The sequence below is a fragment of the Peromyscus californicus genome, unplaced genomic scaffold (assembly GCF_007827085.1).
Source record: "Peromyscus californicus insignis strain IS unplaced genomic scaffold, ASM782708v3 Scaffold_73__1_contigs__length_203332, whole genome shotgun sequence".
Classification (NCBI taxonomy): Eukaryota; Metazoa; Chordata; class Mammalia; order Rodentia; family Cricetidae; genus Peromyscus; species Peromyscus californicus.
In genome coordinates this window covers 1557-73645 of record NW_026294588.1, presented here as the reverse complement: position 1 = coordinate 73645, position 72089 = coordinate 1557, and the positions used below count along the sequence as shown (strand labels likewise).

At 48.7% G+C, this 72089-nt stretch overlaps 1 protein-coding gene across 1 annotated transcript; it reads right to left on the bottom strand.

Annotated features, from left to right (window-relative positions):
* Nucleotides 1–34737: 34737 nt before the first annotated feature.
* On the bottom strand, nt 34738–66021 carry LOC128100323 (neuroligin-4, X-linked-like). The gene is given in 10 exon segments (XM_052722363.1): nt 34738–35721; nt 35723–36005; nt 40361–41396; nt 44049–44234; nt 47827–47979; nt 53063–53122; nt 58781–59567; nt 59842–59919; nt 60452–60565; nt 65775–66021. Coding segments are annotated over 7 exon segments (3042 nt in total). The 5' UTR covers nt 59235–59567; nt 59842–59919; nt 60452–60565; nt 65775–66021; the 3' UTR covers nt 34738–34851.
* Between the last annotated feature and the right edge of the window lie 6068 nt (nt 66022–72089).

Genomic DNA, 72089 nt, shown 5'->3' with positions numbered 1-72089 from the left:
CATTCTGCATATCATTTGAACTACATTTCCCACAGTTCCATTCTCTACATTGTCAAGATGACATTTCCCAGAGTTCCAATCTCTATGTCATCAGAACTACATTTCCCACAGTGCCATTCACTATAGTTATCAGATCTACATTTCCCACAGTGCCTTTCTGTACATCATCAGAACTACATTTTCTCACATTTCCAGTCTCTATGTCATCAGAACTACATTTTCCACAGTGTCTTTCTCTGGTTCATCAGAACTACATTTCCCACAGTTGCATTCTCTATGTCATCAGAACTACATTTCCCAAAGTGCCATTCTCTACATTGTCAAGATTATATTTCCCCCAGTACCTTTCTCTGGTTCATCAGAACTACATTTCCCACAGTCAATTCTCTAATTCTCTACATTGTCAAGCCTTCAATTCCCACAGTTCCATTCTTAATGTCATCAGAGCTACATTTTCCACAGAGCCTTTACTCTACATCAATATAACTTCATTTTCCCAAAGTTCCATTCTCTATGTCATCAGAATTATATTTCCCACAGTTCCATTCTCTGTCTTCAGAACTACATTTCCCATAGTTCCATTCACTGTTATCAGAACTACATTTCAAACAGTCCCATTCACTATATTGACGTGGCTACTTTTCCCAGAGTGTTCTTTCCCTAGGTGATCTGAACTACATTTCGCAAGCTCCATTCACTCTGTCCTCAGAAGTACATTTCCTACAATGCCTTTCTCTACATTATCAGAACTGCATTTTCCACAGTTCCAGTCTCTATGTCATCAGAACTACATTTTCCAGTTTCATTCTCTATGTCATCAGAACTACATTTCCCACAGTGCCTTGCTCTTTGTCATCAAAACTACATTCCCCAGAGTTCCATTCTTTATGTCATCAGCACTACATTTCCCAGAGTCCCATTCTCTACATTGTCAAGACTATATTTCCCACAGTTACGTTCTCTATGTAATAGAACTAATTTTCCCACAATTCCATTCCCTACCTCATCAGGATTCCATTTCTCACAATGCTTTCCTCTACATGATAAGGACTACATTTCCCAAAGTTCCTTTCTCTATGTCATCGGAACTAGACTTCCCACAGTTTCCTTCTCTAAATTGTCATGACTACATTTCCCTTAATGTCTTCCTCTAGGTCATCAGAACTACATTTCCCATGTTCCATTCAACATGTCATTAAAACTACATTTCCCACAGTTTTATTCACTGTCATCAGAACTACATTTGAAAAACTTCCATTCTCTACCTGACACTATTTCCAAAAGTGCCTTTCTCTGGGTCATCAGAACTACATTTCCCAAAATTCCTTTCCCTGTATTTCAGAACTACACTTCCCACCATTCTTTCCTCTGTGTCTTCAGAACAACATTTGCAAGAATTCCGTTCTCTGTGTCATATGAACTACATTTCCCAGAGTCCCCTTCTCCACATTGTCATCACTACATTTCCCAGGGTATCTGTTTCTAAGTCATCAGAACTACATATACCAGAGTTCCATTCTCTATGTCATCAGAGGTACATTTCCCACAGTTCCATTCTCTACAATGTCAAGCCTTCATTTCCCAGGGTGTCTTTCTCTAAGTCATCAGAACTACACGTCCCACAATCCCATTCACTATGACATCAAAACTACCTTTCCCACAGTTCCATTCTCTACCTTCTCAGAACTACATTTCCCACAGTGCCTTTCCCTGTTCAATCAGAACTACATATCCCACCTTTCCTTTCTCTCTTTCATCAGAACTACGTTTCACAAAGTTCCATTCTCTATGTCATCAGAACTACATTTCCTACAGTTCCATTTTCTACATTGTCAAGAGTATATTTCTGACATTTCCAATCTGTATGTCATCAGAAGTATATTTCCCAAAGTTCCAATCTTTAACTTCACATGAGTACATTTCCCACAGTTCTTTTCTCTTTGTCATCAAAACTACATTTCCCAGAGTTCCATTCTCTGTCATCAGAACTACATTTCCCAGAGATCCATTCTCTATATTGTCAGGACTACATTTTCCAGAGTGTCTTTCTCTATGTCATCACAACTACATTTAGCACAATTCCAATCACTATGTCTTCAAAGACTACATTTCCCACAGTTCCATTCACTATGTCTTCAGAACTACAATCCCACAGTGCCTTGCTCTAACTCATCAGAATTACATTTCCCACAGTAACTTTCTGTCTTGTATCAGAACTACATTTCCCACAGTTCCTTTCTCTAAGTCATCAGAACTACTTTTCCCACAGTTCAATTCTATATGTCATCAGAACTACCTTTCCCAAAGTTCTATTCCTACCTTCTCAGGACTATATTTCCCACAGTACCTTGCTCTACATCATCAGAATCACATTTTTCACAGTACCTTTTCTCTCTCTCTTCAGAACTACATTTACCAAGTTTCCATTCTCTATGTCATCAGAACTACATTTCCCACAGCTCCATGCTCTACAATGTCAGGACAAGATTTCACAGAGTGTCTTTCTTTCAGTCATCAGAACTACATCTACCACAGTTCTATTCTCTTCAGAAGTACATTTTCCTCAATCACTTTCTCTACATCTTCAGAACTACATTTACCAGAGTCCCATTCTATACATTGTCAAGATTATATTTTGCAGTGCATTTCTCTATGTCACCCAAGCTACATTTTCCAAACTTCCATTCTCTAAATTCTCAGGACTACATTTCCCACAGTGCCTTTCTCTGGTTCATTCAAAATACTTTTCCCAAAGTCCCACTCTCTACATTGTTAAAAGTCCATTTCCCAGAGTTCCATTCTCTATGTCATCAGAAGAATATTTCTCACAGTTCCATTCACTATGTCATCAGAACTACATTTCCCAAAGTCCTTTCTCTCCCTCTTCCAGACTATATATCCCACAGAGTTTTTCTCTGGGTCATCAGAACTACATTTCCCAAAGTTTCTCATCAAACTACCTCATCAAAACTATATTTCTGACCATGCTTTCCTTTGTGTCATCAGAACTATATTTCCAAGTGGTCCGTTCTCAATGTCATCAGAACTACATTCCCAACAGTTCCTTTCTCTACAATGTCAGGAATACATTTCCTAGGCTGTCATTCTGTAAGTCTTCACAACTACATTTCCCAAAATTCCATTCACTATGTCATCAAAACTACATTTCCCACAGATCAATTCCCTTCCTTCTCAGGACTACATTTTCCACAGTACCTTTCTCTGGCTCATAAGAACTACATTTCCCAAAATTCCTTTCCATACATCATCAAAGCTTTATTTCCCACTGTGGTTTTCTCTGTGTCTTCAGAACTACATTTACCACAGTGCCATTCTCTGTGTCATGAGAACTACATTTCCCACAGTGCATTCTCTCCACCATCAGAACTTTATTTCACACAGTTCAATTCTCTATGTCATCATAACTACATTGCTCACAGACTACATTTTCCAGGGTGTCTTTGCCTACATCATCAGAACTATATTTCCCACAGTTCCATTCACTATGTCATCAAAACTCTATTTCTCAAAGTTCCATTCTCTACATTGTCATGACTACATTTCCCAGGGTGTCTTTCTCTAGGTAATCAGAACTACATTTCCCAAGTTCCTCTCCCTACCTCATCAAAACTTAATTCCCACAGTGCTGTTCTCTGTGTCTTCAGAAATACGTCTACCACAGTTCTATTCTCTGTATCATCAGAACTACATTTCCCACAGTGCTTTCTCTATATCATCAGAAATTCATTTCCCACAGTGCTTTTCTTCATTTCTTCAGAACTACATTTCCCTCTGTGCCTTCCTCCATGTCATAAAAACTACATTTCCCACAGTTCCCTTCACTATGTCATCAGAACTTCAATTCCCAAAGTTCCATTCTCTAACTTCTCAGGACTACTTTTTCCACAAGATATTGAGACCATGATTGGAAAAGCACAGGAACAAAATGCCAAAACAGTACAAACACATGAACTAGGAACCAATGGCTGAGGAGCCCTCATGGATCTGGACCAGACCCTATGGATAAGTGAGACAGTTGATGAGCTTGACCTGTTTGGGATGCCCCCAGGCAGTGGAGCCAGGACCTGTCCTTGGTGCATGAGCTGGCTTTTTGGAGCCTGGGTCCTTTGCTGGGGTACTTTGTTTAGCCTGGGTGTAGGGAGGAGGGGACTGGATCTTCCTAAGTTGAGTCTACCATGCTGGGTTGACTCCCCAGGGGAGACCTTACCTTAGAGGAAGTGGGAATGAATAGGTGGATTGAGGGAAAAGTCTGGAGGATGGGAGGAGAGATGATGGGGGAATCCGTGGCTGATATTTGAATTTTAATTTAATTAACTAAAAGGAAAAGAAAACTTTTAATGAAAAAAATTAAACTGCCCAAGAGTCAAAAAAAGAATTCTCATCTGATATAGGTCTAATGTCCAAAATATACAAGTACCCAAGAAACCAGAAACAAAAATAAAATAAAATAAACAAAATAAAACAAAATTTCTAATCAGAATATGGTCTACTATCCAAAATATACCTATTGAATATAATTAGAAAAATAAAACAAGAATTGTCATCTGATAAAGGTCTAATATCAAATATGTACTTATTGAACCCAAGAAATTAAAGAACATAGAAAATTATACCTGATAAAGTCTAATATCCAAAATATATATATTGAACATAATTAGATAAATAAAACAAAAATGCTCATCTGATAAAGGTCTAATATGCAAAATATACATATTGAAAAGAGAAATCAGATAAATAAACAAATATTCTCATCTAATCAAGATCTAATAATCAAAATACACATATTGAACATAATTAGATAAATAAAACAAAAATACTCATCTGATAAAAGTCTAATATACAAAATATACACATTGAAAACAAGAAATAAAATAAATAAAACAAAAATTCTTATCTGATATACATCTAATATCCAAAATATACATACTGAACTCAAGAAATTATATAAAACAAAAATTCTCACCTGATAAAGGTCTAATATTCAATATATATATATATATTGAACACAAGAAACCAGAAAACCAAAACAAAAGTCACATGTGATAAAGGTCAAATATCAAAAATAGATTCCTTGAACACAAGAAATTAAATAAAACAAAAATTGGCACCTGACAAATCTCTAATATCCAAAATATACATATTGAACACAAGAAATTAAAAATACAAAATCCTTACCGGTTGGTGTAATATCCAAAATATACATATCAAACACACAAAATTAGATAAATAAAACAAAGAGTCTCATCTGATAAAGGTCTAATATCCAAAATAGACATATTGAATATAATTAGATAAATAAAACAAAAAACCTCATTTGATAAGGGTCTATTATCCAAAATACACATAGTGAACAAAAGAAATCACAAAAATAAAACATAAATTCTCATCTGATAAAGGTCTAATATCCAAAATATACATATTGACCCTTATTAGATAAATAAAACAAAAATTGTCATCTGATAAAGGTCTAAGATCCAATATATATATATATATTGAACACAAGAAATTAAATAAAACAAAAATGCTCATTTGATAAAGGTCTAATAACAAAAATATACACATTGAACACCAGAAATCAGATAAATAAAAGGAAAAATCTCATCGGATATAGGCTTTTTATTCAAAATATACATATTAAACACAAGAAATCAGATAAATAAAATGAAAATTCTCATCTGATAAAGGTCTAATATCAAATACACATACTGAGCACACGAAATTAAATGAACCAAAAATTTTCACCTGATAAAGAACTGATATCCAAAATATGCATACTGAACACAAGAAAACAAATATATCAAATAAAGCTTCTCATCTGGTAAAAGTCTAATATCCAAAATATACATTTTGAACACAAAAAATCATAAAAATAAAACAAAAATTCTCATCTGATAGGGTCTAATATCCAAAATATACATATTGAACATAATTAGATAAATAAACAAAAATTTTATCTGTTATAGGGCTAATATGAAAAATATACATACTGAACACAAGAAATTAAATTAAACAAAAATTCTCACCTGATAAAAGTCTAATATAAAAAATATACATATTCTACACCAAAAATTAAATAAAAGTAATATCCTGATAAAAATCTGATATCAAAAATATTTAGACGGAACATAATGAAGTAAATAAAACAAAAATTCTCAACTGATAAAGGTCTAATATTCAAAACATACATGTAGAACACAATAAATCAGTAAAACAAAACAAAATTTTCATGTGCTAAAGGTCTAATGTGAAAAATATACTTATTGAACACAAGAAATAAAATAAAACAAAGAATCTGTTCTGATAAATATCTAATATAAAAAAATACCTATTGAACACAAGAAATCAGATAAAATAAAAAAATCTTATCTGTGAAAGGTCTAATATCAAAAATATACATATGTAACATAATTAGATAAATAAAACAAAAATTATCATCTGATAAATGTCTAATACAAATATATACATATTGAACACACGAAATTAAACAAAACAAAAATTCTCATTTAATAAGGGACTAATATCCAAAATAGACATATAGAACAAATAAATTAAGATAAATACAACAAAAATTCACATCTGAAAACGGACTAATATACAAAATATAGATATTGAACACAATATACTAAGTAAATAAAAGGAAAATTCCATCTGATAAAGGTCTAATATCTAAAATATATATATTGAAAACAAGAAATCAGATAAATAAAACAAATGTAACATTTGATAAATGTCAAAAATACAGCATACACCTCATTTGATAAAGGTCTAATACCAAAAGTAAACATATCAAACAAAACAAAACAAAACAAAAAACAAAAATTCTCATGTGATAAAGGCCAAATATCAAAAATATACTTATGGAACACAAGAAATCAGATAAATAAAATAAAAATTATTATCAGATAAAGGTTAATACCAAAAACAAACATAATGAACACAAAAATTATATGAATAAAACAAAAATTCTAATCTGATAAACATTTAATATTCCAAATATCATATAAATAAAATGAAAATTCCAGATATCATATAAATAAAATGAAAATTCTCATCTGATAAAGGTCTAATATCCAAAATATACATATTGAATATAATTAGATGAATAAAACAAAACTTCTCATCTGATAAAATCTAATATCCAAAAATATATATGGAACAGAAGAAATTAGATTAAACAAAATTTCCCACCCTTTCAAGTTCTGAAATTGAAAATATAAATATTGAACATGAGAAATCAGATAAATAAAACTAAAATTCTCACCTGATGAAAGTCAAATATTCCAAATATACACATTGAACCCAAGATATATAAATAAAATATGAATTCTCATCTGATAAAGATCTAATATCCAAAATAAACATATTGAATAATATTAGAAAAAATAAAAATCTCAACAAATAAAATTCTAATATCCAAAATACACATAAAGAACAGAAGAAATTAGAGAAAACAAAAATTCTCACCAGTAAAGTTCTAAAATCAAAAATATAAATATTGAATATGAGAAATCAGATAAATAAAACTAAAATTCTCACCTGATAAAGGTCTAATATCCAAAATATACATATTGAACACAAGAAATCAGAAAACCAAACAAAAATTCTGATCTGATGAGTGTCTAATATCAGAAAAATACATACTGAACATAATCATAAAGGAAAACAAAAATTTGATCTGATAAAATTCAAATATCAAAAATGTACATATTGAACATGAGAAATTAAATAAAACATAAAGTTTTGTCTGATAAAGTTCTAATATGAAAAATATACATACTGAACACAACAAATCAGAAAACCAAACAAAAATTCTCATCTGATAAATGTCTAATATCTGAAATATACATACTGAAGATAACTAGTTAAGTAAAATAAAAATTCTCATATGATAAATGTCTAATTTTCAAAATATACATATTGAACATAATTAGAAAAAAAAACAAAAATTCTCATCTGATAAAGATCTAATATCCAAAACATACATATTGAACACAAGAAATTAAGTAAAAAATATTTTAACGTGATAAAGTTGTAGTATCAACAAATATACATATTGAACAGAAGAAATTAAATAAAATAAAAATTCTCATCTGATAAAAGTCTGAAATCCAAAGTAGACATATTGAGCACAAGAGATCAGATAGAGGAAAATTCTCATCTGATAAAGCTCTAATATCCAAAGTATACATGTTGACCATAATTAGATAACTAACAAAAAATCTCATCTGATAAAGGTCTAATATCCAAAATATACATATTCAACACAAGAAATTAAATAAAACAAAAATTCTCACCTGATGAAGGTCTATGTCCAAAAATATACATATTGAGCCCAGGAAATCAGATAAATAATAAAAATTCTCATCCTAAATAGATCTAATATCCAAAATATACATATGGAACATAAGAAATTAGATAAATAAAACAAAATTTCTCATCTGATAAAGGTCTAATATCAAAAGTATGCTTATGGAACATACTTAGATAAATGAAACAAAAATTCTCATCTGATAAATGTGTAGTATCCAAAACATACATATTGAACACAAGAAGTTAAAGAAAACAAACATTTTTATCTGATAAAGTTCTAATATCAAAAAAATACTTATTAAACATGAGAAATTAAATAAAACAAAAATTCTCATCTGATAAATATCTAATATCCACAATATGATATTGAACTTAATTAGATAAGTAAAACAAAAATTGACATCTGATAAAAGTCTAATAACCAAAACATACATATTTAACAAAAGTAATTAAATAAAAAATATTTCTATCTGATAAAATTCTAATATAAAAATATATATATTGAACACAAGAAATCAGATAAATAAATCAAAAATTCTCATCTGATAATGGTGCAATATCCAAAATATACGTATTTAACATAATTAGATAATTAACACAAAAAAATCTCATCTGATAAAGGTATAATATCCAAAATATATGTATTCAACACATGAAATTAAATAAAACAAAAATTCTCACCTTATGAAAGTCTAATATCAACAATATACATATTGAACATAATTTGACAAATAAAACAATAATTATCATCTGAATTTTGTTTAATACCAAAAATATAATTATTGAACACAAGAAATTAAAAAAAACAAATTCTAATCTGATAAAAGTCTGAAATCCAAAGTAGATATATTGAGCTCAAGAGCTCAGATAAATAAAGGAAAAATGTCATCTGATAAAGGTCTAATATCAAAAATATACCTATTGAACATAATTAGATAACTAACACAAAAAAACTCATCTGATAAATGTCTAATATCCAAAATATATGTATTCAACACAAGAAATTAAATAAAACAAAATTTCTCATGTTATAAAGGTCTAATATCAAAATTACCTATTGAATGCAAGAAATTTGATAATAAAAACAAATATTTTCATCAGATAAAGATCTGAAATCTGATATCCAAAATATATATATTGAACACAAGAAATTAAATAAAACAAAATATCACATAATAATGAACTAATATCCCAAATATGCATACTGAACACAAGAAATCAAATATATGAAGCAAAAATTATCATATGATAAAGGTCTAATATCCAAAATATACATATTGAACATAATAAGATAAATAAAACAAAATTTCTCATCTGATAAAAGACTAATATCCAAAATATACATGTTGAACACAAGAATTCAGATAAATAAAACAAAACTTCTCATCTGTAAAGGTCTAATATCCAAAATATTTTCATTCAACACAAGAAATAAAATAAAACAAAAATTCTCATCTTATAAAGGTCTCATATCAAAATTACCTATTGAACATGAGAAATTAGATAATAAAAACAATTATTTTCTTCAAATAAAGGTCTAATAGCCAAACATACTACGTACTCACTCATAAGTGGATACTAAATGTGAGGGAAGGGATTGCCATACTGTGACCCACAACTCCAGAGAGGATAGCTAACAGAAATTAAATAAAACAAAAATTCTTAACTGATAAGGAACTAATATCCAAAATATACATGTTAAACACATGAAATCAGATAAATCAAACAAACATCCTCAACTGATAAAGGTCTAATATCCAAAATCAACACGCTGAACACAAGAAAATATATAAAATGAAAATTCTCTTCAGTTAAAGGTCTAATACCTAAAATATACATATTGAACATAATTAGATAAAAAAAACAAAAATTCTCACCTGATAAAGGTCTAATATAAAAATGTGCATATGGATCATAGAAATTAAATAAAATGAAAGTTCTCATCTCATAAAGATTTAATATCCAAAATATACATATTGAACCAAAGAAACCAGATGAATGAAAAAAATTCTCATCTGATAAATGTCTAATATCCAAAACATACATACTGAACACAAGAAATCAGATAAATAAAACAAAAATTCTCAACTGATAAGGACTAACATCCAAAATATCCATATTTAACACAAGCATCCAGAAAAACAAAAAATTCTCTTGTGATAAACGTCTCATATCAAAACTATTCATATTGAATATAATTTGACAAATAAAACAAAAAATGTCATCTGATAAAGGTCTAATATCAAAAATGTACTTATTGAACCCAAGAAATTGAATAAAAAAACTTTTATCTGATAATATTCCAACAACCAAATTACATATATTGAGGACAAGAAATTAAACAAAACAAAAATTCTGATCTGATAAAGTTCTAATATCAAAAATATAGATACTAAGCACAAGAAATCAGAAACATAAAAAATATTATCATCAGATCAAGGTCTAATATCAAAAATATATATATTGATCTCAAGAAATTAAATAATACAAAAATTCGCATCTGAAAAGGGTCTAACGTTAAAAATAGGCATACTGAACATAAATAGATAAATAAAACAAAATTCTATATCCAAAAGATACAAATGAACCCAGGTAATCAGATAAATAATAAATTCTCATACTAAATAGGTCTAATATCCAAAATATACATGTGGAACACAAGAAATCAGATAAATAAAACAAAATTTCACCAATGATAAAGGTCTAATATCTCAAATACACACATTGAATTCAAGATATTATATAAATAAAATGAAAATTATCATCAGATAAAAGTCTAATAACAAATATATGAATATTGAATACATGAAATTAAATAAAATAAAATTCTCATCGCATAAAGGACTATCATCAAATTAGACAAATAGAACACAAGAAATCAGATAAATAAAGCCAAATTCTCATTTGATAAATGTCTAATATCCAAAATATACACATTGAATATAATTAGATAAATAAAACAAAAATTTTCATGTGAAAAAGTTTAATATCCTATATATATATATATATATATGGAACACAAGAAATTAAATAAAACTAAAATTCTCTCCTGATAAAAGTCTAATATCCAAAATATACATAATGAACACAAGATTCATGGTAAATAAAAAATATATTGTCATCAGGCAAAGTTCTGATATTCAAAATATACATATTTAACTCAACAAATCTGATTAATAAAAAAATTCTCATCTGATAAAGAACACAAGAAAACAGTTGAATAAAACAAAATTTTGATCTGATAAACATCTTATATCCTAAATACACATATTGAGCATAATTACACAAATAAAACAAAAATTCTCACTTGATAAAGGTCTAATATACAAAACATACATATTAAACTCAAGAAATCAGATAAATAAGACAAAAATTCTCACATGGTATAAGGTCTAATATCAAAAATATACATATTGAACACAATAAATCCAAAAAAGAAATCAAAAATTCTCATCTCATAAAGTTCTAATATGAAAAATGTACTTACTGAACACCAGAACTTAATAAAAACAAAAATTTTTATATGATAAAAGTCTAATATCCAAAATATACATATTGAACACAAGAAATCTGAAAAACGAAACAAAAATTCTCTTGTGATAAATATCTAATACCAAAAATATAACTATTGACTACAAGAATTTAAATAAAACAAAAATTTTCATCTGATAAAGGTCTAATATCAAAAATATATTTATTGAACACAGGAAATTAGATAAATAACATAAACATTCTCACTGGTAAGAGTCTAATATCCAAAATATGTATTATTCAATAAAAGAAACCAGATAAATAAAACAAAAATTCTCATCTGATAAAAGACTAATATCCAAAATATACATATTGAAAACAAGAAATCAGAAAAACAAAAAATTCTGATGTGATAAAAGTCAAATATCAAACATATTATTATTGAACACAAGAAAATAAGAAAAAAATATTCTCATCTAATGAAAGTCTAATATCAAAAATATACATCTTGAACACTGGAAATCAGAAAACCAATACAAAATTCTCATGGAAAAAGACCAAATTCAAAAATATACTTACTGAATACAAAAAATTAAAGAAAACAAAAAGTCTCATCAGATAAAGTTCTAATATCCAAAATATAGATATTTAACTCAAGAAATAAGAAAAACAAACCAAATTTCTCATGTGATAAAGGTCTAATATCAAAAATGTACTTATGGAACACAAGAAATTGAATAAAACAAAAATTTGATTCTGTTAACAGATTAATATCCAAAATATACACACTGAAAATGGGAATGAGATTAAAAAAAAACCAAAATTCTCATCTAATAAAGTTCTAATACCAAAAATATACATATTGAACACAACAAATCAGATAAATAAAACAAGATTACTCATTTGATAAAGGTCTAATATTCCAAATATACACGTTGAACCCAAGAAAACAAATAAAACAAAAATTCTGTTCTGATTAGGATCTAATATCCAAAATATGCATATTGAATATAAATAGATGAATTAAACAAAAATTCTCATCTGATAAAGTTCTAATATCAAAAATATACATATGGAACAGGAGAAATTAGATAAAACAAAAAAGCTCACCGGTAAAGGTCTAATATCAAAAATATACATATAGAACACAAGAAATCAGAAAAACAAACCAAAAATTCTCATCTATAAAGGTGTAATATGAAAAATGTGTTTATTGAACACAAGAAATTAAATAAAATGAAAATTTTTATGTGATAAATGTCTAATACTCAAAATATACATATTGAACACAAGATATTAAAGAAAACAAAAATTCTCATCTGATAAAGGTCTAATATCAAAAATATACATCTTCCATCAGAACTTGAGATCCACGGCCTAGCCCCAGGTGGAACTCTCAGAGTCCAATCAGCAAGAAAGAGGAGGGATTATCTGAGGAGAGATATTGAAACCAAGATTGGAAAAAGCACAGGGACAAATAGCCAAACTAGTGGAAACACATGAACTGTGAACCAATAGCTGAGGAGCCTCAATGGAACTGGATCAGGCCCTCTGGATAAGTGAGACAGTTGATTAGCTTGAACTGTTTAGGAGGCCCCCAGACAGTGGGACCGGGACCTGTCCGTAGTGCATGAGCTGGTGTTTTTGGAACCTAGGGCCTATGTTGGGACACTTTGCTCAGCCTTGTAGGGAGGAGGGGACTTGACCTGCCTCGACTCAATCTACTAGGCTGAGCTGAATCCCCAGGGGAGTCCTTGCCCTTGAGGAGATGGGAATGAGTGTGGATTGGGGGGAGAAGGGGGAGAACTGGAGGAGGGAGGACAGGGGAATATATGGCTGATATGTAAAATTAAATTAATTATAAAATTTTAAAAAAGAAGTGCTTCTCCCATCAAAGTGCTAAAAGAAAAAAAATCTGTTTTGCAAGCTTTGCTGACTCTGATATCTGCCCCCAGCATGTAACAGGATCCTCCTAAATTCTGATTTTTTTCAATGGAAAAACTTTTACAACTCCCGAACATATTCTGTTACAGTAGTTAATTTAAAAAAAATTTTCCCCCATTTTAATTGGGATGGTTCACTTCCACTCAACCAAGCAAACCTTCCAAATAAGAATAGCAAGTCAGAGAAGAAAATATTAATAGCTGGACTCAATATATACTACTTGAGTTCTAGTAAGTCACCAAAATGGTTCATGTGTTTCTATTAAAATACACCACTGGACACAGGTGGCATTTATTTGTTGTTAGATTAGCCAGATAAGGATTAGAATTCTGAGATTGGAACAGGCAAACACAACTCTATATTTAGGATCAAACATGTTGATTTCTACCTTCCCTCTCCATCTTCTTTGCTTTCAGCATCGGAAAGTGGCTAATCAAAAAAGAGTAGCTAGCTGCTGAGTCTTTCCAAACAGCAAAGGAAAGGAGCCACGCACAATATTTGGTAACAGTCATGAAGTGTTAATTGTTTTTCAACCAAGGGAAGTGATTCTCAGCTCTAAAGCATCATTTTCAGCACTTTTTGTAAGTTTAGGATCTGATTCCTCTGTTCCCAGAAAGAGATGTGCAGCTTAGCTCATATAAAAGCTAGCTCATCATCACCACCAAAAAAAACCATGCAAACAAACAACAAACAAACAAACCTAAAAAAAGTACCACTTATGAAAGAAGTGATTTTATAAGTCATGCCTTGTGACAGCACCCATGCCCATGGTGCTTCCCAACCCATCTTTCTCTAGGGAGAAGAAACTGACATGCAGAGAGGCTAAACTGCCAAAGACATAACCAATAATTTCCTGGTTGTGCCTGCTGTCCTGCCCTTGTTTTGCACTGTTCCTCAGACCTGCATTCTAAAGATTTACCTGTGGTTATTTCAGACGTTATTCTCTTGGATAGCCTTTGATGTAGCTCAAAAGGGCCTGTTACATGTCCTAGGAGGTGAAGGACAAAAATCAAAGTGACTTTTTACATCTGATAAGGTCTACTTACTTTTGAAGGAGGAAATTTGTCAAAGATCTGTTTACAGAAACCTTGATGAAGAGGCACAGAAGTTAGAGGGATACTGAGAAGTTTTCACAGGGATCTATGTATATCAGCCCTGGAGTTAATCTCCAACCTAAGGTAACTAGTGGACACATTGCCAGTCATTACTTTTACCCCTGCATACCTGGAATTTAAGGGGCTACTTTGCTCTCAACTTTAAGGAGCCTCTTCTGACCTCCAAGGAGGGACATAGCATAAGATTGAAATTCATAGAAAAGGCAGTGAATTCAGACCCGATTCCCCATATCTGAAAATTTTAATGGTCAGGAAATTCAAAGAAAAATACATTCATTGAAGTGAAACTCATTGTATATAACACATTGGAAGAATTTAGCATGGTAGGTGATACGGCAAGAAAATATCAGGGAACATGTATTGACAGGGTGAAGTGGTTTGTGAGTCTATGGGTGTCTCTGTGTCTTTGTAAAACTGTGACAGGAAAACACAGGTTGGGTTCAGGAGGAAGTAGGATCTCTTCTTCTGAGATAGATATGGTGCTGTTGAGCATTTCTTGAAAAACACATCTCAATGAATTGTGAAAACCTCTCTGTCATAGAGTGCTTTCTTAACATCTTTATTACACTGAGTTATCAGGCACAGCAACTTAGAATGGGAAAAAATGATCATAGCCCATAATTCCAGGTAATAGTTCCATTTTAGGGAAATCGAAGTAGGAACTCAGCTAATCATATCACATCCACAGCCAAGAGCAGAGATAAACAAATGTACCCATGCTAACTGTTTGCTTATGCTTATGCTCTGGCTTCTTCATATGTACACAGTACAGGTTACAGACAATGAAATGATTCTGCCCATTTAAGGGAGTCTTATCTCAATTAACAATTAATAAAATCTCACAGAGACCTGCTCAAAGTACATCAGATCCATATAATTCCTCATTGAGGGTCCCTCTTCCCAGGTGACTAGTTTGATTCAGTCTGATAATAAAAACTAAGAATCACACTGCCCCAGCATCACTGTCAGGATTTGAGGAGATTTCTGCCTGCATTCAGAGCTGAGGTCTTCAACCTGTGGGTCACCGCCCCATTGGGGTTTGCATATCAGATATTCTACAATCAAATATTTGAATTATGATTCATAACAGTAGCAAAATTAAAGTTAAGAAACAATGAAACAATTATGTTTAGGGTTCACCACAACATGAGAAACTACTTTTAGTACTATTTAAAGGGTCAGAGAATGGGAAAAATTAAGAACGATTGATCTAGAGTGTCCAGTGGAACCCTAGTGTCTATGTTTCTAAATATGAAGGTATTTGCAAAGGACTTTCCTGAATATCTTCGTCTGTAGGAAACTAATGTTCTGTGTGGAATACTCCAGCTGTCTGGCCACCTTTACTGCCCAGTAACAGCAGACCACCTTGAGCTACTCATCTGAGAGTACAACACCCACTACACGCATGCTGATGACACAGATTTTAGTCACACTGAGCTCCATGACCATATCACACTCCTAGGGGTACTTGTTCCTAGGCTGTGTCAGCCTCCTCCTCTAGCATAACTCTGCCCAGAGGTTTCCTGTAGACTCTTTACCAGGAAATTGTTTAACAAGTGTTCTTCTCAGTCAGCATCAATTCTATAATGTTTTGTGGATAAGGCGATAAGGAGATGCAGGAACTTATGAAGAACTATAGCATATATAAATTTATGATATTATTACCTTGTGTACATAAAATTTCAGTAGGAGATAAACATTCAGTTCCACACATGGAAAGAACTAAAGGATTTCCAATAAATTGGGGAGAGATCTCTGGCTTTGGATGAAGGGGGTGCTGAAGGGCTTCCCTTGTATCCCAGCAGAGGCTCCTGCAAAGGTCAACTTGAATTTCAGTGTATTATAAGGAAAGCTCATTAGCAAGGAAGCAATGCCAGTTCCCATGACATTTACAACTCTTCCCTGAACATTCTATTGTATCCTGGAGAGCCCTGGCTTCTTCTGTGATGTCACATATGTTGTGGCAACACCAACTTCCCTTGGGAAATTTTTTCAGTGCCTTCACCATTTACTGATGAACATGATGGCATGCTGAAGAGTCTAATTCAGAAAGAGAATGGACAGGGTAGAGAAACCAGAGAGTGACAGAAGAAAGCTGACCTTCAGCCTCAATGTAAAATGTCAAGAAAGAAATGGTCAAGAGAATCATGTAACGAGTTCTGTGCAAGGAAAGGGAATATTCCTGGAGGAAGTGGGCTTGTGCTGAATCTTCCAGTAATGGGGAACAGAAAGCTGTAGTCTCTGGGAACCAACAGAACTTCCCTGCTTGTCATCCCTCTTGAAATTCAAGGATTCCAGGATATTAATTGTTCTGGCTCAGAAGTCAGGAACTGGTAAGGCCAATGCTTTATGCTGGGAACTCTTGGCTTTCATTCCTTTTGGTAGATAGGCATTGATGTGTGAACATGAGACTGACATAAAACTGGGAGGGATTAATGAGGTGTGCCCATTTCAAGGCAGGACATCACTGTACTTCAACCACAGTGGCTAACTTTAGGTACTTCCCAGGTGCTCTGTGTTCCTGAGTTGTCAGTGAGGTGACTTGTTGAGTTTGGTCACCATGTTCTGGGCTTATATGTCTTCTCCATCAATAGTTATATGGTTAGAGTGACCTGTCAAGTTATTTGGGGAACCTCTAAATGACTGGGGTGATTGTGAACTGTGGCAATTTTTTCCTGACTTGTAAACCCACAGTCTTGTGGACTCTGCAGCCAAGTTGAATTCTGAGTCTGCAGCTGTGAATGAGCCTGAAGAGGCTATCTCCTTGGTTACTTGGAGCATGTGCTATGAGGGCAGAGAAAACCAGATAGCTGAGATAACCACTTTCCTTCAAATAGAGGAGACAGCTGAGTTCCCCAGAGGGGGCATCTGAAGCACAGGACAAAATAATTTGGGGTGTCACCAAGTCACTGGTAAACAAGTTTTCTCAAACATTTGATTAGGACTGCAAGTTACTTTATGTTCATCTACCCACAAGGAGCATCAGCAGCCACCATCCCACCAAACCTTCCTCACCAAGATGCAGGTGAAGCAGAAGGTGCAGACTGACCACTCAGCTACAGGAAATGACCATTGAAAGAAAGTAACAGTGAGATCACCTGATCTTTATCACAGAAGAGAGCATGAAAAGTAGGTATTCATTCTTTCAAACCCTGTGGTTTCAATCTCAGGTCCACTCTGTCATCATTACTTCATTTTATATAAGGACTGTGTTTCTGGTAGGCAGCATCTTCAGGGTATGCCTTCAGGGTATGCCAAAATCATGTCTCTGAACTCCTCCCAAAGGAAGAACCACATGTGGACAGGAAAGTCATGAGGACATAGACTATTCCTCTAAAAAGAAACAAAAACAGAGCCTGTGGCATGAGTCATAGTACTCATGGACTGAGGCAGTAGTATGTGAGTTCCCAGCATGCATTTGAAGAGATTTTATCAAGTGCTGCCTCGTGTGAGATGTTAGTTGCTATGAGTTTGAGTTAATTATTTGTTACTTGCTTTTAAAGGCCTTGTGCATTTGATTCTCCAAGCAGCAATTGGAGAGGCCTGGTCACACATCTAAATGTGTGGATACAGGAACTGAGACTGATTCCTGCTCCTTTTGTTCCTCTCGGAGAGGACACACCTTCATGCGTTTGTTCAGCATCCAATTGATAGAGTTCTCCCACTCTCACTCAGTCTCTCTTTCTCTGTCTCTCTAAGTATCTCTTTCTCTGTCTCTCACATACATGTGTATATGTTGTGTATTTTTCTAGGTGTTTGTGCATGTGTCTCCCTCTAGCCCCTGCAATCAGAATCTGTGGTTGCACATGAGCAGTTCCCTATCTCACAGTTCCCAGGTGATACCTTGGTGAAAATTGGGAGCACCACTTTGAGTATTATATTTCCACCAGTGTACTTTCTTTAGTGACACATAGATATACCCTTGGGGAGTTTATAAATCTGTCATGATGTTGAGTCCCATCTTCAAAACTGTTCATGATGTTATTTTGGTCTCCATTGTGACAGGTTCCATCATTGATAATTTCTTTTTGAAGACAGTAGAAACATCTTCACAGACCCTGGAGGGTACACACTTGTGGAGAAAACACCAGGGAAATTCTTAGACAGCTATTTCGACAAGCCTCCTGAGAGAGCTCATGTAGCTCCACCTCCCATCATCTAAACATCCTGAATCTATGGGTGTAGGGTCAGAATAGGTGTAAGTAAATTATTTGCAACTCTGTAGGTTTAGTCCCAGGTTTTGGTACCAACAATATAAGTAAATTTGTTGAAACAACACTGAGGAAAGGTGTCCTGACTACCTGGGGAGTCAGGCAACACCTTGAGCTGCTTAGGACAACTCTGATAGATGGAACTGCAAGAAGACAGTTCAGTCCTGCAGGGCAAGGTAACCTGGACACCTCAAGCTGCTCACAACAGCAGCTCTGCTCTGAAGGTGTCCTGAACACCTGGAGCTCTTTAGCACAGCTCTGATGGCTGGAACTGCAAGGGGACAGTTCAGCTCTGGAGGGTAAGGTATCCTGGACACCTCAAGCTGCTCACAACAGCTCTGCCCTGAAGGTGTCCTGGACACCTGGAGCTGTTTAGCCCAGCTCTGATGACTGGAACTGCAAGGGGACAGTTCAGCTCTGGAGGGTGAGGTATCCTAGACACCTCAAGCTGCTCACAACAGCTCTGCCCTGAAGGTGTCCTGGACACCTGGAGCTGTTTAGCACAGCTCTGATGGCTGGAACTGCAAAGAAGCAACCTGACACTGGAAGGGACAATTTTCTGACTTTATGGGAAATTCAGGCCTGGAAGTGATGGGGGATGATCTCTCCACAGGATACAATAATCCTCCTCTTCTCCTGGAGAACTCCTACATCTGAGCTTTGCTCAGCCCCCTCTTAAGGGAGCTTCCTAGCTGAGCTCTGATTCTCTGGCCTAAGATATTGCTTCTTTTGCTTCATTCTTCAAAAAGGGAAAAACCCCTGCTGAAATGTAGCAATGTCCTCCAGCTCTGGAGAAAAGTGTTACTTTTTAGCTTTTTATTGCTCTGTCCAATGAGGGACATCTCAGCAAAGATCTTCTCTATGCCAGTGAATGAAGATCTTCACACCCAAAACTCTTCTCAGAAAGAGATTTATTTGAAGGGAAGGAGGAGTCCAGGACAGTAGGTGCCTCTACCAGGGTGGAGAGAACAGCCTTTTTTCCTAACTGACCAGGCAGGGCGGTTTACACAGGATGTTTTGGGGGTGAAGTCAACCAGGGGTTGGCCTGGGGTCCAGGGTTTTACTGTCCTACTCTGTGATTGGTTGGTTTCACAAGTCAGTTGGCCAGGGCCAGAGATGGCTCTGATTGGACTGAGGCTATTGGTGTGTTTCTTTCTGCCCCAATCTGAATCTTCTTTCCCTAGTTCTGGGCTCCAGGGTGAGGGTGGGTTTCTTTAGTCAGCCCCTTGAACCTACAACAAAAATGTATAATAAGTGCCAGAAGTTCTCAGCCTCCAGAACAACTATTTTTAACCTTCCTAATGCCATGACCATTGAAATACAATTCCTTGTGTTGTGACATTCCACCATAAAATTATTTTTCTTGCTACTTCATAACTGTAATCACTACTGTGATCAATCATTATGTAAATATCTGTTATGCAGGGGGTCTGAGATTCCTCTCCTGTGAAAGAGTCATTCCATCACCAAATGAGTCATGACACTTAGAAGTCCAGTGTTCCACACGAGATGGTTATCATGCAGGGTCTTGGACAGGGGTCTATTGCCATAGGACTGCTACACCACTAGTGTCTCCTACCCTCACTCAGAGGGGATTTGTCCTTTACTTGCTGATGTTTCCCCATCTACATGGTCAGAGAAGGGCAGATGGGGAATATGTTTTCTTACTACAGGTTCTTGTATTTATTTTGCTATTGGAGTTTTCAGAAATAGTATGATTCTTTCTGGAATTCCCTTTTCTCTACCATTGGCCAGGAAGAAATGGTCAGAGACACTCAGACACAGAAAAAACAGGTAAGAACAAGCAGCTGGGTCAAGGTTAGGTCAGCAACATTTCCTCCTGTAACATTAGCATCTTTAACCTTCAACCCACTTGTGTTTAATTCATCACTTTACTCATACACATCCCTCCCCACACACATATTCAACCCCATCACCACTTCCATGACAGTCAACTGTTTGTTTTTTTGTTCCATGCACCAGTAATTCTGGGAAGTGAGTCTTTTGTGAGAATCATTTGGCAATCAATCCCTGCTTCTCTGACTGAAGCTGCAGTCCAATGATGGAGATGGATCAGTCACACATCACACACCTGCATGCCATTATGAGGAGAGAGGTGCTATGAGCAGCCTTGAGGGAGTAAGTTTAAAGTCCAGCACCATTTGCTTTTTGCACATTTGCTTTCTAGTGTTTATGTCCGATCACAGTGGGGATAGCAGCTTGCAAGTAGGAGAGCTCCCTGCAAAGTTCAAGTGAGTCTTTCTCTTTGTCACCTTGTTGGGTGGCATGTGGCCTTCTTCCTCCCATTCTCTGCATGCCAAGGTGGTCTCTTCACTTTGACAAGCTGCTGGTTCACACTTATAGAGACCTCAGTGGGATTTGGGCAGCAGTATTTATTGTGTGTTCTCTTCTCTTTTCTTTTGTCCTCTCCCATAGCAGTTGACCAAATTCCCTATCTGATACTCTCCAAAATGTTGGAACCACAGTGTCAATAACACTAGGGAAAGACTGAATGTATTGTCACTTTTGAACGTGATGCCCATGTCATAGCTGAGGGATTGTACTACTCTCCAGGACAGTATGTAGCTTTGACATGCTGAGAGGTCTTGAGCTCTGCCCCTGACCCAACATCAGTGATTTTTGTTTCTGAAGCTTCTGGACCCTGTCCCAGCTAATTGTGGGGTTCCATTCATCCTTCCATTTGTGTGTTCTCTTAACTTGAAGTGGTGTCATTCTTACTAGAGGAGTGTGTCATACATGGTGATCCTTTTATAGAACTGAGTGTTTCATTGGTTCTTTTGTATGGTTTGTTCAGGTTTGATTTCATTAGTATTGGCTGAATATTCTCTTGTGCTGTATGAGTTAAGATTCAGAACTCATTGACATGAGTTCTGATCTTTGCTGTTTCTTGCTGACTAATGATATTTCATTTTTATGTTTTCAACACAGTTACTTGTAAATGAACTCACACACATAGCGTTCACTCAGTTGTGCACACACTGTAACTCACATGTGGATGGTGGATGGGAATAGTTTACTAGAGTTCGATGCCTTTGTTATGCCATGTTTCCCAGGAGTTGAATTCAGACTTATTGGCATGTACCTTTACTTGTTGAACCATCTACTAGTCCCTAATTTTTTAAATGTATACCTTCACACCAATAGACTTCAACTTCCCTCTTGCAACACCTTTTTTTGGTAGATTCTAATGTTTTGTTATTTTTGTACATGTCAAGTATGTTATGCTTTATTCTTACCACCATTTTTGTCTAAGAACTTTGGAACCCACTCCCAATTTCTTTTGCATCTCACTGATTGCTCAGTGTTTTATTTTCTAGCCTCCCTGTGTTTGAATATTTTCTATAGTTTATTTTTGTTCATTTTGTATTTTTTATACTGTGACCCTATAAAAATAAAAGTTATTTCAATTACCTTGTTTTTGAGAAGATTTGGTTTGCATAAAACCATTTTGAAAAGTAATTGCTCAGGCTGCTGATAAAAATGAATTCTGCTGCTGCTCCGTGGAAAGTTCTGTAAATGTTAAATCAATCCATTTATTTGTATATCGGTTGTTCATTGCTTTGCTTTTGTTTTGATAACTGATATAATCATGCATTAAAATCACTCAAAATAATGTTGAGTTCTATGTGTTAGCTCATATTTAGTAGTGTGTGCTTTATAAAACTGGGAACATCAATGTCACAAGAACATGTGTTTATGGACTCTTGTTGAATTTCTCACTTTATCAATATGTAGTGACCTTCATTTTCTCATTCACTAATTTAACTTTAAAGTGCATATTGTGGACTATCAGTATGGTTATACTTGTTTGTTTCCACATGTGATTTTCTACCTATTTCTTTGGCACTTTAGTTCATTTGTTGCATGTACCAAATAGCTCTATGTAATAGAATATTATTTTAAGGTGTACTGCTTTTGTTTATGTTGAATTTGTTTAATTCTGTGAAGCTATATTACTGTGCCTGTGTAAAACACCTGATGATTTAATAAAGAACTGGCCAACAGCAAGAAAGGAGAAAGGATAGGTGGGGCTGGCAGGCTTAGATTATATATAGAAGGAGAAAACTGGGTGGAGAACACTAAAATCAAGGAGTCAGAGAATGAGGAGGGCTCCAGGAGCCAGCCACCCTGCTATACAGCAAGCCACTGCTGTGGGATGGTCTGTATGTCAAATGTGTTGCTTATTGATCAATAAATAAATCACTGATTGGCCATGGCCAGGCAGGAAGTATAGGCGGGGCTAACAGAGAGGAGCACTAAGAGAACAGGAAGCTGGGAGAGAGAGACACTGCCAGTCGCCATGATGAGGAACAGCATGTAAAGATGCCGGTAAGCCATGAGCCATGTGGCAAGGTATAGATTATTGGAAATGGATTAATTTAAGCTGTAAGAACAGTTAGCAAGAAGCCTGCCACGGCCATACAGTTTGCAACCAATATAAGTCTCTGTGTTTACTTGGTCGGGTCTGAGTCGCTGTGGGACTGGCAGGTGAGAGAGATTTGTCCTGACTGTGGGCCAGGCAGGAAAACTCTAGCTACAAATGGCGCCCAACGTGGGGCAAGAGTTTCCACCTAAAACCTGAGAAAAAAGATTCTAAAACGGAGCTAAAAACAGTTCCTAGTTGTCTCTTTCAAGTTAGCGGCAGCCTGCCGGTTTGAGCTACTGGCGGGTTCCTAGCGTGCGTGCATGCTCGACCTGCAGTATGGTGGGAATGAGGCCTCTGCAAGTGGCACATTAAGCTGTGTGGTGGATTTAGCCTTTGCTAGTACAAAACAAAAAAAAAAGAGGTTTCTGCGCTACACGCTGCTTTGATAGAAGCATAGACCCACTATTTCTGAGAGTTGATGGCTCCCAGAGTTGGCGGAAAACGTATCACCGCCGTGTTAAAAAGCTAAAGTGGGCGGAGCCAGCAGCGCCAGCTCCATTTCAGGCTTAGAAGGCTACAGTTCAAAGCAATAGGCTCAAGCTAATATAAAAAAAAGCCACGTAAAGATGGCTACCACACAGAGAATCTAGATTATGTTCTCTTTGATATTCGTAACTAAAGAAAAACATTTGATTACAAAAGCTGTTAAGTTTTGCCAAAATGTATATTTTAAAGATACCTTGACTTCAAAATTTGGATATAAGGATATGTTGCTTTGGAAAGGAGACTCTGCTTTTGTTCCCACAGAAAGCCAGAGGCTATGGATTTGTTCCAGATTAAGATACATCAGGTTTGACCAGCCAAGACCCCCTGAAAGGTCTCCAATGACACCATGGCCCAGATGATCCAACATCCAGAATGGATTGAAGGCAACTGGCTCAGACAATACACCCTCACGGACTACTCCATAATCCTAAAGTTTTCTTTGTGTCCCCATAAGATACAGCGCCCCCCTCCAGCAGGAAGTAGTAAGAGAAGCTACACCCAAATTCCCAAATTATATGTAATTTTACTTTGTTAAGGTTAAAACCTTCCTTTTTGAAAAAAAAAGGGGGGGGGAAGTGCTGTGGGATGGTCTGTATGTCAAATGTGTTGCTGATTGGTCAGTAAATAAATCACTGATTGGCCAGTGGCCAGGCAGGAAGTATAGGCGGGACAAGGAGGAGAATAGAGCTGGGAAGTGGAAGGCTGAGTCAGAGAGACACTGCCAGCCGCCATGATGAGAAACAGCATGTGAAGATGCCGGTAAGCCACAAGCCACGTGGCAGGTATAGATTAATAGAAATGGATTAATTTAAGCTGTAAGAACAATTAGCAAGAAGCCTGCCACAGCCATACAGTTTGTAAGCAATGTAAGTCTCTGTGTTTACTTGGTCGGGTCTGAGTGGCTGTGGGACTGGCAGGTGAGAGAGATTTGTCCTGACTGTGGGCCAGGCAGGAAAACTCAAGCTACAGACCAGGGTGGGCGGGGCCCTGAAGATGACCGGGGTGGGCGGGGCTGTGCAGATGACCAGGGTGGGCGGGGCTGTGCAGATGACTGGGGTGGGCGGGGCTGTGCAGATGACTGGGTGGGCGGGGCTACGCAGATGATGGGGTGGGCAGGGCCGTGTAGATGACCGGGGTGGGCGGGGCCGTGCAGATGTGAATGGTTGAGCTCATGCCGATGCCGCCGGCCCCAGGGATGTGCACACGGTCAACCCAGAGCATCATATGGACTCCATTTCTCAGCATGCCTGTGCACTGTCCAGATACTGCAAACTACATGTCCCAGCATGCCTCTGGGGTCAGAAAGAAACTCACTGTTCCCTCTTTACAGTCTCAGTAAGCGTGAAACTCCACTTCCCAGCATGCCCTTCTGTCTGTGGTCCATTAAAATTACATTTCCCAGCATGCCCTTCTGTCTGTGGTCCATTAAAACTCCATTTTCCAGCATGCCCTTCTATCTGTGGTCCATTAAAACTACATTTCCCAGCATGCACTTCTGTCTATTGTCCATCAAAACTACATTTCCCAGCATGCACTTCTGTCTGTGGTCCATTAAGACTACATTTCCCAGCATGCCCTTCTGTCTGTCCATTAAAACTCCACTTCCCAGCATGCCCTTCTGTCTGTGGTCCATTAAAACTACATTTCCCAGCATGCCCTCCTGTCTGTTGTCCATTAAAACTCCACTTCCCAGGATGCCCTTCTGCCTATTGTCTATTAAAACTACATTTCCCATCATGCCTTTCTGTCTTTGGTCCATTAAAACTCCATTTCCCAGCATGCCTCTGGGTCAGAAGGACCCTCCCTGCTCCCGCTTTACACTCTGAGGACGTCTGGACTCCATTTCCCAGCATGCCTGTCGGTCAGATGGACCCTCCCTGCACACTCTTCACACACTGAGGACGTTTGGACTCCATTTCCCAGCATGCCTCTCGGGTCAGAAGGACCCTCCCTGCTCCCTCTTTACACCATGAGGACGTCTGGACTCCATTTCCCAGCATGCCTGTGGGTCAGAAGGACCCTCCCTTGCTCCCTCTATACACCGTGAGGACGTCTGGACTCCATTTCCCAGCATGCCTCTGGGTCAGAAGGACCCTCCCTGCTCCCTCTTTACACCATGAGGACGTCTGGACTCCATTTCCCAGCATGCCTCACGGGTCAGAAGGCCCCTCCCTGCTCCCTCTTTACACCATGAGAACGTCTGGACTCCATTTCCCAGCATGCCTGTGGGTCAGAAGGACCCTCCCTGCTCCCTCTCTACACAGTGGGGACGACTGGACTCCATTTCCCAGCATGCCTCTGGGTCAGAAGGACCCTCCCTGCTCCCTCTAAACACCCTGAGGACGTTTGGACTCCATTTCCCAGCATGCCTCTGGGTCAGAAGGACCCTCCCTGCTCCCTCTTCACACCCTGAGGACGTTTGGACTCCATTTCCCAGCATGCCTTTCTCTACAGCATCATATGGACTCCATTTCCCAGCATGCCTCTGGGGCAGAAGGAGCCTCCCTGCTCCCTCTTAACACCGTGAGTGCGCCTGGACTCCATTTCCCAGCATGCCTTTCTCTATAATACCTTGTAGTGATGCTGTGGAGAAAGGCATGCTGGGAAACGGAGTCCATCAGAGTGATGCTGTGGAGAAAAGTATCCTGGAATGGAGTCCAAACCGTCATGGAGCTGTGGAAAAAGGTATGCTGGGAAATGGAGTCCAAACCGTCATGGAGATGTGCAGAGAGGCATGCTGGGAAACGGAGTCCAACCTGGCATGGTGCTGTGGAGAGACGCATGCTGGGAAATGGAGTCCATCATAGAGTGATGAAGAGAAAAGCATGCTGTGAAACGGAGTCCAAACAGTCATGGTGCTGTGCAGAGAGGCACGCTGGGAAACGGAGTTCAAACCGGCATGGTTCTGTGGAGAAAGGCATGCTGGGAAATGGAGTCCATCAGGGATGCTGTGAAGAAAAGTATGTGGGAATGGAGTCCAAACCAACATGGTGCTGTGGAGAGAGGCATGCTGGGAAATGAAGTCCATCCTAGTGATGAAGAGAAAGGCATGCGGGGAAACGGAGTCCATCATAGTGATGAAGGGAAAGGAATGCTGGGAAACGGCCTCCATCATAGTGATGAAGAGAAAGGCATGCTGGGACATGGAGTCCGTCATCCAGTGATGAAGAGAAAGGCATGCTGGGAAACGGAGTCCATCATGGAGTGACGCTGCAGAGAAAGACAACCTAGGAAATCATCCCTGAGGCACGATGGGACACGTAGTTCGGAACACACGGACAACAGAGAGAGAGGCATGCTGGGAAACAGAGTCCATGACGTAGTGATGTCATAGAGAAAGGTGTGCTGTTCACACGTAGCAATGATGTCACCAAAGGCATGCAGGGAAATGAGTCCATGATGTAGTGAAGCTGGGGAGAGAGGAATGCTGGGAAATGGAGGTGGATATTATGGGTTGGATGGAGGTGGATATCATGGGATGGAGGTGGATATTATGGATGGAGGTGGATATTATGGATGGAGGTGGATATTATGGGATGGAGGTGGATATTATGGATGGAGGTGGATATTATGGGATGGAGGTGGATATTATGGATGGAGGTGGATATTATGGATGGAGGTGGATATTATGGATGGAGGTGGATATTATGGGATGGAGGTGGATATTATGGATGGAGGTGGATATTATGGATGGAGGTGGATATTATGGATGGAGGTGGATATTATGGATGGAGTTGGATATTATGGATGGAGGTGGATATTATGGGATGGAGGTGGATATTATGGATGGAGGTCGATATTATGGGATGGAGGTGGATATTATGGGATGGAGGTGGATATTATGGATGGAGGTGGATATTATGGGATGGAGGTGGATATTATGGGATGGAGGTGGATATTATGGGATGGAGCTGGATATTATGGACGGAGGTGGATATTATGGACGGAGGTGGATATTATGGGATGGAGGTGGATATGATGGATGGAGGTGGATATTATGGGATGGAGGTGGATATTATGGATGGAGGTGGATATTATGGATGGAGGTGGATATTATGGGATGGAGGTGGATATTATGGAATGGACATATTATGGGATGGAGGTGGATATTATGGGATGGAGGTGGATATTATGGGATGGAGGTGGATATTATGGGATGGAGGTGGATATTATGGGATGGAGGTGGATATTATGGGATGGAGGTGGATATTATGGGATGGAGGTGGATATTATGGGATGGAGGGTGGATATTATGGGATGGAGGTGGATATTATGGGATGGAGGTGGATATTATGGGATGGAGGTGGATATTATGGGATGGAGGTGGATATTATGGGATGGAGGTGGATATTATGGGATGGAGGTGGATATTATGGGATGGAGGTGGATATTATGGATGGAGGTGGATATTATGGGATGGAGGTGGATATTATGGGATGGAGGTGGATATTATGGATGGAGGTGGATATTATGGATGGAGGTGGATATTATGGGATGGAGGTGGATATTATGGGATGGAGGTGGATATTATGGGATGGAGGTATTATGGATATTATGGGGATGGAGGTGGATATATGGATGGAGGTGGATATTATGGGATGGAGGTGGATATTATGGGGATGGAGGTGGATGGATATATGGGATGGAGGTGGATATTATGGATGGAGGTGGATATTATGGGATGGAGGTGGATATTATGGGATGGAGGTGGATATTATGGGATGGAGGTGGATATTATGGATGGAGGTGGATATTATGGGATGGAGGTGGATATTATGGGATGGAGGTGGATATTATGGGTTGGATGGAGGTCGGAGGTGGATATTATGGGATGGAGGTGGATATTATGGGATGGAGGTGGATATTATGGGATGGAGGTGGATATTATGGGATGGATGGAGGTGGATATTATGGGATGGAGGTGGATATTATGGGATGGAGGTGGATATTATGGATGGAGGTGGATATTATGGATGGAGGTGGATATTATGGGATGGAGGTGGATATTATGGGATGGAGGTGGATATTATGGGATGGAGGTGGATATGGATATGGGGATGGAGGTGGATATTATGGGATGGAGGTGGATATTATGGGATGGAGGTGGATATTATGGGATGGAGGTGGATATTATGGGATGGAGGTGGATATTATGGGATGGAGGTGGATATTATGGGATGGAGGTGGATGGATGGTCGATATACTGGGATGGATGTGGATATTATGGGATGGAGGTGGATATTATGTAATGGAGGATGATATTATGGGATGGAGGTGGATATTATGGGATGGAGGTGGATATTATGGATGGAGGTGGATATTATGGGATGGAGGTGGATATTATGGGATGGAGGTGGATATTATGGGATGGAGGTGGATATTATGGGATGGAGGTGGATATTATGGGATGGAGGTGGATATTATGGATGGAGGTGGATATTATGGGATGGAGGTGGATATTATGGGATGGAGGTGGATATTATGGGATGGAGGTGGATATTATGGGATGGAGGTGGATATTATGGGATGGAGGTGGATATTATGGGATGGAGGTGGATATTATGGGATGGAGGTGGATATTATGGGATGGAGGTGGATATTATGGGATGGATGGAGGTGGATATTATGGATGGAGGTGGATATTATGGGATGGAGGTGGATATTATGGGATGGAGGTGGATATTATGGGATGGAGGTGGATATTATGGATGGAGGTGGATATTATGGGATGGAGGTGGATATTATGGGATGGAGGTGGATATTATGGATGGAGGTGGATATTATGGATGGAGGTGGATATTATGGATGGAGGTGGATATTATGGGATGGAGGTGGATATTATGGATGGAGGTGGATATTATGGGATGGAGGAGGATATTATGGATGGAGGTGGATGTTATGGGATGGAGGAGGATATTATGGATTGAGGTGGATATTATGGGATGGAGGTGGATATTATGGATGGAGGTGGATATTATGGATGGAGGTGGATATTATGGGATGGAGGTGGATATTATGGGATGGAGGTGGATATTATGGGATGGAGGAGGATATTATGGGATGGAGGTGGATATTATGGATGGAGGTGGATATTATGGGATGGAGGTGGATATTATGGGATGGAGGTGGATATTATGGATGGAGGTGGATATTATGGATGGAGGTGGATATTATGGGATGGAGGTGGATATTATGGGATGGAGGTGGATATTATGGGATGGAGGTGGATATTATGGGATGGAGGTGGATATTATGGATGGGTGATATTATGGGATGGAGGTGGATATTATGGGATGGAGGTGGATATTATGGGATAGAGGTGGATATTATGGATGGAGGTGGATATTATGGGATGGAGGTGGATATTATGGATGGAGGTGGATATTATGGGATGGAGGTGGATATTATGGATGGAGGTGGATATTATGGGATGGAGGTGGATATTATGGGATGGAGGTGGATATTATGGGATGGAGGTGGATATTATGGATGGAGGTGGATATTATGGATGGAGGTGGATATTATGGATGGAGGTGGATATTATGGGATGGAGGTGGATATTATGGATGGAGGTGGATATTATGGGATGGAGGTGGATATTATGGGATGGAGGTGGATATTATGGATGGAGGTGGATATTATGGGTATGGAGGTGGATATTATGGATGGAGGTGGATAGTATGGGATGGAGGTGGTTATTATGGGATGGAGGTGGATATTATGGGATGGAGGTGGATATTATGGGATGGATGGAGGTGGATATTATGGGATAGAGGTGGATGTTATGGGCGGAGGTGGATATTATGGATGGAGGTGGATATTATGGGATGGATGAAGGTGGATATTATGGATGGAAGTGGATATTATGGGATGGGAGGTGGATATTATGGGATGGAGGTGGATATTATGGATGGAGGTGGATATTATGGATGGAGGTGGATATTATGGGATGGAGGTGGATATTATGGATGGAGGTGGATATTATGGGATGGAGGTGGATATTATGGGGATGGATGAAGGTGGATATTATGGGATGGAGGTGGATATTATGGATGGAGGTGGATATTATGGGGATGGAGGTGGGATATTATGGGATGGAGGTGGATATTATGGATGGAGGTGGATATTATGGGATGGACGTGGATATTATGGGATGGAGGAGGATATTATGGATGGAGGTGGATGTTATGGATGGAGGTGGATATTATGGATGGAGGTGGATATTATGGATGGAGGTGGATATTATGGGATGGAGGTGGATATTATGGGATGGAGGTGGATATTATGGGATGAAGGTGGATATGATGGATGGAGGTGGATATTATGGGATGGAGGTGGATATTATGGGATGGAGGTGGATATTATGGGATGGAGGTGGATATTATCAGATGGGGAGTTGTTTTTGGTTTTTCTTTAGCCTCCACCACATTCAATCTTTATAACCTGATTTTGGGCTGGAGTGATATCTCCAAGTTTAAGAGCACTGGCTGTTCTTCCCGAGGTCCTGAGTTCAAGTCTCAGCACCCCCATGATGGCTTAAAAAAAACATCTTTAATAAAAATCTGGTGCCCTGTTCTGGCCTGCTGGGATGCCGGCAGAACCCTGTGTCCATAATAAATAAATAAAAATAAAAAAAAAAACAAACTTTATTTTATCTCGCATGAGGTCTGTGGCCGGTTATCATAGCTCTGATTTCATGGCTCCGGGAACCGGGACCGGGTCTGAGAGCCTGTCCCGAGCCATGTGACTCTGCCTCTCAATAAAACCTCACTGTCTTTAGGTACACAACAAATAATAATAATAATGTCAATATATGATGACCTTTCACCCCGCTGTGTTGCGTGTACTGATATGACTGACTTGCGTGTCCCGTGGGGACTTCCACAGAGGGGTGGGACTTCCTGTGTATACATACGATTGAAACAGCTGCCCCCCTTGAATCTTCCGGAAAGGGTCGGCCCTTGCCGTGTATACATATGATGGACACGTGTGCCCCATTGGGAACCTTCCAGAAAGAGGTGGGACTTCCCGTGTACAGATGTGACGGACAGACACCTGGACAGGGACTGACAAGAGTCAAACCTTCCAACAAATAAACACGAGAGCTCGAAACACGTATGGAGAAATGAAGTTAAGCTTGAATGAATGAATGAATAATTTTAATAAATTAGAAAAAAGAACAAATGAATGAATGAATGACCAATTTTAATGAATGGATGAATAAATAATAAATAAATAAATAAATAAAAAGACCACAGATGACCCAACCCGGATGCCCCGGAGGTGACCGAAAAAAATAAATTCCCATCACGGACACGAAACCGGGACCGCGTGAAGGACGACACACGCGGCCGTAGAAAATACCGCCATATTTTATTGTTAAAAACGCCGCCTTAAACTCTCTCCTCCGCCCCCCAACGTCTCCCGCCCCACGCAGCTGCCACCCGCGCTTTAAGGCAGAAATTAAAAATCAGAACGGAACCCCGGGACCCCACGATGTTGCCCCCTCCCACCTGGAGAAACAAAATTTAAATTTTTAATTTTAAATATTCTCCCGTTATTGAAAAATCTCAGGTTTATTTTCACATTTTCCTCGATAATTCTCGCTACAACTTGTTTTTTTTCCCCCCGGTCGACTCCACGCGACGCCCGACGTCCTCGCGGGGAAGAACCGTCCGCCCTCGGCCCGGTGTCCACGCCTCCGCCGCAGCCGCACGCCTGTGTTCTCGACGCCAGGCCGAATTTTTAAATTTTTTTCTCTCCTTTTTCCGAAACGTTCTGGCCTGGTACGGACAACACGGGGCCGGGGAGACGCCCACAACTCCCCGAATTTCACGGGACACGCGGTTTGGGCTCCCCGGGATGGACCCTGCCGAGTCACCAAACACAAAACAAACCGAAAAAAATTATTTTAAATTAAAATTTAAATTTAAAAATTAAAACTGCAAAAATCTTGGACGGGACGGGGCGCGGACACCGCGTTCTGCGGTGACGGGCGGGCGTGTGTGCGTGTGTGTGCGTGTGCGTACGCACCGAAAAGAGTGAGAAAACCGGATTTTGAAATTTTTTTTCATGTTTTTTTTTTCTTCCCGTCCCCGCCCCTCCCCCAACCCCACCCCACCCCCCGCTGTGCAAATTTTTTTTTCCCCCCCCAGCCGCTCGGCCCCCCAGGGATGATATACAGTGTATCCACGTTTAATTATTACATTTCTTTTTGTACAAAGTTTCCTTTAAATAGAGTCCGGGCCGGAAACACGCGTGGGCCGCGATTTCCAGTTTGTTTGTTTTTTTTTTCTCGAATTTTTGGGTTTTTAGTTTTTTTTTTTTTTTCAGTTTTTCTCTCAGTTTTTATTTTTTTTTCCAGCGTCAAAAGTCTCGGGTGAAAAAAAGTCCCCGCGTGGGGGCGCCGCTCCGGGTCCCACGTCTCCGCCCACCCCCCGGTGCTGTGGAAACCGCCCCACGTGATTCTCTTCCCGTCGGAACGAAGTTCAAAATCCAAAACGTCTCCTCCGCACGCCCCGCTGCGGCACGCGGGGTCACCGTCCGCCTCCCTTTCTCGCCCTTTCCGTCATCGTGAAAATGAAAATCGGAAAAATTTTCCATCTCGTTTCCTGAAAACTCCCCCAGTTTCCCGTTTTTTGCACCAAAATCAAAACAAAAATTCAAACTCTTTTTTTCCACTTCCAGAAAACGCCCGAGTTTGGTTTTCCCGGAAAATTCCGTTTCGTGGCCGTGAAAATAAAAATGATTTTTCTCCCCGCCAACCCCGGAGGGTTCGCGCTCCCTCGCCGTCACTTCCGTAGCCGTTAAAATTAAAATTTTTTTAAAAAACTCCCTCCTCCGTTCCAGAAGCAAACGCTTAAATTCTGGTTTTTTAGGGTGGAAATTTTCCACCAAATTTTAAACAAAAGGACGCCGCCGTTTTCACGCGCGTCCCCGAAATAAAACTTAAAATAATAAATAAAACAAAATAAATAAAAATAAATAAAACACCCAGGGTCCGGCTACAACCAACGCGGCCGTTTCTCCAACCGAAATTCTAGAAAACGCTCCAAATTTCCACCAAAATTCCGCAAAAACACGAAATTTTCCAATTTCACCGCCAATTCCAGGCGGAAACCCCCCGGGTTCAGTTCCCCATTGACGCTTTTCGCCAAATTTCAATTTTAATTCTAATAAAAAAATTCACGTTTTTCGCCTCCACATAAAAGTTAAAATTAAAAATTTAAATCATTTTCCGCCTAAAACCCCAGAAAATCCCCGAATTTTTAACCGTCGCCCGGGAAAAACAAAATTTAAATTTTTTTTTTCCAAAAAATTAAAAACAATTTTCCCGCCAAAATTCCGGGCACGTCCCCGGTTTCCCCTCCGCGCCACGACCGACCGACCGACCGACCGACCGCGTTAAAAAAAAAATAAAATTTTCCAAATGAAAATTTCAACCCTTTTCCCGCCGCCGATACCAAAACCTCCGCCTCGCGCAGTGCTGTCCTCGGTCCCCAGAGCCGCGGTCCGGGGTGCTGGGCGCCGAGTCCTCCTCCTCGGCCCGTTTCCAGTTCTAAGGGGCCGAGGCGGCGGCCATCTTGCATTGATTGGCGGCCTCGGCGTTGGCGCAACCGGAAGCGCCCGCCGTGGCGGCCATGTTGCACTCTTTCCCGGCAACGGTGCTGGCGGAACCGGAAGTTCCGCTCGCCGCGGCGGCCATTTTGCATCGTCTCCTGGCCGCGCTGTCGGCGGCCATTTTGCACCGGAAGCGCCCGCGGCGGCCATCTTGCCCGTTCTCGGTGTGGGCAACGGCGGAAACCGGAAGCGCCCGCGTCCCCGCGCCCCCCACGCCCCGGCAATCCTATACGCGGGTGGTGGAGTGCCCGTGGGGCAGGTTCGATCCGTTCTGCCCGCCGCCCACCCCGGCGACGACGGCACCCGCGGCGGCGGCGAACGTGTTGAACGTGTGCAGCGGCGGCGGCGGAAGTCCCGCCCCCGCCATGCCTCCGCCCACGCCGGAGCCCCCGGAGACCACGCCCCCGGCGCCAGGCCCCGCCCCCGGCCCCGCCAGACTGTTGGGGATCATGGTGATGGTGCTGGGCGTCATCAGCGGGAGGTCGTCGGGCGAGCGCCGCAGCGTCAGCGCGTAGTCGGGCGGGCACGTGACGCGCAGGCCCGCCGCCATGTCCTCGACGAGGCCGTCGTGGCGCCCCGGCATCCCCATGGCGGCGGCGGCGGCAGCGGCCGGCGGCTTCGCCGAGGAGAGGAGGTCGTCGTCGCCGCCGTGGCCCAGCCCGAGGCCGTCGCTTCCGGTCCCGTGGCCCACGTGGCCGCCCACGTGGCCCCGGGGGAGCGTGCCGGCGGCGGCGGCGGCGTGGTGGTGCTGGTGGTGGTGCTGGTGGTGGTGCCGCCGGTGCGTCTCGTGGCGCCGCTTGTCCTTCTTGTAGTAGAGCGCGGCGAAGGCCAGGATGTTGAGGAAGAGCAGCGAGGCGCCCACCGCGATGGTCACGCTCAGCTCCGTCGAGTAGTCGCGCTTGGTCTCGATCAGCACCGTGGCGTCCTCGGCCCGGCCGCCGTCCCGCGCGTGGCCGCCTCCGACGACGCCGACGCCGAGGCCGCGGAGTCCGCTGCCGGCGCCGCCGCCGCCGCGGCCGCTGTTTCCGGCGTTGGCGTTGCCGGCGTTGGCCGCGGTGACGGACGGGCGCTTGGTGGCGGGCCAGAGCTTGGCGGGGGGCGCGGCGCGTGCCGGGGTAGGCGGTCCCGTCGGGCGGGGGCGGGGCCCGGGTGGTGGTGGAGACGTACTGGAAGATGTCGTGCAGGCTGTGCAGGTGCGGCACCAGCTCGAGCCAGAAGGCCACCTTGGTGGCGCGGTAGTGGTCGCGGACGCGCGGCTTCAGCCCGATGTGCAGGTAGAGCTGGTCCTTGGGGTTGTACTTGGTCCACGCCACCTCCTCGAACCGGTTCGGCTTCGTGTGGATGAACTTGGTGTCCTGCGGCACCGGCTGGTTCGGGTCCCTGCGGTGAGGGGGGGGGAGGGGCGGGAGGAGGGATATGCAAATGAAGACATCGGGGCGGGGATATGCAAAATGACGCTGGTGGGCGGGGATATGCAAATGGATGGCTGGGGCGGGGCTTCAGGCGCATGAATATGCAAAAATAAAAATGGGCCATTGATATGCACATGGCCGGGGTGGGCGGGGTTATGCAAATACAGAAATGATGGGCCTGGGCACATGCAAATGACTAGGGTGGGCGGGGTTATGCAAATGACCACGTTACTTGGGACATTCAAATGGGGAGAGATATGAATATGCAAATGTGGAAAGCATGGGCCCAGGGATATGCAAATGCGAGGGCTTCGTTCTCATGGATACATAAAAATAAAAACAGGCCATTGACATGCAAATGACCGGGGGTGGGCGGGGTTATGCAAATATATAAATGGTGGGCCCATGCATATGCAAATGACTAGGGTGGGCGGTGTTATGCAAATGACCACATTACTTGGGACATTCAAACGGGGAGAGATATGAATATGCAAGTGTGGGAAGGTTGGGCCCAGGGTGCAAATGAGAGGAACTGGTCTCATGAATATGCAAATGCAGAAAGGTTAGGCCTGGGGCACGCCGATGACTGCGGTGGGCGGGGTTATGCAAATGTGAGGGCTTCGTTCTCATGCGACAATTTAAAAACCCGGGCCAGAGATATGCAAATGACCGGGGTGAGCGGGGTTATGCAAATACAGAAAAGCTAGGCCTAGGCATATGCAAATGACTAGGGTGGGTGGGTATATGCAAATGACCACGTTGGTTGGGGCACACACATTGCAAGAGATATGAACATGCAAATGTGGAAAGGTTGGGCATCGACCTCATGAATATGCAAAAATAAAAACAGGCCAGTGACAAGCGAATGGCCGGTCCAGGGCGGGGTTATGCAAATGACCACGTTACTTGGGACGTTCAAACGGGGAGAGATGTGAATATGCAAATGTGGAAAGCTTGGGCCCAATGATATGCAAATGAGATGGCCAGGACTCATAAATATGCAAATGCAGAAAGGTTAGGCCTGGGACATGCTGAAGGCTGGCTGGGGCGGGATATGCAAATGGTCGGCTGGGGCAGGGTATGCAAATGTGAGGGCTCCCTCCTCATGAATATGCAAAAGACAAAAACAGGGCCGGCGATGTGCCAATGACCGGCTTGGGCGGGGTTATCCAAATATGAGGGCTTTGTTCTCATGAATATGCAAAAAAAAGGGCCAGCGAGATGCAAATGACCGGGGTGGGCGGGGCTATGCAGATACAGAAAACTTAGGTTCAGGTATATGCAAATGACCGGGGTGGGCGGGGCTATGCAGATACAGAAAACTTAGGTCCAGGTATATGCAAATGACCGGGGTCGTATACGCAAATGGCCCTGGCGGGCAAGAAATGGCCCTGGTGGGCGGGATATGCAAATGAGGTGAGATGCGAGTATGCAAATGAGGGACGTTGGGCTGGGCTATGCACATTGGCGCCTGGGGCGGGGAATATGCAAATGGGAGGCCTTCGTTCTCGTAAATACGCAAATTACGAAAAAATGGGCCAGTGATATGCAAATGACCTCCTTGGGAGGGGTCAATGCAGATACAGAAAAGCTAGACCTGGAGATATGCAAATGAGTTGGGTGGGCGGGGATACGCAAATGGCCCTGGTGGGCGGGATACGCAAATGACCAGGTTGGGCGAGATATGCACATGGGGTGAGACATGAATATGCAAATGTGGGAGGTTGGACCAGGGTTATACAAATGACCAGCTGGGGCGGGGTTATGCAAATACAGAAAAGCTAGGTCTGCCGATATGCAAATGAGTGGGGTGGGCGGGGACATGCAAATCGGGTGAGATACGAGCACGCCAATGTGGAAACTTGGACCAGGGTTATATGCAAACGGCCGGCTGGGGCGGGGATATGCAAATGCAGAAAAAGTTAGGCCTGGGGGTATGCAAATGAGCGGGGTGGGTGGGATATGCAAATGACCAGATTGGGGGGGACATGCACATGGGGAGCTATGAATATGCAAATGTGGGAGGTTGGACCAGGGTTATGCAAATGACCGGCTTGGGCGGGGTTATGCAAAAACCAAAATGTTAAGCCCAGGTATATGCAAATGAGCGAGTTGGGCGGGATATGCAAATGGGGTGATATATGAATATGCAAATGTGGAAAGTTGGGCAAATGCAGGAAAGTCGGGCCCAGGGATATGCAAATGAGAGGGTTGCGGTCTCATGGATATGCAAATGCAGAAAGTTTGGGCCTGGGATGCGCGCAGGACCAGGGTGGGCGGGGCTGTGCAGATGACTGGGGTGGGCGGGGCTACACAGATGACGGGGAGGGTGGGGTTATGCAGATGACCGGGGTGGGCGGGGCTGTGCAGATGACCGGGGAGGGCGGGGCTACACAGATGACGGGGAGTGCGGGGCCGTGAAGGTGACCGGGGTGGGCAGGGCCCTGCAGATGACCGGGGTGGGCGGGGCCCTGCAGATGACCGGGGTGGGCGGGGCCGTGCAGATGACGGGGTGGGCGGGGCCGTGCAGATCGCCGGCCCCACGCATGTGCACATGGTCAGCACGCAGCCGGCGGAGCCCACGGCGGGCTGAACTCCATTTCCCAGCATGCCTCTGGGTCAGAAGGACCCTCCCTGCTCCCTCTCTACACCCTGAGGACATCTGGACTCCATTTCCCAGCATGCCTTTCTGTCTGTTGTCCATTAAAACTACATTTCCCAGCATGCCTCTGGGTCAGAAGGACCCTCCCTGCTCCCTCTTCACACCCTGCGGACGTCTGGACTCCATTTCCCAGCATGCCGTTCTCTAGAGCATCATATGGACTCCATATCCCAGCATGCATTTCCCCACAGCACCATGAGGGTTTGGACTCCATTTCCCAGCATGCCTCTGGGTCAGAAGGACCCTCCCTGCTCCCTCTTCACACCCTGCGGACGTCTGGACTCCATTTCCCAGCATGCCGTTCTCTAGAGCATCATATGGACTCCATATCCCAGCATGCATTTCCCCACAGCACCATGAGGGTTTGGACTCCATTTCCCAGCATGCTCCTGGCTCAGAAGGACCCTCCCTGCTCCCTCTTCACACCCTGCGGACGTCTGGACTCCATTTCCCAGCATGCCGTTCTCTAGAGCATCATATGGACTCCATATCCCAGCATGCATTTCCCCACAGCACCATGAGGGTTTGGACTCCATTTCCCAGCATGCTCCTGGCTCAGAAGGACCCTCCCTGCTCCCTCTTTACAACCTGAGGACGATTGGACTCCATTTCCCAGCATGCCTCTGGGGCAGAAGGACCCTCCCTGCTCCCTCTTTACACCATGACGACGTCTGGACTCCATTTCCCAGCATGCCTCTGGGGCAGAAGGACCCTCCCTGCTCCCTCTTTACACCGCGAGGACGTCTGGACTCCATTTCCCAGCATGCCTTTCTCTAGAGCATCATATGGACTCCATTTCCCAGCATGCCTGTGGGTCAGAAGGACCCCCCGCTGCTCCCTCTGTACACCCTGAGGACATCTGGACTCCATTTCCCAGCATGCCTCATGGGTCAGAAGGACCCTCCCTGCTCCCTCTTTACACGGTGGGGACGTCTGGACTCCATTTCCCAGCATGCCTCTGGCTCAGAAGGATGCTCCCTGCTCAATCTTTACACCCCGAGGACGTGTGGACTCCATTTCCCAGCATGCCTTTCTCTATAATACCATGTACTGATGCTGTGGAAAGGCATGCTGGGAAACGGAGTCCATCAGAGTGATGAAGAGAGGCATGCTGGGAAACGGAGTCCAAACCGACATGGTGCTGTGGAGAGAGGCATGCTGGGAAACGGAGTCCATCATGGAGTGATGAAGAGAGGCATGCTGGGAAACGGAGTCCATCACAGAATGGTGAAGAGAAAAGTATCTAGGAATGGAGTCCAAAACATCATGGTGCTGTGGAGAAAAGCATGCTGGGAAATGGAGTCCATCATAGAGTGATGATGCAGAGAAAAGTATTTAGGAATGGAGTCCAAACTGTCTTGATGCTGTGGAGAGAGGCATGCTCGACCCCCAGCCCTCATCCCTTGACCCTGACCCTGACCCTCGACCCGGACTCCCTGACCTGGACCCAACCATGACCCCCTGACCCTGACCCCGCGACCCTGACCCCCGAACCACCTGACCCCGACCCCTGCCTGACCCGACCCTGACACTCCCGAGCCCCCCCGACCCCCGACCCTCTAGATTCTGACCCCCAACACGGACCCCCTGACCCTGACTCCTAACCCCGACCCCATGACCCCCGTGACCCCGCCCCGCCGCGCGCCCCGCCGCCGCCTCACCCGGTCTTGGCGAAGTTGGTCCAGTAGGTCATGACGACGGCGCTGAGCATGACGTCGTTGCGGGAGAAGTTGCAGGCGAAGAGGTCGGTGGGGCCGAGCAGCGGCACGCCGAAGACGTAGGGCAGCTCGTCGCCGTGGGCGGCGTCGGCCCAGGCGGGCTTGGCGTCGCTCTGGCAGTGGTGGTAGAAGGCGTAGAAGTAGGTGGGCGAGCCGTACTGGGCGTGGAGGTCGGCGGTGGCCACGGCGGGCGCCACCCACTGGTGGTCGGTGAAGAGCGCCACCAGCGTCTTGCGGCGCGCCTCCGCGTTCTCCCGGTCCGCCCAGTCCGTGTACATGAACTTGATCGTCTCCCGCAGCGCGTCCTTGCCCTCGGGGTAGCCGTAGAGGCGGTCCACGAAGGCCGACACCGCCGCGTCGAAGGCGCCCGGCGAGACGCCGCCGCCGCCCCCCGCCGAAGCCGACGCCGAACCCGCCGCCGCAACGCCGGGCGAACCCTCGCGACCGAAGAAGCTGCGATCCGGGCGATCCGGGTTATCCCGGTTATCCGTGCGATCGTCCGGGTTATCGTCCGGGTTATCCGTGTTATCCGGGTTATCCGTGTCGTCGGCGTCGGCGTCCGCGCCGGCGTCGACCACGCCGTCCACGAAGCGCAGCCCCTCGCCCTGGTTGACGCCCAGCATGATGTCGTAGTTGAGGAACTCGCCCTGCTCCATGAGGATCTGCGGGTCGTCGGGGATCACGTCGCCGTCGATCACGGGCCCGAAGGCCACGTGGTAGGCGGCGGGCGCCACCCGGGGCCGCGACAGCTCCCGCCAGCCCGCCCGCCGCAGGCAGGACACCAGCTCGCCCGTGTCCGCCGGGTCCGGGGACCCCGAGGACGCCGAGGACACGGACACGGACGACGACACGCCACCGCCGCCGCCGCCGCCGCAGCCGACCTGCTCCGCCAGCGCCCGCGCGTACTTGGCCGGCTGGTAGTTGACGGCCCAGCTGGACAGGGCCGTGCCGCTCTGGATGATCGCCTTCTGGAACAGGCCTGCGGGGGGCGGGGGGCGGGGTCATGGGTCAGACACGCGTGTGGGAGGGACACGTCGCGGGGTCAGGCACGTGTGTTCGACGGGACGGGCGCGGGGCGTGGGGCGGGGCGGGCGGGTGGGTGGAGGGGGGTTCTGGTGGGGTCCCCGGGGGTCGTGGGGTCAGATCGGGGTCACGGGGTCACGGGTAACACGCGGGCTTGAGGGACGCGTGGGCGTGGGGCGGGCGGAGGAGGGTTGGGAGGGGCCTTGGGGGTCGTGGGGTCAAATTGGGGTCGCTACGGGGCCAACCGGGGGGTTGTGGGGTCACGTGAGGTCACTACGGGGTCCACCTGGGGTCGAAACCGGGTCCTGGTCAATTCGGGGTCACGGGACGTCACGGGCCACACGCGTGTTCAATGGGACACGTGGGCGTGGGGCGGGTGGAGGGTTAGGTGGGGCCTTGGGGGTCACGGGGTCAAACTGGGGTCGCTGCGGGGCCAACCGGGGGTCACGGAGGCGAAACGGGGTCACGCGTCACGCACGTGTTCGACCGGACACAGGACCGGAAGAGGCTCGGGTGGGGCTTCGGGGGTCGTAGGGTCAAATTGGGGTCACCCGGGGGGGTCGTGGGGTCACGTGAGGTCACGACGGGGTGCACCTGGGGTCGAAACCGGGTCCTGGTCAACACAGGGTCCCGGGAGGTCACGGGTGACACGCATGTTCAATGGACATGTGGGCGTGGGGTGGGTGGAGGAGGGTTGGGTGGGGCCTTGGGGGTCACGGGGTCAGGGTCGTGGGGTCAAATTGGGGTCACTACGGGGCCAACCGGGGGTCACGGAGGCGAAACGGAGGTCACGTGTCATGCACGTGTTTGACCGGACACGGGACCGGAAGAGGCTCGGGTGGGGCTTCGGGGGTCGTGGGGTAAAATTGGGGTCGCTATGGGGTCACCCAGGGGGTCGTGGGGTCACGTGAGGTCATTATGGGGTCCACCTGGGGTCGAAAGCAGGTCCTGGTCAACGTGGGGTCACGGGAGGTCACGGGTCACACGCGTGTTCGAGGGACACAGGCGTGGGATGAGTGGAGGGCGGGGTGGGGCCTCAGGGGTCGTGGGGTCAAATCGGGGTCGCTACGGGTCAACGGGGGGGGTCGCGGGTGCGACGCGGGGTCACGTGAGGTCACGTGTGGTGGGCGTGTTCGAGGGACACGTGAGTCTGGGGTGACTTGGAAGAGGGTTGGGTGGGGCGTCAGGGGTCGTGGGGTCAGACTGGGGTCCCTGAAAGGTCAACGGGGGGTCGTGGTCACGGGAGGTCACGTGTCACACGTGTGTTCGACCAGACATGGGACTGAAAGAGGCTCAGGCAGGGCTTTAGGGGTTGCGGGGTCAATGCGGGGTCACTATGGGGTCAATCTGGGGTCGACGCGGGGTCCTGGTCAACGCGGGGCCGCGTGAGGTCACGGGAGGTCACAGGTCACACGCGTGTTCGACGGACACATGGGTGTGGGGTGGGTGGAAGAGGGTTGGGTGGGGCGTCAGGGGTCGTGGGGTGAATGTGGGGTCACTACGGGGTCAACAGTGGGTCGTGAGGTCAGACTGGGGTCCCTACGGGTCAACAGGGGGGTCGCGGGGGTGACGCGGAGTCACGTGAGGTCACATGTGATGTGCGTGTTCGACAGACACGTGGGTTTGGGGTGAGTGGAAGAGGGTTGGGTGGGGCGTCAGGGGTCGTGGGGTCAGACTGGTGTCATTACAGGGTCAACGGGGGGTCGCGGAGGCAACGTGGGTCACGGGAGGTCATGAGTCACACGTGTGTTCGACCCGACACGTGACTGGAAAAGGCTCAGGTGGGGCTTCAGGGGTTGTGGGGTCAATGCGGGGTCACTACGGGCTCAACCTGGGGTCGACGCGGGGTCCTGGTCCACGCGGGGTCACGTGAGGTCACATGTCACACGCATGTTTGACGGACACGTGGGCCAGGGGTGACTTGGAAGAGGGTTGGGTGGCGTTTTGGGGGCTGTGGGGTCAACGCGGGGTCACTACGGGGTCAACCTGGGGTCACTACAGGGTCCACGAGGGGTTGACACGGGGTCCCGCGTCACACGCGTGTCCTACGGACACGTGGCTCCGGGACGGCCCTGCGGGACAGGCTAACGGAGGGGGGGGTAGGAAGGGGTCACGGGGTCACCGTGGGGTCACGGGAAGCCCACCCCGGGCCCGAGAGGGCCACCGCGGAGGGTCACGGCGGGGGTCGGCGCGACGTCACACGAGAACGCGCGCGCGAGGTCACGCCGACCCACACGGGCCGCAGGGAGAGCCGGGGGCGGGGCCGGGGGGCCGCCAATCACACCGGGGAGCGGGCGGGGCCACAGACGCGTGGGCGTGGCCGGCGGGGAGAGAGACACCCGACCCCGGGGAACACGCGTGACCGCGCACGCAACCCGCCCGTCGGGCGCCCCAGGGGAGGGGAAGGGGGGGCAGGGGGCGGCGGACTCTGACCCCGTGACCCCCAACACGGCCTCCGACACCCATCGCCCGCGACCCCGTGTCGGAGCGTCTTCGCGTGTGCGAGCGTGTTCGCGTGTGTGAGCGTGTTTGCGTGTGCGTGTTTGTGGGTGTGCACACGCGTGTCGACACGCGTGTCCCGCGCCCCCGGGTGGGGTCCCCCGCCCACCTTCCGAGTAGTGGGAGAGCGTGAGCAGGCTGACGCAGGAGGCGCCGGCGCCGGAGCCGAAGATGGTGACACGCTTGGGGTCGCCGCCGAAGGCGCCGACGTTCTCCTCCACCCAGCGCAGCGCCTGGATCTGGTCCAGGAGCCCGTAGTTGCCCTTGGCGGCCTGGTCGCCCGTGCTCAGGAAGCCTGCGGGGCGGGGGAGGACACGCGTGTCGGCGCGCGGCACACGCGGCCGCACGCGAGAAGGGGGTTCCGTGAAACGTGTAAAAAAAAAAGAAGTTACAAAAAAAAAAAAAGAAAGGGAATTTCCGAGATCTGGGGGCGGGAAACACGGGATCGAGAAAAAAAAAAAAACACGTGACCAGGGAACGCGGCACGCGTGACCAGAAAACACGGCACACGCGGTCACACGTGGAAATAAAATTCCATGAAATGTAAAAAAGAAAACAAAAAAAAAAACACGGGAACTTCCGTGATCTGGGGGCGGGAAACACGCGACGGGAGAACAAACACACGACCGGGGGACACGGCACACGGGACCGGGAAAACACGCCACACGTGACCACACGTGAAAGTAAAATGACGCGAAATTAGAAAAGAAATAACATGGGAACTTCCGTGACTCGGGAAACACGGGATCGGAAAAAAAAAAAACACGTGACCAGAAAACACAGCACACGTAACTGGAAAACATGGGACACATGACCAGAAAACACGGCACACGCGACCACACGTGGAAATAAAATTCCGTAAAATGTAAAAAAGGAAAAAAAACACAGGAACTTCCGCGATTTGGGGGCGGGAAACACGCGACAGGAGAACAAACACGCGACCGGGGGACACGGCACACGGGACTGGGAAAACACGCCACACGCGACCACACGTGAAAGTAAAATGCCGTGAAATTAAAAAAAAAAAAATAACATGGGAATTTCCGTGACTCAGGGAAGGGGCGGGAAACACGGGATCGGGAAAAAAAAACACGTGACCAGAAAACACAGCACACGTAACTGGAAAACATGGGACACGTGACCAGAAAACACGCCACACGCGACCACACGTGAAAATAAAATTCCATAAAATATAAAAAAGGAAAAAAAAAAACCACAGGAATTTCCGTGACTTGGGGGCGGGACACATGTGTCGGGGAGAACAAACATGCGACTGGGGAACACGGCACACGGGACCGGGAAAACACGCCACACGCGACCCCACGTGAAAGTAAAACTCCGTAAAATTAAGAAAAAAAAAATAACATGGGAACTTCCATGACTCGGGAAACATGGGATCGGAAAAAAAAAAACACGTGACCAGAAAACACAGCACATGTAACTGGAAAACATGGAACACGTGACCAGAAAACACGGCACACGCGGCCACACGTGGAAATAAAATTCCATAATATGTAAAAAAGAAAAAACCACGGGAACTTCCGTGACTTGGGGGCGGGAAAGACGTGACGGGAGAACAAACACGTGACTGGGGAACACGGCACACGGGACCGGGAAGACACGCCACACGGTACCGGGAAAACACGCCACACGCGACCACACGTGAATGTAAAATTCCGTAAAATTAAAAAAAAAAATAACATGGGAACTTACGTGACTCGGGGAAGGGGCGGGAAACACGGGATCGGAAAAAAAAACACACGACCAGAAAACACAGCACACGTAACTGGAAAGCATGGGACACGTGACCAGAAAACACAGCATACGTGACCAGAAAACACGGCCACACGCAACCACACGTGGAAATAAAATGCCATAAAACGTAAAAAAAAAAAGAAAATGGGAATTTCCGTGATTTGGGGGCGGGACACACACGCCGGGAGAACAAACACGTGACCGGGAAACACGCGACCAGAAGACACATAAACAAAAAACTCAGAACACGTGACCACACATGGGAGGAAAAAAAAAAACCTTTAAATTCCCCAAATCTAAACACACGGCTCCTCCCGCTGGGTCCCGGGCCCCCACAGGGCGTGTTGTGGTTTGCGTGTTGGGGCGTGTGTGTGTTGCGTGTCAGGGTCGTGTGCTGCAGGTTGTGTGTTATAGTTGCGTGTCAGAGTTGCATGATTGGGTGTGCTGCGTGCCGGGGTCGCGTGTTGCAGGCTGCGTATCGGGGTCCCATATCGGGGGGGCTGCGTGTCTGGTGTGTCGGCATCATGTGTTGTGTGTCGGCACGTCGGGGTCGCATGTCTGGGTCGGGTATTGCGTGCCTGGGTCACGTGTCAGGGTTCCGCGGGTTGGGGTTGTATGTTGGGGTGGGTTGCATGTCTAGCGTGTCTGGGTCGCGTGTCATGGTCATGTGTTTCATGTCTGGGTCACATGTTGCTTGCGTGTCTGGTGTTTCAGGGCCATGTGTATGTGTTGCATGTCGGGGCGTGTTGCATGTCTGGCCCTACAGGGTTGCGTGTCTGGGTCGCGTTTCATGTCTGGGTCACATGTTGCATGTCTGGTGTTTCGGGGCCACGTGTCTGTGTCGCATGTTGGGGAGTGTTGCATATCTGACGTGTCTGGGTCACGTGTCGGGGTTCCGCCGGTTGGGGTTGTGTGTCAGGGTGTGTTGCGTGTCTGGCGCGTCAGGGTCGCATGTCATGGTCGCGTGTTTCGTGTCTGGGTCGCGCGTCTGGGCCACGTGTTGTGTGTCTGGCGTGTCAGGGCTACGTGTCTGTGTAGCATGTCGGTGCATATTCCATGTCTGGCGTGTCTGGGTCGTGTGTCTGGGTCACGTGTCGGGGTTCCGCAGGTTAGGGTTGCGTGTCGGGGCATGTTGCATGTCTAGTGTGTCTGGGTCGCATGTCATGGTCGCATGTTTCATGTCTGGGTCACATGTTGCGTGTCTGGTGTTTCGGGGCCACGTGTCTGTGTCGCATGTTGGGGAGTGTTGCATGTCTGACGTGTCTGGGTCACGTGTCGGGGTTCCGCCGGTTGGGGTTGTGTGTCAGGGTGTGTTGCGTGTCTGGGGTGTCAGGGTCGCATGTCATGGTTGCGTGTTTCGTGTACGGGTCGTGTGTCTGGGTCACGTGTTGTGTGTCTGGGTCGCGTGTCGCGTGTCATGGTCATGTTTCATGTCTGGGTCACGTGTTGCGTGTCTGGTGTTTCGGGGCCACGTGTATGTGTCACATGTCGAGGAGTGTTGCATGTCTGGCGTGTCTGGGTCATGTGTCGGGGTTCCTCCGGTTGGGGTTGTGTGTCGGGGTGGGTTGCGTGTCCGGCACGTCAGGGTTGCGTGTCACGGTCGCATGTTTCGTGTACGGCTCGTGTGTCTGGGTCACGTGTTGTGTGTCTGGTGTGTCGCAGCCACGCGTCTGTGTCATGTGTCGGGGCGTGTTGCATGTCTGGCGTGTCTGGGTCGTGTGTCGGGGTCACGTGTTGGGGTTGCGTGTCTGGGTCGGGTATTGCATGTCTGGGTCACGTGTCGGGGTTCCACGGGCTGGGATTGTGTGTCGGGGCGTGTTGCGTGTCTGGGTCGCGTGTTGCGTGTCATGGTCACGTTTCATGTCTGGGTCACGTGTTGCGTGTCTGGTGTTTCGGGCCACGTGTGTGTCTCATGTCGGGGCATGTCGCATGTCTGGGTCACGTGTCATGGTCACGTTTCATGTCTGGGTCACGTGTTGCGTGTCTGGCGTGTCGCGGCCACGCGTCTGTGTCGCGTGTCGGGGCGTGTCATGTGTCTGGCATGTCGGAGTCGCGTGTCCGGGTGGCGTGTCGCGTGTCCGGCGTGTCGCAGTCACGTGTCGCGTGTCCGGCGTGTCGCGGGGGGGCCTCACCCAGCACGCCCAGGCGGTAGTTGACGGTGACGACGATGACGTTGCCGTAGCTCGCCAGCACGCTGCCGTCGATCATGTTCCCGGTGCCCTCCATGTAGGAGCCGCCGTGGATGTACACCATCACGGGCTTCCGCCCGCCGGGGTCGTGCACGTCTGCGGGGACGGTGGGGGGGCGGGGTCAGCGCGGGGTCAGCGCGTCCGGCACCCGCGCCCGGCCTGGGTCCCAAGCGTGTCGTGGGGCGGGACCCACGCGTGGGCGCGGCACTCGGGCTACACGTATGGGGGAGCGGACAGGGGCGGGGCTCCCGCAGGGGCGTCGACACGGGATGCGCGAGAGGACACGGGTGCGGGGGAGGAGACGCCCACACGCGGCGCCCGGGGGTGAGGGGAGTCCAGGGCGAGCTCATGAATATGTAAAACATGCTAATGTTGGGGGCGGGGCTAGAGCTCTTTAATATGCAAATTATATGCAGATGTCCGCAAACACTGAAAATATGCAAATGGCGGGCGGGTTATGGAGATTTTTTGGGAGGATTTGGCTACGAATATGCAAATTTCATGCAAATGAACCGCTGGTGCTGTGTGACGATATGCAAATAAGTGTGCGGAGATGGAAAAAAGCTGCAAGAGTTAATGAAAACATGCAAATTACATGCAGATGCCCCCAAAGCGCTTGAAATATGCAAATGCCTGGCTGGGTGTGCAAATTTTCATGATGGCCTGGCCGTGACTATTCAAATTTTATGCAGATACGCAGCAGCTGCTGTGTGAGGATATGCAAATAAGTGCGGTGATGCAAAAAAGTTGCAAGAGTTAATTAAAACATGCAAATTACATGCAGATGCCCCAAAAGCACTTGAAATATGCAAATTCCTGGCTGGGTGTGCAAATTTTCATGATGGCCTGGCCACAATTATGCAAATTTTATGCAAACACGCAGCAGCTGTGAGGATATGCAAATGTGTGTGCGCTGATGCAAAAAAAGTTGCAAGTTAATGAAAACATACAAATTACATGCAGATGCCCCAAAAGCGCTTAAAATATGCAAATTTTCAAGACGACCTGGCCACACTTATGCAAATTTTATGCAAATACGCAGCAGCAACGAAGACATGCACATGTGTGCGCGCTGATGCAAAAAAAAGTTGCAAGAGTTAATGAAAACAAGCAAGTTACATGCAGATGCCCAAAAAGCGCTTGAAATATGCAAATTCCTGGCTGGGTATGCAGATTTCCATGATGGCTTGGCCGTGATTATGCGGAATTTTATGCAAATACGCAGCAGCTGTGAGGATATGCAAATGTGTGTGCGCTGATGAAAAAAAGTTGCAAGAGTTAATGAAAACATGCAAATTACATGCAGATGCCCCCAAAGGCGCTTGAAATATGCAAATGCCTGTCTGGGTATGCAGATTTTCATGATGGCCTGACCGCAATTATGCAAATTTTATGCAAATGCCAGGGGCTAACTGCTGTGTTAGGACATGCAAATTTGTGTGCTGTGATGCAAAAAAGTTGCGATAGCTCATGAAAACATGCAAATTACATGCCGATGTCCCCGGAAAGGCAACTAAAATATGCAAATGCCTGGCTGGCTATGCAAATTTCCATGATGGCCTGGCCGTGATTATGCGGAATTTTATGGAAATACGCAGCAGATGTGAGGATATGCAAATGTGCGTGCGCTGATGCAAAAAAAAGTTGCAAGAGTTAATGAAAACATGCAAGTTACATGCAGATGCCCCCAAAGCGCTTGAAATATGCAAATTCCTGGCTGGCTATGCAAATTTCCATGATGACCTGGCCACAATTATGCAAATTTTATGCAAATACACAGCAGCAACGAAGACATGCACATATGTGCGCGCTGATGCAAAAAAAAGTAGCAAGAGTTAATGAAAACATGCAAGTTACATGCAGATGCCCAAAAAGCGCTTGAAATATGCAAATGCCTGGCTGGGCGTGCACATTTCCATGATGGCCTGGCCGCAATTATGCAAATTTTATGCAAATACACAGCAGTTGTGAAAGATCTGCAAATTTGTGTGCTGTGATGCAAAAAAGTTGCGATAGCTCATGAAAACATGCAAATTACATGCCGATGTCCCCGGAAAGGCAACTAAAATATGCAAATGCCTGGCTGGCTATGCAAATTTCCATGATGACCTGGCCGTGATTATGCGGAATTTTATGGAAATACGCAGATGTGAGGATATGCAAATGTGCGTGCGCTGATGCAAAAAAAGTTGCAAGAGTTAATGAAAACATACAAATTACATGCAGATGCCCCAAAAGCGCTTAAAATATGCAAATTTTCAAGACGACCTGGCCACACTTATGCAAATTTTATGCAAATACGCAGCAGCAATGAAGATACGCACATGTGTGCGCGCTGATGCAAAAAAAAGTTGCAAGAGTTAATGAAAACATGCAAGTTACATGCAGATGCCCAAAAAGCGCTTGAAATATGCAAATTCCTGGCTGGGTATGCAGATTTCCATGATGGCTTGGCCGTGATTATGCGGAATTTTATGCAAATACGCAGCAGCTGTGAGGATATGCAAATGTGTGTGCGCTGATGAAAAAAAGTTGCAAGAGTTAATGAAAACATGCAAATCACATGCAGATGCCCCCAAAGGCGCTTGAAATATGCAAATGCCTGGCTGGGTATGCACATTTCCATGATGGCCTGGCCGCAATTATGCAAATTTTATGCAAATACACAGCAGTTGTGAAAGATCTGCAAATTTGTGTGCTGTGATGCAAAAAAGTTGCGATAGCTCATGAAAACATGCAAATTACATGCCGATGTCCCCGGAAAGGCAACTAAAATATGCAAATGCCTGGCTGGCTATGCAGATTTCCATGATGGCCTGGCCGTGATTATTCGAATTTTATGCAGATACGCAGCAGCTGCTGTGTGAGGATATGCAAATAAGTGCAGTGATGCAAAAAAGCCGCAAGAGTTAATTAAAACATGCAAATTACACGCAGATGTCCAAACAAGGCTCTTACAATATGCAAATTCCTGGCTGGCTGTGCAGATTTTCACGAGAACATGGCCACGATTATGCAAATTCCATGCGAATGGCCACAGCCAGGCCCTTCTGCATTCTGACAGCCACGCAAACGCCACGGGGACATGCAAATTTATGTAAATGGGGGCCGCCGTTGTATGGGAATATGCAAATGTATGTGCAGTTATGCAAATACGTCCAGTTCATTGAAAATTAATTAAGAGTGGCGAGAGATAATTGAAATATGCAAATTACAACCAGACGCCCCCAAAAGGCGCTTACAATATGCAAATTTTCAGGACTTTGGTTGTGAATATGCAAATTCTACGCAAACAGGCTGGCTATGCAAATTTCCACAGGGGCTTTGGCTGTGCTTATGCAAATTTCATGCAAATGTGCCCAGGCAGTCACTTCATTATTGTCACAGTGACTCAAAGTTACTGGGACATGCAAATTTATGCAAATGTGGAGCTGAGAGTGGGTGACGACATGCAAATGTGTGTGGTTAGTACTCAAAATATGCAAATGACACGCAGGTGTCCAAAGGAGGGCGGTCAACCTATGCAAATCCCTGGCTGGCTATGCAAGTTTTCAAAAGGACCTGACTGCGGTTATGCAAATTGTATGCAAATGGGCACCGCCAGTCACTTCAGCACGTTCGCAGCTACTCAAATGTCACCGGGACATGCAGACTTCATGCAAACGCGAGGGCCGTGGTAGTGCTGGATATGCAGATGTGCGCATGGTTATGCAAATACCTGCAAAGATCTATTCGGGTATGCAAATTCCATGCAAATGAGAGGCTGTGGTAGTGCTGAATATGCAAATGCGCGTATGGTTACGCAAATGCCTGCAGAGCATTTATCCAGATATGCAAATTCCATGCCAATGCGAGCCCATGGCAGTGTTGAATATGCAAATGTGTGCATGGTTATGCAAATATCTGCAATCATTTATCCACATATGCAAATCCCATGCAAATGAGAGGCCGTGAGAGTGTTGGATATGCAAATGCGCGTATGGTTATGCAAATGCCTGCGAGCATTTATTCAGATATGCAAATTCCATGCAAATGCCCAGAGACAGCCCCGCACAAGCCTTTGATGCTTATCAGCATATGCAAATTTTATGCAAATGAGACGAGATGGGGGGTTAGCGCTCCGAGAAGTCTCGCGCCCCGCGTGTCTCCCGTGTCTCGGGGACGCGGGTGAAAATACAATGTGAATTCCGGGGAACCGGGTTCGGGGTTTTTTTTTCCTCTCAGGCGTCGCCCGACGGTCGGAGCCGTCGGTCCCCGCGGCCGCTCACGCCCCGTCCGTGTTTTTTCTATTATTTCCATTGCGAGAGACTCGGGCAGCTCCGAGGCAGGGGGATGACTTTTCCCAAGTTTAAAAAACAAAAAAAATTTGAGATTTAAAACTGAACAGAACTTTTTTTTTTTTAAGTTTGGGAAAACCATCCCCCTGCCTCAGCGCCAGTCTCTGCAGAGCTTGGACTGTCTGACCCGGCCGTCTCCCACCCGAAACCTACCCAGGCGCCACGGGGGGTGGGAAAAATTAAAATTCCAAAATTAAAATTTCAAAATTAAAACTTCAAAATAAAAATTTCAAAACTGAAAAATTTCAAAATTAAAATTTCAAAATAAAAATTTCAAAATTTTTCAAACAAAAACTTCAACCAAATTTCCAAACCCACGATCCACGCACCGGGACGGCGCGGGGGACGGACGCAAAGGTCGGCATGCACGCCGGGGGGGGAGGAGGAAAAAAATAAAAAAAATCAAGTTTTCTTCGTCTGGGGACCGAGAAAGGGTGGAAAAAAAAAAGAAAGAAAAAAATAAAACAAAATGTTACTTCAAATCTCAATTTAAAATTTTTTTTTCGTTTTCTCTTCTTGGGACCGAGACGGATTGGGAAAAAAAAAAAAAATCAAATTTTTCTTCAAATTTCAAACCAAAAATACATTATTTTTGGATTTCAGGATATTTTTTTCCCGGAATTTCAAAATTTTTCAAAAACGCAAATTCTTATTTTTTATTTTTTTTGGTACAAGAAAAGAAACGAGGACACGACGACGGCGTGAAAAGGGTGAGGAAAAAAAATAAAAAAAATTGACCGCTGAGAGATGAACGCATGCATCGGGTCCGAGCCCTCCAGGAGAAAAAAAGAAAAAAAAAAAAAAACAAAAAAAGCAAAAGTCGGGAAAAAAAAAAAAGGTACCTTCGTCGTCCCCACGGTCATTACTCGCGATACCGTCTGCGATTTTCTTAGTGTTGGCTCCTGGGGTCGGGTCGAGACGGGGGGACGCGGAAAAAAAAAAATAAAACGACGAGACGGAGGGGGGGGAAAAAAAAAGATGTGAGAAGATGCGCGGCGCGGGGACGGGGAGACACCCGGGGCGGCGGCGGCGAGGGGAGAAGAGTGGGCGGAAAAATGAAAATCGGGGGGAAAAAAAAAGGTTAAAAGAAATTAAAATTAAAAAAAAAAAAACCGAAAACGTGAAAAAAAAAAAAAAAAAAACACCGACCCGATGGAAAACACGAAAAAGCCAACCGTTAAAACGCGGAGACGCTTGTTTTTTTTTTTCTTTTTCACGCGACAGACGTTAACCGGTGAGGAAAACGGAAGAATACGGAATCAAAGAATAAAACGTAAAAAAAAAAAAATTTTTTAATTAAATTATAAAAAGATCGACTGAAAAAAAATCAAATCTCAACCAAAACGGAAAAAAATAAAACGCGTTCCCGCCGGATCAGCAAAAAAAAAAAAAAACCCGACCGTGAAAACACAAAGGCGCTTTTTTTTTTTAATTATATTTTATGTAACACGCGGTCCTCGGGGGGCGGAAAACAAAATTTCAGTTAAAAAAGGTTGAAGAAAAAAATTATTTTTTTAAAAAAAAAACCCAAAAAGTTTCCAATTAAATTAGAATTTAAAAAAAAAATAACGCGACCATCGACCCGCGTTCCAGTGAATTCATATTAAAAATCAGCTAAAAAAAAAAATACTAAAAACGGTAAACCGCGGAGGCGCTTCCTTAGGTAAACTATATGGTCACAGGTGAGCGCGGTAACGCGAGAGTCGAACACGCTCAAGAATAAAAAAAATTGTAGGAAAAAAACACGTAAAAAAAATTTGGATCAAATTTAAATTTAAATAAAGAAACGCAAAAGTAAAACGCACAAAAACACGAGAAAATCGCGTAGAAATTTTCACGCGAAATTAACATCAAATTTTAAATTAAAAAAACCGCGAAACGGAAGCAAAATGAAAAAAAAAAAAAGGAACCCGCAAAGATCCACGGGGCGCGGCGGGACGCTGGGAAGCGCGGGGGGCGGCGACCGCGTGCGCGGTGCGCGTGGCGTGACGGAAGCGGCGCGGGATGAGACAGCGACGATGGCGACGGATTAAAAAAAAAAGAGCGACAACGGAAAAAAATACGTGGATATGCAAATGAGGGGCCCCGCGATATGCAAACGAGCGGTGGGTATGCAAATGGGCTCCGGCGGGGACCATGACTCTGCAAAGGCAAAGGGTCCCGGGCCGGGGATATGCAAATGGGAGGCCGGCGGGGCGGGGGATATGCAAATGTGGAACCCGGAGCTCATGAATATGCAAATGGATGTGGCTGGGAATATGCAGATGGGCGGCTGGTGGGCGGGGGGTCATGCAAAAAGGGAGGGTGTGACCTCTTCTGTATGCAAATGGGTAGCGGTGGGAGGGGGTTATGCAAATTGGGAGGGTGTGACCTCTTCCGTATGCAAATGGGTAGCGGTGGGAGGGGTTATGCAAATTGGGAGGGTGTGGCCTCTCCAGTACGCAAATGGCCGGACGGTGGGCGGGGCTATGCAAAGGCCCATGGACCAGGAATATGCAAAGCGTATGCACATGAGCACGTCCGAGGCCAGGGGCGGGGATATGCAAATGCGGAGCCCGGAGCTCATTCATAGGCAAAAATGCGCCCGGGCCTCATGAATATGCAAATGGCTCTGGGTGGCAATATGCAAATAGGAAGCGGTGGACAGGGCTATGCAAATGACCTCGGGCGGGGCGGAGATATGCAAATGAGGAGCCCCTGGCCATGGACACAGGTGACTCATGAATATGCAAATAGCTAATGCTGGGAATATGCAAATGGGGAGCGGTGGGCGGGGCTGTGCAGATGCTCCCGGGCCCGTGAATATGCAAAGCGTATGCAAATGAGCACAGCTGAGTCCCGGGTATGCAAATGACCTCGGGTGGGGCGGGGCTATGCAAATGACGATCCCCTGGCCATGGACACAGGAGGCTCATGAATATGCAAATGGCTCTCGCTGGGAATATGCAAATCGGCGGGGGTGGGTGGGGCTGTGCAGATGCTCCCGGGCCCGTGGATATGCAAAGCGTATGCAAATGAGCACGGCCGAGGCCCGGAGATATGCAAACGACCTCGGGTGGGGCGGGGACATGCAAATGAGGAGCGCCTGGCCATGGGCGGGGACACAGGTGACTCATGAATATGCAAATGGCTCTCGCTGGGAATATGCAAATGGGAAGCGATGGGCGGGGCTATGCAAATGCTCCCGGGTTGTGGATATGCAAAGCGTATGCAAATGAGCACGGCCGAGGCCCCCGGATATGCAAATGACCTTGGGTGGGGCGTTGATATGCAAATGAGGAGCGCCCGGCCGTGGGCGGGGACGCAGGCGGCTCATGAATATGCAAATGAGGGGCGCCCGGGCCTCCTGCATAGGCCAACGGCCCCCCGCAGCCATCGCCGCCGGGCTCGGGAACACGCCAACGACACGCCAACGTGGTGGGGGGGGGCGGGCCGGGCGTGCGTCGACGGCGCCGGCGGCCAGGGGGGCCATCGGGGGAGGTGGTCGGGGGTCGCCAGGTCACGGGTCCCCACCCGCAACCCGTGTGCACGGGGGAGCCCCGTTGACGTGACACGCCATGTCACGGCCCCGACACGCGACATCACGCGACACCATGGGACAGCAGCGTCCAAGCCGTGACGTCACGGGACACGTCACGGCCCCACACGTGACCACACGCGGTATCACGCGCCCAACACGCCACATCCCGCGACACCAGGGCCCCACACGCGACATCACAGTCTGACACGCGACACCAAGGCCCAACCAACGTCATGGGACATCACGGCCCCACACATGATCCCACGCATCACACAGCCTGACCCGCGACACCACGGCCCCACACGTGACCACACATGACCTCACGCCGTATCACACGAACGCGCAGGCCCAACACGTGACATCACGCCACCCACACGCGACATCACGGCCCCACACGCGCCATCACAACCAACAGGCCACATCACACGACACCACAGCCTGACACGCGACGTCACGGCCTGACACGTGACATCCCGTGACTGACCCGCGACATCACATGACACCAAGGCCCCACACATGACATCACGCCACCAACACACTTCACGCAACACCCAGGGCCCCACATGCGACGTCACACGCCACCAACACCCGACGTCATGCGACATCACGAGCCCACACATGACCACACGCGACATCACGCAACATCACGGGCTCCCACGCGACGTCACGGGACACCACAGCCAGCACGCGGCCACGCACGGCATCCCACGACATCACGCCATATCACACGAACACCCAGGCCCGACACGCGACACCACGGCCCCCACACGGGACCACACACCACGTCAAACAACCTCACGACCCCACACGCGACGTCACGAGACACCACAGCCAAGCACGCGACCACGCACGGCATCACGCCACCAACACACACCACGCAACACCCAGGACCCACAGGCAACATCACACGTGACACATCAACTGACGTCATGTGACATCACGGCCCCAAAAGCATGACCGCACGTGACACCACGCGAGCCTGCACCGCACGACGTCCCACGACACACACGCCACCGACACGCGACACCACAGCCTGACACACGACCAACGCGACCCCACGCGACCCACACGCGACATCCCATGACCAACACGCCACATCACGCAACACCACGGCCCAACACACGACCACACATGACATGCCACCCACACACATCACACGACCCACCCGCCACATCACGAGACACCACGGCCCGACACACGACCACACACAACACCACGCCACCCACACACGACATCAACAAACATGTCACCCACACGCGACCCCATGCCACCCACACGCGACAGCCCACGACCCACACGCCACCCACACGCGACATCCCATGACCCACATGCTACCCACATGACCACACGCAACCCCACACCACCCACACGCCACATCACGCGACACCACAGCCCAACCCACGACCACACGCGACACCACGCACCCTACACACGACATCAAACAACCAACATGCCACCCACACGTGACCCCACGGCAACCACACACAACATCCCACGACAAACACGCCAACCACACAGGACATCCCATGACCAACACGCCCCATCATGCGACACCACAGCCCGACACACGACCACACGCGACACGCCACCAACACACGACATCCGACGACCAACACGCCACATCACGTGACACCACAGCCCGACACACGACCCCACGCCACCCACAGACGATATCAAACAACCAACATGTCACCCACACGCGACCCCAGGCGACCCACACACGACATCCCACGACCCACCCGCCACATCACGAGACACCACGGCACGACACACGGCCACACACGACACCACACCACCCACACGCGACATCCCACGACCCACACGCGACATCCCATGACACCACAGCCCAACACACGACCACACGCGACATCCCACAACCCACACGACACCCACACGCGACACCACAGCCCAACACACGACCACACACGACACCACGCCGCCCACACACGACATCAAACAACCAACATGTCACCCACACGCGACCCCAGGCGACCCGCACACGACATCCCACGACCCACACGCCACATCACGAGACACCACGGCCCGACACACGACCACACACGACCCCATGCCACCCGCACGCGACACCACGCCACCCACATGCGACATCACGCGACATCCCACGACCCACAAGGCACCCACACGTGACACCACAGCCCAACACACGACCACACGCGACACCACGCCACCCACACGCGACATCCCACGACCCACACGCCACCCAAATGCGACATCACACGACCAACACACCACATCACACGACACCACTGCCCAACACACGACCACACGCGACGCCCCACCACCCACACGCCACATCATGCGACACCACGGCCCGACACACGACATCCCACGACCCACACGCGACACCACAGCCCAACACCCGACCACACGCGACCCCACGGCCCGACACACGACCACACGCGACACCCCACGACCCACACGCCACATCATACGACACCACGGCCCGACACACGACACCAAACAACCAACATGTCACCCACACACGACCCCACGCCACCCACACGCGACACCACGGCCCGACACACGACCACACGCGACGTCCCACGACCCACACGCCACATCACACGACACCACAGCCCGACACACGACATCCCACAACCCACATGCGACACCGCAGCCCAACACCCGACCACACGCGACCCCACGGCCCGACACATGACCACACGTGACACCCCACGACCCACACGCCACATCCCACGACACCACAGCCCGACACACGACCACACGCGACGTCCCACGACCCACACGCCACATCACACGACACCACGGCCCGACACACGACATCCCACGACCCACATGCGACACCACAGCCCAACACCCGACCACACGCGACCCCACGCCACCCACACGCGACACCCCACGACCCACACGCCACATCCCACGACACCACAGCCCGACACACGACCACACGCGACCCCACGCCATCCACACACCACCCACACCCGACACCCCGGCCCGCCACATGACGTCCCGCCGCCCCCGTGTGTCCCCCACCCGTGTCCCCTCCCCCCGCGCTCACCGTCGGGGGCGGCGGGCACGTAGAGGTTGAGGAAGAGGCAGTCCTCGCTCTGCTCCTGCAGGTAGGCGCCCAGCGCGTCGGGGCCGGCGGCCGAGAACCACACGGGCAGCATGTCGCGGGGCAGCGCGCGCTCGTCCAGCGGCTGCGGGCACACGGGCGCGAACCCCGTGGCGTTGCGCACGCCGGGCCAGGACGAGGGCGGCTCGGGCGCCTGGAACCGCCGCTCGCCCGTGGGCGGCGCCGCGTACGGCACGCCCAGGAACTGCTCCACGGGGCCCAGCAGCTCGCCCGGCAGCGACACGCGTGTGCCGCGCAGGCGCCCGTAGTGCGTGCTCACCACGGGGTGCGCCGGGGACGCCGAGGCCGACGCCGACGCCGACGCTGACGACGACGCCGACACGGCCGCCGCGACGACCCACAGCAGCACGCGGGGGGGCGACGGGCGCGGCGACATGCTACACGCGTGTCGCCGCCGCCGAGGCCGCGGCCGGGACGGGCGGGGTGGGACGCGGGTGGGGGCGTGGGAGGGGGGCGCGGGGGGTCACGCCGAGGTCGACGGGAACATGGCCGCCGCCGCGGTCGGTCAACAGTCACAAGACGTCGGCGTGAAGACACGCGTGTGCGCACGTGCGCGGGTCCGAGCGTCGCCGTGGCGGGGGCCGGGTCAGGGTCGCGCGGGGCGGGGCGGGCGGGGGTCCCGCGGAGGGTCGCGGGCGGGAGTCATCATGGCGTCCTCGCGGGGCGGCGTCCCGCGTGGTGCGCGGCGGGGAACACGGGTCCTCGGGGCCTGAGGGGGAAAGAGACGGACAGGGTGAGTGCGGGGCGGGGGCGGGGGGGGCGGGCACTTCCTGTCCCCCCACTTCCTGTTTCCCGTCCCACGCGGGACACGCGTGCGAACGTGATCGCGTCGACACGGAATCGCACCGAACACGCGTGGACACGTGCCGCGGGCCTCCCTTGGCTCCAGGCACACGGGTGGACACGCAGCCACACGGGTCAGGGACACAGACCACGCGCCCCGTGACACGCCCGGGCCCGCCGCCCCCGGCCCCCACGCTTACCGTGTCAGCTAGGAACACGTGTCACGCGTGTTCCGCTGGGAACGACTCGGCGGCGTCCCCCACGTCCGGGGTCGGGGCCTGCGGGCACACACGTGACAGGAAGGGACGTCACGGACACGGCTCAGGCAAGGCCCGCCCACGCCAGGGCGCCGGGAAAACACGCGTGTCGGGACGTGACGACACCGACCCGTGTCGGGGATTTCACGCGTGTGAATCCACGCGTGTGAACACGGAGGACCAGGTCACGGGAACACGCGTGAGTGCGTAAGGGGGGGAGAGTCCGAGCGTGCGCGCAGCCGGCACAGGGTCCGTGTCGTCACGTGTCGCCGTGTGCGCACAGACACGCGCGTGCGAACCCACACGTGGGACACACGTGTCCTTCCCGTCCCGTACATACTTCCCGCGTGGCTCCGCGGGACCAAGTCGGACCCCGCGTCCTCGCACACGCGTGTACACGTGACACGCGGCCGAGGAGACCGCGCTTCACACGCACGTGCGCGCTGTACACGGGAGACATCGCGTGTTCGTGCGTACCACACGCGTGACGACACGTGCGCACATCACGCAGGCAGTGACGGCCCCCCCCCCCCACCGGGGACCCGCCGCTCACCTGTCACGGAATCCACACGCGTGACGCCCGTCACGCCGACGACGACGTCGGCCGCCGCGGGGGCCTCGGGGTCACGTCCGGGTCGCTCGCCACGTCACGCGCTCGCCAGGCGACCTGCCGGGGAGGAGGACACGGTGAGCCTGCCGGTCACGGGATCACACGCGTGTGTGGACCTGAGCATGGACGGCGGCGCGCGGTCGGTCGTGCCTCGGTCCCCGCCCCGCCTCCCGCGCACACGCATTCACACGCGTGTTCCACGCGGACCGAGACCACCGTGCGCCATGCACGTGCAGAGGACACACGTGTTCGCGTGTGCGGACGGCCCACCGTCCCGGCGCCCACCCGCGGGGTCCCCCCCGGACCCAACACGCGTGACGCCTCCCTGTCCACACAAGGACACACCTGACGAGTGAAGAACACGCACGGGGACTCACACGTGTCCATGTCACTTAAACACGCGTGGCCGGCGCCGACGCCAACACACGCATGAGCTTTCACACACACACGCTTACACCCGTGTTCACAGACGCACACGTACGCACCGGCACCTCTGCCCTGCACGCGCCCGTGCGGCCGCACACGCGTGTCCGTCACACGTGTCCTCGGCGTGTGTTCGGCGTCCACACACACACACTTCATGCGTGCTCACGCCTCACATGCGTGTGTCGGCCCCGCCGGGGACGCGGGTCACGCCCGGGGCTCCGGGGACGCGTGTCTGTCACGGGTCGCCACGCACGCCTGCCCGCGTGTCTTGACGTGTCTGCGCACACGCACACGTATGTCCGCGTGAGTGCTCGCCCACGCACCCCCGGACACGGGTCCCGGCACGTCACACGCGACACACGCCACGCGCCGTGTTCCACGCGTGGAGGAGACGCGGGCCCCGGGCCGGGTGTGTGACACGCGTGTGCGCGGCCGTGGGCATCGCCCCGGGCCCGCGGGATGCGCACAGACACACGGACCCGGAGCCGCGTGCGACACACGTGTGACACGCGTGTGCAGACCATCAACTCGTGCACACGCGTGTGAGCAGAGCCCGCTCCACGCACACACACGCACGACAGGCGACACGCAGGGAACACGGGACGGCACCGTCCCGACCCCACCCCCTCGCAGGCGTGCCGACCCCACCCCCCCCCGCCCCGCCATCACACGCGGACACGCAAACGCGCACGCACGGGACCCCAACCCTCCACACGCGCGCGCACACGCGCGCACACTCGCGGGATCGGCACCATCCCGACCCCCCCCACACACACGCACACGCAACACGCCCCGACCCGGGGACCCCCCGGGTTCCAGATCGGCATCATCCCGACCCCCCACACACACACAGACGGGCCACGCACGCACGGCGACCGGCACCATCCCAACCCCCCCCCCCTCGCCCCGGACCCCCGGCTCCAAACCTGCTCCCAGGACCGGCACCATCCCGACTCCCCGGCACACACACACCCCAGACCCCCGGCTCCTTCACACACGCACACGTGTACACACGGCCACCGGCACCATCCCGACCCCCTCGACACACACACCCCCGGGCCCAGAAGGCCCCCCGCGGCGTCGGCCCCGAGCGACCGGCACCATCCCAACCCCCCTTACCCCAGACCCCGGCTCCAAACCTGCACCGACCGGCGCCATCCCAACCCCCTCCGCACAGACCGGCACCATCCCGACCCCCTAGATCCCCCCTCACAGCCACCAGCACCATCCCAACCCCCTAGATCCTCCCTCACAGCCACCGGCACCATCCCAACCCCCTAGATCCCCCCTCACAGCCACCGGCACCATCCCGACCCCCTAGATCCCACACACACAGACCCCAGGCCCCGACCGGCACCATCCCAACCCCCTAGATCCCCCCACACAGCCACCGGCACCATCCCAACCCCCTAGATTCCCCCACACAGAGCCACCGGCACCATCCCAACCCCCTAGATCCCCCCTCACAGCCACCAGCACCATCCCGACCCCCTAGATCCCCCCTCACAGCCACCAGCACCATCCCAACCCCCTAGATCCCCCCTCACAGCCACCGGCACCATCCCAACCCCCTAGATCCCCCCTCACAGCCACCGGCACCATCCCGACCCCCTAGATCCCCCCTCACAGCCACCGGCACCATCCCAACCCCCTAGATCCCCCCTCACAGCCACCGGCACCATCCCGACCCCCTAGATCCCCCCTCACAGCCACCGGCACCATCCCAACCCCCCAGATCCCCCCCCACACAGGCCCCGGGCCCCGACCGGCGCCATCCCAACCCCCTCCGCACAGACCGGCACTATCCCAACCCCCTAGATCCCCCCCCACAGACCCCGGGCCCCGACCGGCACCATCCCAACCCCCTAGATCCTCCCCACACAGACCCCAGGCCCCGACCGGCGCCATCCCAACCCCCTCCGCACAGACCGGCACCATCCCGACCCCCTAGATCCCCCCACACAGCCACCAGCACCATCCCAACCCCCTAGATCCCCCCTCACAGCCACCAGCACCATCCCAACCCCCTAGATCCCCCCACAGCCACCAGCACCATCCCAACCCCCTAGATCCCCCCTCACAGCCACCGGCACCATCCCAACCCCCTAGATTCCCCCACACAGCCACCAGCACCATCCCAACCCCCTAGATCCCACACACACAGACCCCAGGCCCCGACCGGCGCCATCCCAACCCCCTCCGCACAGACCGGCACCCTCACAGCCACCGGCACCATCCCAACCCCCTAGATCCCCCCTCACAGCCACCGGCACCATCCCAACCCCCTAGATCCCCCCTCACAGCCACCGGCACCATCCCAACCCCCTAGATCCCCCCTCACAGCCACCGGCACCATCCCAACCCCCTAGATTCCACCTCACAGCCACCAGCACCATCCCAACCCCCTAGATCCCCCCTCACAGCCACCGGCACCATCCCAACCCCCTAGATCCCCCCTCACAGCCACCGGCACCATCCCGACCCCCTAGATCCCCCCTCACAGCCACCGGCACCATCCCAACCCCCTAGATCCCACACACACAGACCCCAGGCCCCGACCGGCACCATCCCAACCCCCTAGATCCCCCCACACAGAGCCACCGGCACCATCCCAACCCCCCTTCCAGACCGGCGCCATCCCAACCCCCTCCGCACAGACCGGCACCATCCCAACCCCCTAGATCCCCCACACACAGACCTCAGGGGCCCCGACCGGCACCATCCCAACCCCCCAGACACCGACCGGCACCATCCCGACCCCCTAGATCCCCCCACACAGGCCCCGGGGCCCCGCCGACCGGCACCATCCCGACCCCCTAGATCCCCCCTCACAGCCACCGGCACCATCCCAACCCCCTAGGTCCCCCCCCCACACACAGACCCCGGGCCCCACCGACCGGCACCATCCCGACCCCCTAGATCACCCCCCCGCACAGACCCCGGGCCCCGACCGGCACCATCCCAACCCCCCAGATCCCCCCACACAGACCCCAGGCCCCGACCGGCGCCATCCCAACCCCCTCCGCACAGACCGGCACCATCCCAACCCCCTAGATCCCCCCTCACAGCCACCAGCACCATCCCAACCCCCTAGATCCCCCCTCACAGCCACCAGCACCATCCCAACCCCCTAGATACCCCCCACACAGACCCCGGGCCCCGACCGGCACCATCCCAACCCCCCCCACACACACAGCCGCACGGACTCCCCCGCAGGCCCCCGGACCCGCTTCTCTCCCTCCTCTCCCCCCCCCGTGGGCCTCCAGGGGGACAGGGGGTCTCTGTGAGTGACTGGGGGGGGTGGGTGGGTGGGGGGGGAGTTGGGATGGTGCCGGTCGGGGCGGCCCGGGACCACGGAAGCGGGGAAAACGCAGCCGCCGCCGCCGCCGCCACGGCCTGAGGAGCCGCCAGGGCCCGGGGCCGCCCCTCCCCCGCCCGGACCCGGGACCCGGGACCCGCGGAGTCGGAATGTAAAAAAAAAATCAAAATTTCAAAATAAAAAAAAAATTTTAAAATTTGAAATTTAAAAATTTCAAATTTCAATTTTAATTCATAAAAATTTGAATCCAACCCGGGTCGGGGCCCAGCCGCCGCCGCCGCCGCCGCAGCGCCCCGGAGCCACCCGGACACCCCGGGCACCCCGGGCCGGGGGGACTCCCCACCAAAAAAAAAAAAAAAATGAAAAAAAATTTTAAAATTTGAAATTTGAAATTTTAAAAATTTTTTTTCAATTTTTTTTTTCAATTTTCTTTCTTTTTTTCCACGCGGTCCCTCCCCGGCGTCTCTCCGCAGCGCCCTCCCCCCCCCCCCCAACCCGGCCCGGCTCAGCAAACTCACCCCGGACCGCAGCAAAAAGAATCATCATCATCATGTTAAAATTTCAAAATTTTTAAAATTTTAAAATTTTAGAAATTTTAAAATTTTTGAATTTCGGTCGTGCATGCGCGGCAGGGGATTGGAAAAAAAAAAAAATAAAGGGGCGCCGGAGGTTTCGGGGTGCAGGAGGACGACGGGAGCCCGGCGCGCGCACAGGCCGCGGACACGAATTGCAAAAATTAAATCTGAATGGTTAAATTAAATTTTAAATTGAAATTAAATTTTAAATTGAAAGTGAATGAACGAATGAATGAATGAACGAATGGACGGACGGACGGACGCCCCGCGAGGCCCGAGCAGCGGGTCCTCAACCCGGTCCCCGCGCCCGGGGCCGGAAATAAAATAAAATGAAATAAAATAAAATGAAATAAAATAAAATAAAATGATATCAAATAAAATAAAAATAAAGTAAAATGAAACAAAGTAAAATAAAAATAAGATAAAATGAAATAAAATAAAATAAAATGAAATAAAATAAAATGAAATAAAATAAAATAAAATGAAATAAAATAAAATAAAATAAAATAAAACGATATCAAATAAAATAAAAATAAAATAAAATGAAACAAAATAAAATAAAATGAAATAAAATAAAATATAAGGAAATAAAATAAAAATAAAATAAAACAAAATAAAATAAAATAAAAAATACCCGGAGGGCGGGGGGGGAAAAAAATAGCAAATAAATTACGACCCTCGACCCCGGACGGAAAAAAAATATAAAACATTTAAATTTCCAATTTGCGCCCAATTCCGAATTTAAAATTTGGAAGAAAAAGAAAACTATTTTAATTTTTTTTCTTCCAAATTTGATTTTTTTTCCAAATTTCGAATCTTTTTTTTTTTTAAACGCCTCGCAAATGATTATTATTATTTTTTTTAAAAATGCTCGGACCCGGGGCCGAGGAGGAAAAATAAATACATCAAAAATAAAAAACAAACCAAACCCGCCCCGGGCCCTGACCTGCTGCAGGCCCCGGCCTGTCAATCACTGCACCACCTGTCCATCACGCGCGCCCTGCGCCTTTAAGGGACGGGCCTTGGGCCGGGGACACTGCGGCCGCGGCGGCGGCGGCGGCTCCGGGTCCGAGTCCGACGCTCCCGGCGGCTGCATCCGGGTCCCCCGCAGACATCCGGGTCACCTACCCGCCCCGTAGACGCGGCGGCGGCGGCGTCACGTGACCCCGCGGCGGCGGCGACGCCGGCGACGGCGACGGCGGCGTCGCCATCTTGGGATTAAAGTCGGAGGGGGGAAAAAAAAAAAAAAAAAAAAGCGGGCGGCTCCCGGCGGCCACCGCGGCGGGCGGGCCCCGCCCCCCTCGGGCCTCGGCTCCGCGCGCGCTGATTGGCTGCGGAGGAGGGGAGCGGGGTCCAAGGATGGCGGAGGGCTGTCACTCAAGCCCAGGGCCCTCCCCAGGGCCTCGGTCGCGCGCGCTGATTGGCTGCGGACGGAAGCGGGGTCCAAGATGGCGGACGGTGCAGCGGAGGGCGCCTGTCAGTCACGCGCAGGCCCCGCCTCCGGGACACGGCCGCGCGCGCTGATTGGCTGCGGAGGAGGAGGGGAGCGGGGCCCAAGATGGCGGGCGGGAGAAGGAGGAACTGTCAGTCACGCGCAGGCCCCGCCTCCGGGCCTCGGCCGCGCGCGCTGATTGGCTGCGGAGGAGGGGAGCGGGGTCCAAGATGGCGGACGGGGGAGCGGGAGGAACTGTCAGTCACGCAAAGGTCCCGCCCCTGGGACACGGCCGCGCGCGCTGATTGGCTGCGGAGGAGGGGAGCGGGGTCCAACATGGCGGAGGGCTGTCAGTCAGGCCCAGGCCCCGCCCCCCTCGGGCCTCGGCCGCGCGCGCTGATTGGCTGCGGAGGAGGAGGGAAGCGGGGTCCCGGACTGCGGAGGGCGCCTGTCAGTCACGACCAGGCCCCGCCCCCGCCCGAGGCCTGTCAGTCAGGCGAAGGCCGCGCGCGCTGATTGGCTGCGGAGGAGGGAAGCGGGGTCCAAGATGGCGGACGGGGGCGCGGGAGGAACTGTCAGTCACGCAAAGGTCCCGCCCCCCGGACCTCGGCCGCGCGCGCTGATTGGCTGCGGAGGAGGGGAGCGGGGGTCCAAGATGGCGGACGGGGCTGCGGAAGGCGCCTGTCAGTCAAGCCGACGCCCCGCCTCCCTGGGGCAAAGGCCGCGCGCTGATTGGCTGGGGAGGAGGGAAGCGGGGTCCAAGATGGCGGACGGGGCGGTGTGGAGGGCGCCTGTCAGTCTCACCCAAGCCCCGCCCCAAGGCCTGTCAGTCAGGCGAAGGCCCCGCCCCCGGACCTCGGCCGCGCGCGCTGATTGGCTGCGGAGGAGGAGGGGAGCGGGGCCCAAGATGGCGGACGGAGGGAGCGGGAGGGGCTGTCAGTCAAGCCCAGGCCCCGCCCCAGGGCCTCGGCCGCGCGCGCTGTTTGGCTGCGGAGGAGGGGAGCGGGGGTCCAAGATGGCGGACGGGGCTGCGGAAGGCGCCTGTCTGTCACGACTAGACCCCGCCCCCGCCCCGAGGCCTGTCAGGCACGCGAAGGCCCCGCCCCAGGGCCTCGGCCGCGCGCGCTGATTGGCTGCGGAGGAGGGAAGCGGGGTCCAAGATGGCGGACGGGGGGGGAGCGCGAGGGGCTGTCAGTCACGACCAGGCCCCGCCTCCGGACCTCGGCCGCGCGCGCTGTTTGGCTGCGGAGGAGGAGGGGAGCGGGGTCCAAGATGGCGGGCGGGGCTGCGGAGGGCGCCTGTCAGTCAAGACCAGGCCCCGCCCCCGCCCCGAGGCTTGTCAGTCACGCGCAGGCCCCGCCCCAGGGTCTCGGCTCCGCGCGCTGATTGGCTGAGGAGGAGGGGAGCGGGGTCCAAGATGGCGGACGGGGGCGAAGGAGGAACTGTCAATCACGGGCAGGCCCCGCCCCCGTGCCTCGGCCGCGCGCGCTGATTGGCTCCGGCGGAGGGAACATTTTTTCCCAAGATGGCGGACGGGAGGCGGGGCCTGCTGTGGGCGCCGGGCGCGTGTCAGTCACGCGCAGGCCCCGCCCCCTCCCATCACCCCGCCCCGGATGACGTCACCGCCGGCCGAGCGGAAAGCCGGACGTCCCGCCCCATCCACGCAACCCGGGGCGACGCTCAGACCCGGATCGGGCCGCGTCCACGACACCCACCTGGCGTCGGTCGGTCCGTCCGTCCGTCCGTCCGTCCGGACGCGGCGTGTGACCTCTGGCCCCGGCGGGGAGGGGGGCGGAGCACGGGTCGGGGAGAAACGCCACTTCCGGGTCGCGCCTGTCAATCATCCCGTCGCCGCCGGGCGCATCCTTGGGCTGGAAACACTCGTGTGTCAATCATCCCTTGGGGGAGGGACTTCCGGTGCCGGCGGGTTCCCACGGGCCGCGCCTGTCAATCACGGCGAAGGGGGAGGGCTCTTCCGGGGACTGCGGCAGGCAGACCTGTCAATCATCCCAAACAGGCGGGCTCTTCCGGTTTGCGGTGCGCGGCCCTGTCAATCACGGCGGCGGCGGAGGGCGCTTCCGGGGACTGGGGCAGCCGTCCCTGTCAATCATCTCCTACAGGCGGGCTCTTCCGGTTAGAGGTTCGCCCTCCTTTCAATCACCGTGACGGGGGCGGGCTCTTCCGTGGACTGCGGCAGCCGCCCCTGTCAATCATCCCGGAAAGGCGTGCCCTTCCGGTTAGAGGCTCCCGTTCCTGTCAATGACAGTCGCGGTGGCGGCCTCTTCCGGGGACTGCGGCAGCCGGCCCTGTCCATCATCGTCTGAAGGGCGGGCTCTTCCGGTTAGAGGTTTACGTTCCTGTCAATGACAGTCGCGGTGGCGGCCTCTTCCGGGGCTGCAGTCGCCGCCGCTGTCCATCACCGTCTGAAGGGCGGGCTCTTCCGTTTCTTCAGAAGCCGGCCCTGTCAATCACGGTGGCGGGGCGGGCTCTTCCGGTGCTGCAGTCGCCTGCGCTGTCAATCATCGCCTGAAGGGCGGGCTCTTCCGTTTCTTCAGAAGCCGGCCCTGTCAATCACGGTGCCGGGGGCGGGCTCTTCCGGGTCCCGCTCAACTCGCCGCTGTCATTCATCGCGGAAAGGCGGGATTTTCCGGTTAGAGGTTCGCCCTCCTTTCAATCACCGTGACGGGGGCGGGCCGTCCCGGGGACTGCGGCAGGCGGCCCTGTCAGTCATCCCCAATAGGCGGGCTCTTCCGGGGACTGCGGCAGGCGGCCCTGTCAGTCATCCCCAATAGGCGGGCTCTTCCGGTTAGAGGTTTACGTTCCTGTCAATGACACTCGCGGTGGCGGCCTCTTCCGGTGCTGCAGTCGCCGCCGCTGTCCATCATCGTCTGAAGGGCGGGCTCTTCCGGTTAGAGGTTCACGTTCCTGTCAAGGACAGTCGCGGTGGCGGCCTCTTCCGGTGCTGCAGTCGCCGCCGCTGTCAGTCATCGTCTGAAGGGCGGGCTTTTCCGGTGCTGCAGTCGCCGCCGCTGTCAATCACGGTGGCGGGGGCGTGCCCTCGAGGACAGCTGTCAATCATCGTCTGAAGGGCGGGCTCTTCCGGTGCGCCTCTCCCGCGCCCGTCCATCACCCCGCAGCGGCGGGCGGCCCTGTCCGTCATCCCCGGTGACGTCAGGGGGCGGGGCCTGGCCGCGCGCGTCCGTCAGTCACTCCTTCATTCATTCACCCCGCGGTCGCGTGTCCGCTTCATTCATTCACTCCGCGTTCACGGGTTCCCTTCATTCATTCACCCCGCGTTCGCGTGTCCGCTTCATTCATTCACCCCGCGTTCCCGTGTCCGCTTCATTCATTCACCCCGCGTTCCCGTGTCCGCTTCATTCATTCACTCCGCGGTCGCGTGTCCACTTCATTCATTCCCTCCGCGTTCGCGTGTCCCCTTCATTCATTCACTCCGCGTTCCCGTGTTTCCTTCATTCATTCACTCCCTGTTCGCGTCATTCATTCCTTCATTCATTCATTCACTCCGCGTTCCCGTGTGTACTTCATTCATTCGCTCCGTGTTCACTTCATTCATTCACTCCGTGTCCACTTCATTCCTTCACCCCGCGTTCCCGTGTTCGCTTCATTCATTCACTCCGTGTTTCCTTCATTCATTCACTCCGTGTTCACGTGTGCCCTTCATTCATTCATTCCCTGTTCGTGTTCACTTCATTCATTCACCCCGCGTTCCCGTGTCCACGAATCGATCGGCCAGTGTTCCCGTGAGTTAATGACGCGAGACCTTCTCGCGCCCGGGCCCGCGTCTGGATCCATTCATTCATTCATCGGTCCCCGCCGTTTGATTCATTCATTCATCAATCGATCAATAATTGTTTTAATTGATTAAAATGATATAGAATGTTTTCGTGTCCGTCCCCGCGGTTTGATTCATTCATTCATTCACGGATCAATAATTGTTTATTCCATTAATTATATAAAATATTTTCATTTCCGTCCCCGCGTTTTGATTCATTCATTCATTAATCGATCGATCAATAATTGTTTATTCCATTAATGATACAAAATATTTTCGTTCCCGGCCCCGCGTTTCGATTCATTAACTTCGTCAATTGATAAATAATCGATGGTGCATCATTAATTAATGACGCAACTGCGTGAACCGATAAGTAATCGATGACGCATCATTCGTTAATGATGCAAAATGAATCAATGTTTGGATTCATTAACTCTGTGAATCGATGACTAATTGATTATAATTCATTAATTATGTAAGATAGTCTCGTTCCCGTCCCCGCGTTTTGATTAATTCAATTTATTAATTGATAAGTAATCAATGATGTATCATTTATTAATGATGCAAAGGATAAAACGTTTTGATTCATTAACTTCGTGAATGGATAAGTAATCGATGACGTATCATTTATTAATGATGCAAAATAAATGAATATGGTCGTTTCGGTCCCCGCGTGTTGATTAATTACCTTCATTAATTGATAAATAATCAATTACGTAACATTTATTACTAATGCAAAGGATAAAATGTTTTGATTCATTAACTTCGTGAATCGATAAGTAATCGATGACGTATCATTTATTAATGATGCAAAGGATAAAATGTTTTGTTTAATTAACTTTCTGAATTGATAAGTAATCGATGATGTATCATTTATTAATAATTCAAAGTATAAAACGTTTTGATTCATTAACTTCGTGAACCGATAAGTAATCGATGATGTATAATTTATTAATGATGCAAAATGAATCAATGTTTTGATTCATTAGCTTCGTGAATTGATGACGAATTGATTATAATTCATTAATTATATAAGATATTCTCGTTCCCGGCCCCGCGTTTTGATTAATTAACTTCATTAATTGATAAGTAATCAATGATGTATCATTTATTAATGATGCAAAGTGTAAACTGTTTTGATTCATTAACTTTGTGAATCGATAAGTAATCGATGACGTAACATTTACTAATGATGCAAAATAAATCAATGTTTTGATTCATTAACTTCGTGAATTGATGACTAATTGATTATAATTTATTAATTATGTAAGATAGTCTCGTTCCCGTCCCCGCGTTTGATTAATTAACTTTATTAATGGATAAGTAATCAATGACGTATCATTCATTAATGACGCAAAGGATAAAACGTTTTGATTCATTAACTTTGTGAATTGATAAGTAATCGATGATGTATCATTTATTAATGATGCAAAGGATAAAATGTTTTGTTTAATTAACTTTCTGAATTGATAAGTAATCAATGATGTATAATTTATTAAGGATGCAAAGGATAAAATGTTTTGATTCATTAACTTCGTGAACTGATGACTAATCAATGATGTATAATTTATTAATGATGCAAAATAAATCAATGTTTTGATTCATTAACTTCGTGAATCGATAAGTAATCGATGACGTATCATTCATTAATGATGCAAAATAAATCAATGTTTGGATTCATTATAATTTATTAATTATGTGAGATAGTCTCGTTCCCGGCCCCCGCGTTTGATTAATTAACTTTCTGAATGGATAAGTAATCGATGATGTGACATTTATTAATGATGCAAAGGATAAAATGTTTTGATTCATTAACTTCGTGAACCGATAAGTAATCGATGATGTATCATTTACTAATGATGCAAAATGAATCAATGTTTTGATTCATTAACTTTGTGAATCGATGACTAATTGATTATAATTTATTAATTATGTAAAATAGTCTCGTTCCCGGCCCCGCGTTTTGATTAATTAACTTTATGAATGGATAAGTAATCAATGATGTATCATTTATTAATGATGCAAAGTATAAAACG